At 42.5% G+C, this 72,089-nt stretch overlaps 1 protein-coding gene and 1 long non-coding RNA gene across 2 annotated transcripts; both read right to left on the reverse strand.

The window, feature by feature from the left end:
- Window positions 1-15,085: 15,085 nt before the first annotated feature.
- Window positions 15,086-48,362, reverse strand: LOC311436135 (uncharacterized protein; the record flags this gene model as incomplete). Its single annotated transcript, XM_084517977.1, has 4 exons — window positions 15,086-17,134; window positions 17,636-17,673; window positions 29,555-29,688; window positions 48,265-48,362. 4 exons carry the CDS (start codon window positions 48,360-48,362, stop codon window positions 16,970-16,972), a joined length of 435 nt encoding a protein of 144 aa, XP_084374103.1. The 3' UTR covers window positions 15,086-16,969.
- LOC311436258 lies at window positions 20,738-23,889 on the reverse strand. Its single transcript, XR_014692703.1, has 3 exons — window positions 23,844-23,889; window positions 23,585-23,767; window positions 20,738-22,956 (listed from the first exon to the last, which is right to left on the reverse strand). It is a non-coding gene; the product is annotated as an uncharacterized lncRNA (long non-coding RNA).
- Window positions 48,363-72,089: the final 23,727 nt, after the last annotated feature.

A 72,089-nucleotide genomic window follows, 5' to 3' on the forward strand; every position in this document is an offset into this window, starting at 1 on the left:
TCTTTGTGAATAATACCCTCCTACGTAATGGCAGCCCACATACATTACCTTGACACTCTGCAGTAAGTGGGTCTTTGCCCTCTCATTACAAAATAAAACATATAATATTTTAATGTAAAGGGTAATTCCAGGTTTGATAACATCAGGCAGTTAGTAGCTACATTCTAATACTACAACAGTATCATTCAGGTTTCCTCTCTTGAAAAAAAAAAAAAAAAAAAAAAAAGAAGAAATCTTTTTGTCACGCAAGGCAATATAAGATGTTTCGATGCTTTTGTGAGAAAAATGATACAGACGTTAAGTTAGAGGCATGAAAGATTACCCGTGTTCAACTATAAAACCAGGCACATCCAAAATATTCTCTTTCAATTTGCATTTCTTTTGATCCACTAGACTTTGGCTGAGACAAGAGAGGAAATTAAGTCAAAGACAGATTCCCTTCCAATTAAAATCTAGTAGGGACAGGAGGATTAATCTTCTGTCCTGCTTTGTCCAGGCTGTGTGCCCTGTGGCTGCTGGGTGCAGTGCTGTGGGGTGATGAATTGCACCCACAGACTCACATGGAAAGAGAGTGGCCCTCAAGGTCACGGAGTTGATCGTGGCTACTGTGTGCAGGTCCCCAGGGGTGAATTTCTCTCAGGCATCACCCTGCTTTTGCTCAAAAGCCCTCAGCCCCAACAAACAGGCATGGAAAAGATATGCCCAGATATTTTGGGCTTTGCACTTTGCTGAAGGGGTCATCAGGGAGGGGGGGGAAGGAGCTTCTGCAAACACGTCCCTTTGAGTGGGAACTCCTGGTGCATCTGCCAGTGCCAGCAGGCTGTGGGGTGAGGAGCTCCGAGCCTTCCCTTCATCCCCCCCAGCATCCAGGCTGAGTGCATCACTTCCTATCAGCATTATTAACTGATTTGGAATGGTAGGACTCAAAGTTAGGGATGATTTATTGATGGAGACCTCTCCACAGAGTGTGACACACTGCATCCCACCCTCCTCTTTGCAAAAACAAACCTATTGTCTTCTGCTGAAGCCAAGAAGGGGTTAAAGCTGCCTGTGCAGCTGATACATGGTAGGATTTAAAGCTGTCAGCAGTAAAGCCCACATCATTCATATGTGTATGTACATTAGGGTTTAAATATGGATGCCAAAAATGAAAATGCAGCTTACTGAAGAAAGGAAGAACATATTTCCTAATATAGATCAATTTTCCCATTTCTGGAAGAAAATGGTTGAATTAGCAGCACCTGCAAAGGCAGAAAAACAAGAAAAGTAAAAGAATCATGGATAATTAATACTCTGAAGGCAAAGACATCTTTTATGGAAAAACATAATGGGCCAGAAATTCAGCTGCTGTATATTAGCTGATTTACATCAGCTGAGGAATGTGGTTCAGTATGATTTAACAGTTTCCTTATGTTACCTGGGAGATACGTGCTTCAAAATATATAGAGAGCTTAACATGCATTGTCTGTCATGTTTTGTTGATTAATAAATTCAGATATTGTTGCTATTATTTAATATAGAGAGTCATTACACAGTAAATTAGAATACAACAAAACATTAAACGCAGCAAAGCATTACTTAAGCATAATCTCTTAAAACCAAAGCAAATGAAGCGAATCAATTTTAAAGGTCATTAAGGGTAGCTGAAGTCCTAAGATTGAAATTACCAAATTATCTCAGGTTCCAGGCTGCTCCTAGGACAGCCAGTGGACGGGGCAGAGATAGAGGCAGCGTTTCCATTTTTTCTCCCACAGGACACCCTGCACCTCTCTGTTGGGGTGAGCTGATCCTATTATGATCGTACTCTTTAGGTGGAATGGGCTGGGAAGTTTCTGGCCCTGGTTTTCAAAAGGCATGAGTTTGCATGGTTGCACTATGAATGTCTGAGGCAGAAATCTCCAAGATGACTCCCAGCAAGCTGTGAAAATTGGGGTAAGTGGAAGGTTCTTGAGGTCCCTCACGACGTGTGTCCTGCCAGGTGGCTGAGCGGGGCAGGGCAGCTCAGAGCGAGCCTCAAACCATGCTGTCTCCAAGCCTGGGCATCCATTAGCAGATGGCAGAGGGATGGACTCAGGGACAGGGAGCTGAAAATGAGGGAGAAAGGAGGCCAGGTTGATGAGGGCAAATTGGAACAAGTGGCTGGAGGAGAGAGGGAGGTAGTGAATAGAATCCCCTTCAGCACTGAGAAACATTAACAGCTGCATTTTGCCAAATAAAGAAAATAAGGGATGTGGCGGGGTAACTGAAACATTCTCCCCTATTGCATTTTCCTTGGCAGGACAGTGGCCTGCAAGAGAGACAGCTGCAAGTTGGCCAAATTTCCTTGGAGTACCCTGTTTTGCCTTCAGGGCAATGTTTCCCCAGAGCCAGGGTGGCAGCTGGGGCATTAGGGTCCAGCCTTAACGCTGCCTCTTCCAAGAGCAGGAATCAAAACACTCCTCTGCAAAACAGCAACAGACTGAAAGCTCGCACCCCACATCACAAAGATCACTGTGGGAAAGGAAAACGCTACGAAATGTAAAGTGCATCCCAGACGAATCTTACCAATGCGGGTGATATAATCCCTCTGTAAATGAGTTCTCCCGATGTGAAACATACAGCTGCCAGAACAATTCATCTCACTAAAAGGACTGTTATTTTTTTATTGACTAAATGGCTAAAATAAAGGATACATGTGCCCTCTTTTGCATCAAGCACAGATACAAAGGATCACGGGCTATTGAACAAGGGCCATGTTCTGCCCTGCAATGTGGAAGCTTGACACAGCTTTTGAAAGGAGGGGTTGCTGCAGATTTACAAGGACCATCAATTGCCAGTTTGTTTTGCAAGCAAACTTTCCCCCATTAACTGCTGCACTTACAGCTGCTCCCTTCCAAAAGCCAGCAACGACTGCTTCTGTAGGAGTCTGTGCTTTATAGCAACATCATCAGGAAAATGCACATCCTGAAATTTTCCCACTGCGCTCAGGCACAAGTCCTCTCTACCTCCCTTTCATAGAAGAAGGGCCATGCGCTAAAAGGAGGAGGAAACACACCTGAGGTACGTAGCCCGGTCTGTCAAGGGGGACACAACCAAACACAAAACTTTCATTAAACTCTGGGGAACAGAAGAGCATCTGGCTGAGCATCCGATATAAACCCTTTTGATTTCCTACATTTGCTTGATGGCTCGGAGGAAGCTATGATAAATAAAAGGTTCGGCTTTAGTTCAGTAAAATCAATGTCTAAAATCCTCATTTTATGGCTCAGACTGCCAACTAAAGATGTGGTGAATACCTGCTGGCTCCTGCCTGTGCGCACACTCTCATGAGCTCGCAGTCATTTGCTGTGTTCTGGCATCTCAGGGCCACCACTCATGCAGTGTCCTGTGGACTGGACTTCTGTCCTTGGTGAAGATGACCCAGAACAACAAATTCTTGTTTGTGAAGATTGTGGTGGTAGGCTCAGAAAACATTCTGGGTACTTCACTGCAGTGAGAATCAGTAAGACTGAAAAAGGTAGGATGGGTTGGCAAAGAAATTCCTTACAGCACAGGAGAAAATAGGCTTGTGGTTTGCACGTGCAATAGGCAATGGACCTAGCTTTACATAGCTTTCTGCAGCAGTACAGCTTTCCAGGTGGTGATTTCCATGTCTTTCAGAACCTTTAGGAACGTAATGGAAAAGGACCTTCTGCCAGGCTTCAAAGATAAGATTAAAACATCGGTGAACAGAAAACATTTGCTTATGCCCAGATCATAGACGAATTTCTGCAGTGGCACTTTCTTCTAATGCAGTAGGACTTGGATGCACTTTTTTTCTAGGATACTACAGGCACTTCCCAATGCAAACCACAGTGGGTTCCCTCTTCCCACTGGCATTTAACAAACAGTGTCTTTAACAGGTGAAAATTTCTTTGAATTGAGAACTGAATCCCAACCTTTTGTGCACACCCAAGACAGAACAGCACCTACAGGTGCTGAGCACGTCATCCAGCTAAGGTGAGGCTCTTGTACACTACAGACTGCAATACACACACACATATACCAGTACGTACACAAGCAATTTACTAAAATCATTGTATCCAAATGATCACATTTTCCTGCTTTCTGAGCTGAATTCTCAAGTATTGAATCTGGGAAAGACACAGGGAGATCAGGCCACAGGAAGAAGTGGACTTCTAATTACCTTACACAGTGGTGTCAAAGGTTCTGAGGGGAGGCTAAACACTCACCTGCCTCCCTCCCTCCCTCCTCAATAAGCCTGCCAAATCGTGATATGAACAGTGGCTGGAATATGATGCCAGTGCACATATTCACTGTGGATTACAGCAGATTTGAAAAGCCCAGGAGCTACCTTAAACCTAATTCCCCCACAAAGGGTAGTGCCTGCCTTAGCCAGCAAGAAAAGCTGGATGCAAAAATAATTAGAGATAACGTAAAATGGCTTCTCCCTGTGAACAGCAGGACAACATGCACAGCCAGTAGAGCTGCATGACTAATTGATTCGGGGGGGTTGCTGGCAATCTAAAAATCAAACACACCCAACAGGTTGTTTTTTTGGAGTCCAACAGAGTTAACGTAACCTGCTACCCCACAAGCTCCACTCTTTGGCTTCCCCAAGGTCTAATATAGCATGAACTTGGAAGTTCTCCCCTCGACAGGGTATTTCTTTTCTATCTGGACACTCATTTTCACAAAATTCACAGAAGCACCTGTAAGACTTCAAGGTTGCACCCATACAGTGAATAATGAAGTGTATAATTAAGGGGGGACAGACAGACACACACATTCACATAAATGTGGGACAAGATGGGGCACAGTAAGTGTCAGTTCACCTCTGTACACAGTGTGTATTTTTATATAGTCTTCATTGGTACCAGGAAGCAAAACTGAATCACTACATTGCCAGACACATGTTTTAAGCTTGCATGCCCCAAACATTTGAGCACCAAAACTCCTTCCTTCCTTCCTTCCATCCATTCATCCATCCATCCCGTGTAGTAAGGGTTAAATTCCCTTGAGGAAAAAATTACCCTGACACTGTCCTGTTGCATCACCTCTGTATCTCCTAAACAGAATTGCTTTCTCCTTAGAGGAATAAATGAGAGAGTTAGGGGAACAGGGGAAGAAAACTTTATCCTTTGCATCAAAGCATCGTTGGTTAAATACCAGGTCCCATCCTTTCTGAGCACAGCAACTGTAGACACTAGCGGACAATAACTGATTGTGTCACGGCATTTTGGGATAGTTTCCCAAATACTGTGCTGTTCTGGTGGTCTACTGGTCACAGGAAAAAAAAAAAAAAAAATCATAAGAGGGACAGAGATGGGAAACGTGACTTCTTTATTTTTCCCCTGAAAGCACTATGAAACAGGCTTTCTGTTTATTTATCGGTTTACAAGTGGAGCCCCTTCCTAAAACAGCTGAACTCTCCAGTTATTACGGCATTTGTCATAATAGCAAGTTTTCATGGCGAGATGATATTATTACAAGAGCTGCTTAGACAGAGTGGAGCATACAGATGCAGAAATACAAAATGTCATTACTTGCTCATTACAAGAGAAAGCTGTTGCACAGAGACTGGTGTTCAGCCACCCTCCTGCAAGGTGCAAACTTGCAAGAAAAAAAAAAAAAAAACACACACACAAAAGCCCCTTGCTTGGGACAATGACTGTTCAAAGATGATATCACCAGTTCTGTAGCTACAACACTGATATTTCCAGAGAGAATGCAGACTTCATACGAATTTTTATGGTAGCCATTCCTTTTCTCCCTGCTATACAAATTTCCAGTGTCTAATCCAACCACAGTTTAATATAAGGATGAATTACCTTCTTCCTTGGAACAAAAGAACTTGGGCCAAAAAAATCAATACCCTGAATGCCCTCTGCATCTGTGCTTTGAAGAATAGTATCACTTTTATCTCAGTAAGACACAAACACGCGCAACTATCTTCTGTTTTGTGATGAACTTTGCAGAGAGACGGAACAACATGTTCTTCCCTTCCTAGGGACATGCATGACATTTATTCCTCATTTCTGGGCCTGGCAAAGAATTCAAGTAGCTACTTCACAGAAATGAACCATTACAGCTATAACAGCTCAGTCCATGGCCATGGAATGGCACAACCTCTGACCATGTTCAAGAGCACAGCTAAAGACATGTGGATAAGGCAGGCTTTTTAACAGGAGCAGCAAAAAAATAAGTTAGCAATTAGATTTTACACATGCAAAAGGTTTTTTTCCAAATAAGTTCAGCCCAAGAAAAAAAAAAAAAAAAAAAAAAGATGTCACTACCCTTAGGAGGGCTGAAAAGAAAGGCTGAATGGGGAGGAAAAAAAGGCTGGTGACAAGGGATCTTGAGACACTGCACAGCTGCTGAGTTTTCTTTACTTGCAGTGTGAAATGTCATCATGCAAGTGGGAGCCACATTCAGCCATCAATATTTTTAAATCCCCAAAACTACCAACTTGCTTTTGAGAGCAGGTTTTTGTATACCATGCAACTCCAGCAGACTGAAAGAAAAGCTCGATACCAAACTAATGAAAAATGAGATGAAGTTAATACACTGTAAGCCCTGGTAAAATCTGTTTATCCTATTTATTCATTGCCTTGTTGATCTGGAACCTTTAAAGAAGAAATTTGGCCTATTCACAATTATTGCTTAATTAATCCTCAAAAGATCTATGAATAATGAGACAAAAATAACATCGCCCATTGTAGAAAGAAGAAATATAAATAGAGATGAAATATTTTGTCTGAAGCAGTACTTATAGAACAAATATCCCCACTTCTCCTTTAGCAAATGTAACAAATCTGTTCCTTAAGAAATGAAAAGGCTGCAAGCATAAACAAGCCGATCATATTCTATCCTGAGATAAAAAGCACTCTTGTTTATGCAAAATACCTTTGCTTGTAGCAGCTGCTTGTCATCTCCCATGGCCAGGCCATTGCCTGGGCAGTGATATACTGAGTTGAAGCTCAGTGTCTCCTTGCTCATGGAAGCTACTCAATGCAGGATCTGTCCTCTTCTTGTGCAGTACTGAATTCATCATTCTCATACATTTGCCTAGCAAGGCAACACTTTAATGCCTGTTTCAAAATGAGGGAACATAAACAAAGAGTGATTAAGTGTGCCTGCCATTACTGCAGGAAAAGTCATGCAGAAGAGATATTGAGGGAACAGATCTCATTTCACCAGCTTACTAGAAAAAAAAATGAACTCACCAGTTCTCTACGTGAAACTCTTAGGTGAAAATTTTATAGAAGAGCACTTGAACAGTAATACAAAATTTCAAAAATCAGGGCCTGAATGAATGACCATACAGCTGAAACACCATAGTGTCCAGCTAATGCTACATCCTGTCTCATCTTGGCTTCATACACTTTTATATGGTGTGAGTCTTGGTCTGGAAAAATCTCATTTACACACATCACATACTAACTCCTGAAAACGGAGCCTGGAGGACTGACGTTTCAGCCAGGAATTACTATAAAACTTACTAGAGATTCCCAAAGCAAAGCAGGCAGTCTCAGGTTGGCAAAAATGTGTTTTTGTGCTTGAAAGAATAGTCTATTGCAGAGGTCATCAGGACACTTAATTTCTCTGCTTGCAAAAATATATTGCCTCCTTTCAGGAAAGATCCCAAGCTATTCAGTGCTGATTAAAGTTTTGAAGGAACCCCCTTGTTCTCGACTAAGAATAAGCCCATGTAGTACAGGCTACCCACACATGAGAAAGAGAAGTGAAATTTGGTGTAACCTTCTGAAGAACTTGGTGATATATTTACCTAGAAATTCTCCATCAGTGCTTTTCCTCTGCCTTGTCTAACATCATCGCACATGTGAACTCCTCTTGTAAGGCTACCATGAAGTGAAGCAGAGTGAGAAAAGAATTCCCTAGTGAGAAAAGAATCTGATGTTGAAAAAAAAAAATAGGATTTCTTTATCTCTGTGAGACAACAGACAGTGAGCACTGCCCAGCTAACTGGGACACAAACTTTAGCTCTTCTCATCCTTTGGTTTTCCTAGAAAAGCAAAGAGTCCAGCACATTTCTGTGTTTTACATAGAAGAGTGCTCTTCACACAGGACATGCCAATGGAAAAGCTCCTATGTTGCTAAATTAACACATAGCACAAATACGTACACACATACATAGATATAGATACAGATATTATTTCCCCACAAGACAAGGCCATATGAACTGCAAAAAGGAACAGAGCCAGCAACGTTTCCACCCAGGGCACCATGGCAGTACCATGGAACAACACACCTCCTTGTGTGGATGCACAAGTGGCCACTCGGATGGGCTACACAACTGGCTAACGCGTTTATATCCAGAGGAAGAAACTGAACTGCTTTGCTGCTAAAGATCCCCACATTTGAAGCCCACTCCACAGACCAGTATCACCCAAGTAAACTCCCAGTACACGGTATATCAAGCACTGATAACTGGATTTGGTGATTCCAGGTGAAAGCTAAGAATTAGCTCAAAACAAAAACAAAAAACAAACAAAATTTTTGACTGTGCTTCCTGATTTACTTCTCCATCTTTCTGAAGCAAGTCTCTTTCAGAAACAACAGATGTGCTATCCACTGCTGGGGGTTCAAATCTGCATCCAAGCCAGGAGCAAAGATCTCGGGAGCAGAACATCTGCCAGGTGTGATCAGACAGGCCCCAGAGACACTGCCTCTGCTCAGAGCTGGTTCTGCAAAAGCTTACATAACTCAGGCACTGCCACTCTGTATAAACCAAATGCCCTGACCACACACATGCCCTGAGTACTCCGGAAGGCTGGCCAGCTACCAAAGAAGCTGTCAGTGTGACAACACACTGTTTAGTTATAGAATCACAGAATATCCCAACTGGGAAGGAACCCACAAGGATCATCGAGTCCAACCCCTGGCTCCACACAGGTCTACCCGAAAATTCAGAGCTATGACTAAGAGCACAGTCCCAACGCTCCTTAAACTCCCACAGGCTCGGTGCCGTGACTGCGTCCCTGGGGAGCCTGTTGCAGTGCGCGACAGCCCTCTCAGTGAAGAACCTCTTCCTGCTGTCCAGCCTGACCCTCCTCTGTCACAGCCTGACCCCATGCCCTCGGGTCCTGTCACTGGATAGCACTACAGAGAACAGATCGGCGCCTGCCCCTCCACTGCCCCTCGTGAGGAAGCTGTAGGCCGCCATGAGGCCTCCCCTCAGCCTCCTCTTTCCAGGCTGAGCAGGCCCAGTGCCCTCAGCCGCTCCTCCTACGTCTTTGCCTCTAGGCCCTTCACCATCTTTGCAGCCCTAAGCCCTTTGTAATTTTCTTCTTTGACACCAGGGTGTGGGCCCTCAGGAATACAGGTGTTCTTCAGCTGTACCTTTTGCTGTAGCTCCTATTGCCTCCTAGTTTTCAGACGGTGCATTCTCCCCCTTTATGGGCTGAATTGTCCCAGTGCCCCATCAGAGAAAAGGGCTGCCCCGCGGTTCTCTGCATCCACAGTCAAAGTGGTACAAATGCCAAAGTGGGAGAACATTCCTTATTCTGAGATAAAAATAACAGACAGTGGACAGACCGGAGACAAAATAAGACATGAACCACATCTGCCTTCTTAAGAGTGGTCATCTTGTAGTGAAAAACAAAGCCAGCAGGTTTGTTTGTTTTTTGTATTCCTACTACATTGGTGCACTTCCCTTTTTAAGTAATCCCTGCTCTCTCTCTTCATGCACTCACGTTTCCTCTCCCTCTGAACGGAAGGGCTTTCAGCATTTTAATTCAGCAAGAGAAAAAAGGTTGCAATCATTAAAAACCCACCCACAAAGAGCCAAACACCCAGGACCACCCTACTCAAACCTGGTGTGTAGAAATGAGCCTGTCTGTCATGAAGCAGCTGAAGGTTTGAGCCTTATTCCCTTCAGACTATTGACAAAAACAAACCCAGGCGGGATCAGGCTGTCAAACAAAAAGGCCACTCTTTCAACCCAGATATTTAAACCAGATAAAAAAATAAACATCGAGCCTGGCTGAATGCTTTCAGGGCTTTAAGACAAGTAATGACCATGCTGTCTGGCATTAAACTATGTGACACAATGAGGAGTCAGAGGCCTAAGCAGATTTGCAACAAGGGCAGTATGGATTAAGATGTAAAGGGAATTCAGTCCCAAAACGTCCTAGTACAACTCCAGCTCCCTTGGTTGGAGTGGAAAAGAGGGAGCGCTCTATGCCCTGCAGTTAAACTAAAGCGGCTTTTCGTGCTTCAGTCTGCAGCCAGGGATCAATGAGCTGGACGGGATCTCCTTAGGAGCTGTGCTTTAGGGATCAGGTGCCAGAGTCTGTGAACACCACACCGAGTCTGTGAAATTCTCTGCAGCTGGAATTGCTGAAACTCCTGTGATGAAGAACTAAGCAAATACCAAAGTGATTAAATGAGTTGCCCCAGGGAGAAGACTTTCAAGGAAGCATCAAATGGGAACACTAGACAGCACATGCTTCCACCAGTCTTAGCAGCACCTTTTAGGTCAGTATTTTCTTCTCTTGGTGCCTGTGACACATTCAGCCCCAGAAAGCTCCTAACATTTCATAGAGAAGTGTACAAGAGAAAATTGTTCTTGGTCTATCCCTTTTGAGGCCAGTCTGCCTTGTTCTCCCAGTTGCCCTTAGACTTCCTTCATCTCTTGTCATCCTCCAGAACTTTGTATTCCAACACAGCCCTTCCCATTACAGCCAGAACACTGCATTGGCAGATGATAAATGAAGATAACTAACTGTCCTGCTGGAATACAGGAAGCTCAGGTATGTTTTCCCCCATAAAGAGTAAACTTTTTATGAATGAGCTCAGAGTAAATCAGGTGTTTCTTACCATCTGCCTTAAACACCACCCGAGTGTAGAATTAGCGAAGAAATGTAGGTTGGACTATATGATCTTAAGAGGTCTTTTCCAGCCTGAATGATTCTATGATTAAACCCGTTTCTTTCCAGACAGCTGAGCAATTCAAGTCCAGACCTGACACTGTTGAACAGTATCCAAGCAAGCAGCAACACTCAGACTAGTCAATAAAAAGCACTGCTAACAGCCACTCTTCTCCTCCAAGCCAAGTGGTGCCACATTGCTGCCGAGCATGTATTTTGCAGCCTAGGATTATCTCAATAAAACACACACATTTCTCGGGTAAAAAACGCGGTCCCCAGCAAGGCTTAGCACAGATCTCATGGAGCTGCGTTCAACACTGGTACGAGCTCAGTGCTAGGCAGGTCTTGTATGAAGCCAATTGCTACACCCAGCTGTGTCTCAGTGCCCCCAAACCAAAACTCAAATACTCAACTAATTAGCAGTACACTAGTGCTTTTATACATCCCCTGCAACCAGCAGGATAAAAAATAAATAAGTTGTTAGCCTCTCCTAAAGGCTTCCAGACTATTTATTTATAGACTCATTTATAGGTGCCCTTCACAGAAGCATCTGACCTTTTCATAATGATTACTGAACCTCTCCCATAAAGTCTGTGCATAATGAGACAGCATTATAGTGCCCATTTTAAAGAGATGAGAACATGGACTGAAAGCAAGTAAATGAAATAATCTGGTTGCGGAAGCAATCTGTTCCACAGACACGTGCCAAACAGAGATGCTATTGCTCTATCACATCTTCTTTAAAGAAGGCCCAGACTGCTCCGCTGCTGCTGGAAGGACTTTCTTTGCAAGAGTGGAGCAGCTACAGGTTGGTATTGGACCCAGAAACATCAAGAATAAAGGTGCTCACAGTCAAAGCATCCCTCCAGACACCTGCAGCACCTTCTGATTACTCTATCTCCGCATGGACCTGTGAGAGACAAAACCACCATGTTTTGAGGGTAGCTTTCCTTCTGGTCTCCTAAGCTGCCGTTGGTGCATGTCTCAAGGTGGACAAGGATTTCCTTCTGCCTGGAAATTAACACATGTTGGAGTGTTAGAGTAAAACTTAATTTCAGCCCCTCAGGATACCCCCTCGATCAGCCCCTGCCTCTACATCGCTAGCAGGAGCCCAGAAGGATTACTCTTGCCATGTAAGCACCAAGGATTAAATCCTGGTCATACCTTACCAATACTGCACCACCTACGATATTTACCTTTCATTTGCTGCCAGTGAGATGCAGGTTGTTATACCTTTATCTGTCTAGCAGGACCGACCATCGATTCAATTCTTTTTTGTGCTACCACACTGGAAAGTTTCCAGACTGTCTTTCACCACACAAGATGCCATCTCATCACCAAAGCAAATAGAAAAATTTCTTGCTAGGGCTGCATCTGGGGGATGAACTGAAGCTCTCTGCTGCTAGACAGCTAACAATTTGAAGCCTGCATCCCAGAGGATGGAGAATCACCTGGTGACACCAAAGACACGTGGTAACTCACTGAATTTCATTACCAGAAAAGAGACACCAAAGATCAGATGCAAATCAAGCACAGCGACATCCTAGCTTTCTGCTGTTTTGTTGCAGAAGCAGCTGATGTCTCTGCTAAAAGATGTACAAGAAAATAATAATAATAAAAAAAAAAAAAACATAGGGAACGCCCACCCCACTTCTGCCTAAGACCTTCCCAGGTTGACTTTTATGCCAGGGTACTGGCAACCACAGAAAAGCACATCAGGAAGCTTGTAGGCAAACTTTTTTTTTTTTTTTAGGAAGGATTTCATGACCCCATGGGAAGCTACAGCTCTGTCCCTGTGCAGAGCATACAAGTTATCAATGACTATTTAACTTTCAAAGGAAAGAACAAGAAGAGTACATGTGCTGTGTACAAAACTAAGAAATAAATGACTTTTTAAGTATGTCTAGGTGATCACAAGCAGTTGAATTAGCAGTTTTTAAAGGACATCTTCTGAGACTGCCATGCTTTACCTAAAAAGAGCCTATCACATGTGCCCCAGATAGCAAATGAAGCAAACTCACGGTGATGCTGACTAAAACAAGGAGAGGAGGAGAAGGAAGAGAGGCATGGGTGAATTCTGGAAGTGCCCAGAAGTGAAGACAATACTTCTGATCAACACAAGTGTCATTTAAATTTCAAGATAAATGCTATGCTCAAAACTCTGAATTTCACTGATTTGGGTAAAATAAGTTCTTTCAACACAGTGGGCTTTCGTTTCTTTCAACTAGGACAACCAGAGTTTAATTACTTTTTTCCTTATTTCACCCAGGGAAAAAAAAAAAAAAAAAAAAAAAAGAGTATTCATACCATTCTGTTCTACATAAAGGTTTTGTGTTAATTGTATTAATAAACTATGTAGGAATTGGGATTTCCATCCCAAACAGTTAAAATACAACAGCATAAAACCAAACCATTAATTGAAACAGCCCCAAAGGGGATCACTGTACCTGTAACTCTAGACATCTGTACCAGATTAACTAAGCCAAATTTTCAAGTAGCAGCTCAAAAGCTACACAGAGGACACAGCCCTCACCTTACACTTCAGCAGGGCTTCAGCAAGCAAAACAGCACCATCATATTGTGTTAGATTATATGGCTACTTCTTTAAAGCACTGCAGTTCAGAGGTTACCATGCTATAAAGTATTTGTTTTTATTGCCTTCCTCTTTAGGTACTTTGAAGAAAGATAAGGGTAAGAGAGGGACACATATAAAGCAATTTTATTGTCTGTGTACCCACCAGGTTACAGAAAGATTCAGTGCTTGCTTTCAGCTTCTTTATTATTTTTTTTTTTTTAATAAGAAAAACCTTGCAGGATACACGGAAGCTGTTAAGATTATTTGTTCAATTGACACGATGGCTCTTAGGCTAGTTTCTAGTTTTAAACTACCATTTTGGCAAATAAAAATTAGACTGTTTCCAGACCAAGGTGGACATGCTAAGCCCCTTGCAATGCCTGCAGAAATTACATGAAATGAAGGAACTAATGAAGGAAAAAAATGGCTTTGAAATCTAGACCTGGTCTGGAGCGTACCCTTGCCAGGGACTCTCACAAATATTTTAGCTAAAATATTTTTAATGGGTCTTACGAGCAATCTGTTTTGCATAGAAATATTTTACTGTACTTCTAAATCTTATTTTTTTAGTTTAAAGATACGATGTTTTGCTCCAACTGAGAGAACAGCCTGGCTGTGGAAAGCAGTGGGGAAGAGGGAGAAAAGCAAAACAAACCCAGTTTTTTTCTCTTTACAGGCTTCCCAGTGAAAACCACTAAATAGCAATATCTGTAATCCCACTAAATAGCAATAGCTGCTCCCCTGAGCCAAACAGGTCCAGGTTAAATCTTTCCTGAATGGAGCTGACTTGAGCTGCTGCGTAACAGCAGCCCTGTAAGCAGCACATCTGCAGGCAGCCAGCTGCATGGTCTGCATTTGGTACGTGGTGCTAAATTCCCCCGTGGCCGTACCCTTACCTCCACGCCAGGCAGCATCACAGCAAAGCATCGAGTTGCCTTTGCTGTGCTCTTGAGAGACAGGCTCCCAATCTGGGCACAAGAGCTGGGGATGCCTGTGCTCAGCTTGGGAAACAGGGACTGGCACTGTGCAAAACCAGAGCCAACACCTGCTGACGGCCGTGGAAGACACACACCTCTCACATTAAATGCACCAGACTTAAAAAGGGGTGAACGAAGCTTGAATTGGGTCGCACAGCACAGCAGCAGACACATGGTGCCAACCCAGGCTTGGTAACCTGCAGGACTGGTGCCTGTGCTGAAAGGCCAGGTGAAAAGCCCCAGACTGAACTGAAGTGCTACTAAACCTGGTCTGAAGTTTCAGGCGGCATTTCAGTGGTGAACAAGGTTAGTTCTAGACCCCGTATTTCACCCACACCCGAGCAGCACGGTATTTCTTGCTTCTACGACTGCCTCTCTCTGATTGACTTTGGGTACCAGGGAGCTGAAGTAATGCCAGACCTGTTTCATTCTGACATTTATTTGTGCAATGAAATCCAAGGATCTTTTCTCTTCCCCCCCCCCTCCATGTGCTTCACTCAGTACTCTCCCCGTGACATTAAAATCCATCATGCTGCTGGCCCCGTAGTACCCATTAGACTGTACATGCCAACAGCACTTGAGCTCCGTAATGGGGGAAAGACCACGTAAAGAAAACAAACAAATATACGTGGCCTGAGGAAGTCAATTTTAATTTCCTCCTAAGCTTTCTTTGATTTAGGGCAAGATTCTGTTGCCCTTAATCATGTTGCAATACACTAACCTTCCCCTTGAGGAGGAGGCACAGAATAAATGCAGCGCAGGCGGAGGCACTTCTCCCATTCCTTCCGCTACTGCACAAAATGCCCGAAGCAGCTTTTGGGAGCGTTAGCCTGCCCAGTGGAGAGAAATTTCTACAGAAAGTGTCATTCCCTCGATTACAGAAAATTAAAGAGACAATTAGAGAGAAGCGATGCGTCCCCTCTCCTGATTATTGACAAACACACAAAACCTCACAGCTCCGGGGTCTGGAACAGAAGCTGCCCAGTCCTCTGCCATTTCCAGAGGAAACTCTTGTGGTTTTTATTTATTTATTTATTGCTTGTTTGTTTTGTTTTACTGTCATACCCCTTCTCCTCCCGAAACTGGTCCAAGTGGAGTCCCTGGAGCAGTCCCTATAATTTCCAAGCCCTCCTGCACTGCTGCCAAGAAGCCAGCAAAAGAAGCCTCTTCTCCAGCAATAGCAAAGGTCGCTTGAAGGACAATGCAGACGAGCCTCCCCACTGCTACCCGGTTGCCGTCGGAGCCATAACAGACATCAGTCCCCGCTGTCAAACCTTCAGAGGTCAGCCGGCGCGCTCACGAAATGCCATGCAGGAAGGCAAGGCGTTCAGCAGCAGCCAGGCACTGCCAAGGCTTTGTGCTCGCAGCTGTAACGCAGCGCAGAGGCAGGACGAGCAGTGCTGACATTTAGGGGCAGGAAGGCAATGCTGGCTCACCTGAGCTGCAGGAGGCCAGCGGCTCCTCCGCTAATTTCATCGGAGACCTTTTACTTGCGGTTCTCGGTGGCGCGTGGGCAATTCGGCTTGAGCTTGATTCATGGCCAATGGTCCAAAATAATAGCAGACCGAAATGGCTGAGAGCCAGAGCTCATTTTCGTTCTCTCTCTTGGATGCGAGCATCATTAGCGGCCCCAGGTTCACCCTGCTGCAAATCCAGTACCTGTGTGCCAAATGACCCCGGGTAACTGGTCAGAAAATTCAGGCCACGATCAGGGGAGGACACAGCATCGTTATAACAGGAATAAAGATGCTCAGGCTTGGTCTTCAGTGGGTCCACATCAAACCTAGGACAGTTTGCCTCGGTACTGAACTCGCCATGTGATGGGGATCCACACGAGTCACGGTGTTTGAATTAAGACGGTGCCAGCAGCAACAACAGCAATTAAATACGGAGGAAGAAAAGTCTCCGGAAGTCTCTCAGCTTCCCATTTTCAGCTAAATACACCACACGAACACTGAAAATTACTAATATTACCACCAAACATGATGCAACTGCAGATGAAGCAAAGCCTTTGTGGGACAGCACTGTTGCTACAGAGATTGTTCTGCAAATTCCTGGCACTCATAAAGGCCTACGCCCTCGGTCACATCCTTACATACGCTGTTTTTTCTAAGCATACAACCTTTCCTTGAGTTTCTTCCCTTTTGGCAGGTATTGTCTTTTCCCTGCAGAACCTTCCTAAAACACACAACGTTGCTGCTAGCACATGGCCAGGAACCGACTGCTTTCAAAGGTGTTGCTGGGCTTCATTTCAGATGCAGCTGCTGGAGTTGCACTCCCAAACACTTCCCAAAAAGTGGGATCCTAGAGCTCTACACAGACTGAGTGCTACTTCTCCCCAAAGCCAGGCACAGTTTCCTATAAGACACAGTCGTACTGACTTTGGAAACACAATCTGTTTACTTCAACAGCATCCTAAGAATCAGGACAAAATCAAGCACAGCTTGTAATATGCATGACCCCTTCTTTGGTGTCAAATTAGCCTGATGTGTACTTGGCCTTTGGTTCCAAAGAGACCTGAAAAACCAAGAGCTAATCCAGACTCCTCAATTTTTCAGGATGAATCTGATATTATCTTGGTTGGCATCAATGCCATGTCCTGCAATTCCAATGTGCTGGGAAAAGTCACCACTCCACAGAACTGGAAAACGCATGTCACATCTGTGCCTCTCTGATACCAGCCCCATCTCTGAAGCGACACTTCTGGCTTGCTGGACCCATGACATGGAAATAAAACACAGGTTTTAAAAAGCAAGATAATGAAGGTAGGTAGGTGTCTGTCTGTCCTTGGGGAATTCGGGCACCTTCAAACACAGTGTTTTAAAATTCACATTTCAGGGCAAAACAAACCTGATCTTTATTACTGATCTTACCCATCAAGGCACAGTTGCAAGGTATATTTGCCTTCCCAAGTAACTTTTATTCACTTTGTCTCTTTTGCAAAATGTTTCCTCTGGAAAAAAGATGGAGGTATGATGGAGAGTACCTGAAAGGCAGGTTTTGAGCCATCTTTTCCTAAGGACCTCAGCTGAATAAGGAGAAAACGCAGTATGAAGCTCTTCCTTCACTTGTGGTCTTTATAGGAACACTCATCACTGTGCAATCTTTGCTCCTCCTTTTTTTGCTGAGTTCAGACATTGTCCTTCCTTGCCGGAGACACTAACAAGACCCTCTTCTACACGTGGCTAGATAATGTGTAAGGACTAACATACCTGTCGCCTTTGTTCAGACTTGGTCAGGGGAAGAATTACTGGGGATGAAAAACAACAGAAGAGGGTTACTACAGACACACTACTTCCACTGGAAACCGAGCTAAAAGCATTACAGATAGGCTTAGAAAATCGTTACACCCATTAATCTTTGATTCCCCTTCCTGATGCTATCAAAACCGAGAGCAGCGAACCATGTGTTTTCCATTTGATTTGCCATGTTCTTGGTTCAAGAGGTTAAAATCTGGGACACGTTTTGAAAGACAACTGTTTGACTCCAGAATCCGGCTGCCTGATGCTGCTCCTTCCACACTACTACCTGTGGGCTTTCCCTTTTTTGATGGGAAGAAGCTGCAAGCTCCAGAGGGTCACAGCTCCGTGACACCTCTGACTTGCAAAACGTCAGTTGTCACTACCGCAAAGCAACTTCCCCGCTCCCAGCTCTGTAGGCACCTCATGTCATTAACAAGACTAATGAGGATTTGCCTAAGCCAGGTTCAGAAAGTCAGGGAAAAGTTTAAGGTATTTTCAAACACTAAGTGCTTCTCGCAACATGCCAGATTTCCAACTATATGATAACTGGGATCTCTGAAATAACAGGCTGGCTGAATAAATACAAGTATCCAGAGGCAGGCAGGCATGTTGGAGCTGCACAAGTCAAAAATACGGTGCCAGGAAACACTGCTGGACACTGGAGCCTAACCATCAGCTCCTACATCTGCAGAACAACTCCAGCACACTTTAGCCTATGCCAACAAGGCATTTCTCAAATTCTGCCACTACCACAGCCCAGGAACTACATCCAGCATCCAATTTCCACGTCCAAGGAGTTCAGCCATGTGGACGATGCCAAGTCCTGCCAGCTGGCCAAAGAGCCCAAATCCACTCTCTGCTACTGTTTAATTTACTCACCACAGCTGACGGGAGCTCTGACAGAACTCAGATACCAGCCACCTTTTGCTTTCTCCAACTTGAATCCTACCCAGCCATTTAGGGATTACGGTCCTCTAATATCCTACCTCTCCAACAGAAAGATAAAAGCACCCCCAAAAAGAACTCTAACTGAAAAACCCACCTCTAGATGGTAACTACCAACCTTTTTCCAGGTCTTTCCTTTCCAAAAAAGGCAGGGAACATTTTACAGAGAGGAAGCTGTTTTGTCTCCTATCATGCTCATCTAGACACTTCCATGTATTTTTTACCCTTTCAGAGGACACTAAGCAGTCAGTAATTGTACCAAATAAAACACTAAATTAAGCGGAAACATGCATGCTGAGGACGTTCCTTCAAATCTCACAAGTTCTTTATAAAACAGTATTTAATTTAAAAACAAACAAGTCTATTTCAGAAGAAATTCCGTGTTACTTCTTTAAGTGAATGCCTGGCTTCATAGTTCACTTGGTAAAAATGTTTTCAGAGTGTATAACTTCATAGGTATTGTATTGTCACTGGTGACATATACTATTATTTCGTTTAAGATTATTTTTTTCTTTAATTATTTCTTCTGAAAGTGAGTCACTCATGCAGAACTATTACTGAAAATCTGCATTCCTGCATAGTTCCATCGTTTTGGCTGACTTTGCTGATGCCTACAAACTTCTCCTGCTGTCAGGACACCTTTCTACAACACTGCTTCGCTGCAACTGGTGGCAGTGCGTGCTCTTTTGGCAAGATATACAACACTCTATCTCACCTTCCCATGTCTGACCAACCTTATCATAGAAGCTTCATTACTTCTGTGCTTTATACCCTTGTGTTATATGTGGTTACAAGTGGAAAAAGAATTCAGAATGACAGAATTTCTAGGTTGGAAGAGACCTCAAGATCATCGAGTCCAACCTCTGACCTAACGCTAACAGTCCCCACTAAACCATATCCCTAAGCTCTACATCTAAACGTCTTTTAAAGACCTCCAGGGATGGTGACTCCACCACTTCCCTGGGCAGCCTGTTCCAATGTCTAAAAGTTATCTACAAAAGGTAGAACCAAGAAAACAGGAGGACAAATGAAGAAATGGCAGCACAGTGTGCCCGAGCTCACGTCTGTAAGAAATCAGCAAAAAAAATACTGACAGCAGCAGTGCTTATTTGTCTCCTTAATTCCTAAATGGACTGTCAGAATGGTAGTGATTTATCTGGGCTCTTTGATTTTGGTAAAACTACTTAGAAAACGTTTCTCAACCTCCAGACGAACTTCCTGACGAAAAGCTCCTGAATCTCCCAGCAGCTGATAGGGTGGTGCACGAGGTCCTTACCCTGCCTGCAGGAGCCCTGTACAACTTTTGGCTTTGTCCAGGTTGTTCTGCACGTCCCAGCTACCAGATTTCTGATTTGCAGAAGCTTTTGAAGCCACCAGTCTTCAAGCTTGATTATGGCATGAACTGACCTGATTTTGAGACCACCACTTAGAGCAGCTCCCACCTTGTAGCTGGAGAATCCATATGGCCCCAGCCACCTGAGGAACAGCAGACACTGAGAGATGTAAAGGAGGACTTGGCAGCGGCCTTAGCTCCAGCTGAGACCAAAGTGACAACCAAAGTGACACAGCGCTGACATCCTGAACATTTTTAGAGATGGGAGATCACTTCGCAGCTAGCTTGTTTGTCAGATCCAGGCTTGTTTATCTTGGTGCTAACAGGAGGTGTGAAAATGAGGTGTGTACAGACCCAGTCTCAGTGAACCAGCTTGGCAGCCTCATGCTCCATGCTAACCCGGAAAACTTGGCAGGATACAAATCTACTTTCCTGCCATTTAATACCCTTGTCCGGAGTATTACAGCAGTTCAGCCATTGGAACAAAAGACCCTTTTCTGTGTCCTCAGAGACTGAAGGGCTCTTGGATTTTGTCTTCCAAAGAAGGAAAACAGACAGACAAACTGCTGTTCAGGCTGCTGTGGATACTGCATTTCAAAACATCCTGGAAAACTAAAACCTGTAGAAACTGTATGGATAAAATTACTTTTGTTGGGTCTGCAGCCTGAGCTGCAACACTATTTCAAGGCTGATAGACCACATGAGAGCGAGATGCTCCTGGACTGTTTTGGCATTAAAGATGTGGCCAAGATAAATAGCCAAGCTCTACAGAAGAGCGTTTTCACAGCTTACCCACAGTCTGGCAGCTGGTTCTCACTAAACCCCAAAGAATAAAATATTGGCTCATGCCACCTGTCCAATCCAAAAGTCAAACAGGGGAACTATCCAACGCAATTAAAGAGATGCATGCTGTCAGGCAAAGCCTGGGCACTGCGTTCATGTTGTGAAGAGAAACCCAGCATTGTGATTAGAGTATCTATAACGTGATATTAATTTTGGGGGGGAATCTGTGCAATCACCTTAGCAAAGGCAGAGAGATTCAGCACAGAGCAGCTGCCGTAGATCTGAATAACATGAGGAAGATGGGATTTCTCGTGTCATCACAAGAGTAGGGACTGCAAAGGATTCCGGGAGATGAGCAAAATTTCTCTATCTGAATATTTTTAAATAAATTCCCCCCTCATTAACACTCCCCCGGAATGCTGCTGAATTCATTCAGATTCAAGATCCTAAGAAGATCAAGAGTCAAATTCAATATTTTGCAAAAGGAAGTGCTGTTGATTTGTTCTTGTTTCCTTGTTTTTAGTTTGAAATGATTTTATTTTTGGTACAATTAACTATTCAGTGTACACTTTAAAATAAAAAACCCAAATCAAACATCTAGACTACTTTGTTTTATCCTTGGTTTGATGATTGAGTCCACAAAACAAAAGAGAGGGAGACGTGCTGCGACTAGGGTCAGACCAGCAGTCCATCTAGGTTATCTTAAGACAGCAGGCATCTTTGGCACTTTTTAATTTCAGTGTCCTCTCTTACATCATGAGAAAGGAGTTCTCACCCTCATTATTGCTGTGTATCTCTTTTTGAAAAGATTTTCTATTGCCCCCATTTGGGCAAACTGTGGTGAGCCCAACTACAGGAAAAATGAGCTGTGGCAAGCAACCACATCTCACTGCAGACAGCAGCTGACGAGGAACAGCAGCTGGACTATAACAGCAGACCCTGAGGTTGTCAGCCATGCCCCAGGTCACCCAGTAAAGGACTATCTTCAGAAAGGACAAGCTGGGTTTTCTCCTCTGTGTGGGATCGCAGGCTGCAGCAGATGAGCCCCTTGTAGCCACTGCAATGCTTGGAGCTGACAGCAAAGCAGCAGCTCATAGATCCTCACGTAATCTCTGGCTGGCTACTTACACTTAAAAACTGATTCATCTACATCTGGTGCTGGCACAGCACTCCAGAAAGCTCTGGGTAGAAAGGGAAGTGTTTACAGAAACGAGGCACCGCCAACTCAGATGCCTTTTCACGTGCACTTTGAGAAATTTTAAAGCCCACTCACTGCACCTCAGCACGTGCACCCTCCTGTGGAAAGGCTTGAGACAGAAGCCAGTACATCACCTTCTTGCTAATGAAGCAAAACCACCTTCCAAATTCTTTTAAGCCGTTCAGAATGGCCAGGTTCATCAAGGCAGCTGTGACTGTGACTAAGATCCGAGCTGAAGCAACTGTGTTCAAAGCCTTTCAGCATCTTCAGCCAACGGAGAGACAGGGATGCTAGGTTGAAGCTTAGACCTCAGGGTAAACAAATTACTCTCTGGATCTCCTCCCTCTCTGTAACATCACCTGAATCAGCCCTTGTGCTCATGTAAGGAATCACAGGATTCAGCACACCTCACAGAAAAAGTTTAGTATTTTCCATCAGTAACAAGTGGGAGGCAACGTGCTAGGAATTGCTATGTAGAGGTGAAGTTTCTCACTGGTTGGGCAGGATGTAAATGTTTTGGGCTTTCTCCTCTTGCAGGCTTCCTCCAAAACCAGAGAGCAACTCCTCATCAGTGCTGTGTAAGGTGGTGGGGATCAGCTCCCTTAGCAGCAGCTGTTCTGATTTTCTGTCTACTCCTGTATTTTTTCTAAAGGGCCAGGTAATTACTCAGGACTGAAAAATCTATGTCAAAGCAATCAGTAGTGTCACCTCGTTGACTTCAGAGAAATTGCAGTGGGAATTAATCTGACTCCACAATTCTTCCTTCCCCTGTAGCAAACAGTAATAACCTGTGTAATCCTGCCTGTAGGCAGCACCAAGCAAGAGGCCACTCCAACCACAGCTGTGAGGCTTTATCACTTAAAATGCCATTTTTATCCTTGAATCCTCCCAGACCTGGTGGCTAATGCCTGCAGTTGGACTGAAGCAGAAAGACACTGAGATACCCTTCATCTTGGGCAAGGGGAGAGCCAATTCACTGCTCATTCTCCTCCTTCCCTGTCCATAGGAGGAGACAGGCATCGAGGGCCACTGCTGGAATTAGGGTGAACAGAGAAAGTACACAAGGGAAATTTTATTTCTGAGCTCATGGAGGTGCACATAGTCTGCCTTGCTGTCTAGACTGTGTACAGAGAAGTGGGGAGGGATTTTAGCAGAACGCTTTAAAACATATGCAAATAGCATTTAGAGCAAGGTTAAAGATCTATTTCATTTTTGCACTTTCTGTTCCCCAGAGCTCCTTATCCTTAGCAAAAATCACTCCCCTGAAAGAAAGCGAAGAGAAAACGAACTGCAGTGGTGGATGTTGGTTTGCAGAACAAGCCACGAAACAACGTGCAAAGCAAAAGATTTTCTCCTGGAGCAGGGGGGCTTGTTCATCATTTGCCTCATGTGCTTACCCTTGGGCTATCATTATATTAGCAACATTTCCCAACTGAGCCGGAGCACCTGGTAACTATAGTAACCACATTTTCATATCTGCCCATAAATTCCCTCGGTTCTAATTAGGGCACTCATTTATAACAGTGATGACAACGTGGGAGAAGCAGCAGCAGACTCAGCTCAGCCAGTCACCTCTCTCTCCCTCACGTCGCAGAAATGACCCGGACCAGCGTTGTTCTTGCACCACAAGATCTTCCTCATGGCATAAAGCTCACCTTACCTGCCATGCCAACTACTTTGTGTCCAGCTTACTTTCTGGAAAGTCTGTTCATCAGCCGTCCAGTTCAAACAAAAGCCTGACTTGTCTCCTTGCCAACAACTTCTCACCAGACTGCATAAACATGTTTTTCTTGATAGAAGGAAGAATTCGCACCTAGCCTACAACAAAATCACGCACACGGCACTACCACAAATTTTACAAACAGGGGGTGGATGCTATTGCAAGCAGAGAGGCTGTGCAGTTCAACGTACAAATTTACCTATGCAATTTAGATAGCTACAAAGAGCGAATAAACCACGCCACCTAAAACAAATGACAGGAAAATGATGAAGAGGGAATGTGCAAGAAATCAAGACCAAGTAATAAACAATTGCAAAGTTCAATGGCTCAGTGTATTTCACCACAAATTATTTCCTTCTCTACGAAACAATAAAACTTGGGGAACAATTTGAAGTCTGCTGACATGATTTAAAAAGATGGATGGGCCGGTAGGTAGTTGAGAGTGTTTGCTTTATTGTTCACAGAGTCACTGTTCAGAAGTACATTTGTTTTGGAGTCTATGTGAATTATTGTCAAAAAATGACAAATCTCTTTCTCACTTTAGGCTACACTGTGCGAGGCCTTACATGAATTTCTTGCTAGAAGTAAAAAAGACATCCCATCTGTGTATTGGCATAGATAAGACAGCAAAGCCTATCTCGGCAGAGATCAGGAAAGCAGAGCTGCTTTGGCTTCAGGTTTTTGGGAATGTGTTGCCATCGGAAAATTTTCGCTTGCCAGAAGAGCAAAACTTAAACACGTCTGTCAACAAGAATATCTCATCTCAAATCTCTCTCTGCTTTCCCTCCATGTCCCCTGGAGGCTGAGGGAACCGGGCAAGCAAACATACTGGAGAGACTCTGCTACTGCTGTTGGCCATTTCCATTTCAGAGTACTACATACTGCACCAGCTACCTGGCTGCACAGCAGGAAGACCTTCCACTGGGTCACCTATGGCTGTGGATTCTGTCTGAGGATAAAAGTCCACTGAGAAAGCCTCACGGATTCAGCAGGGCCACAAGTTGCTATCTAGCCACATACATAATGGACAATCTTAACGCTTGGACAAGCATGGAAAGCGTTCACATCGATTACTGCAGAAGTAGGAATATACTTTGTAGGTAGGGTTTGCTCACTGCATGCTATTTTATTGCTGTATCAGTTCTTTACACCAAAGTTAACAGTGTTGTGATGAGAAATTGTAAACTTGAGTGAATTGCCAAAGAAGGATCCCAGTTATTTGCCAGTTTAGTCATCAAGCACCATTTAGAAGCATGGATGGAAAACATGTTGACGACCACATTCTAATACAACCACAGAAACTGACTTAAGATGCTGCCAAATGTGGAGCACAGTAACACTTGATACCACATATCAACTATTTCATAAAATTAGTGAACAGCAATTTCAAAGCCAGGCTGAATTATATTCTTGAAGCCTCCCTCTGTTCACGAGATGCTGTTTGGGACTTGGGAAAGACCGTAGCCTGTTGCAAGTTGGTTTACTCATTACTGTACCCTCATTGCTCTGTCAATCATTTATTGATTTAGGCTGTAGCCTGTTAAAACAGATGACCATGTGCAGTGCACACGATGCATGAGGAGGCTCCAGCCTCTTTGGTAGCCTGTGGATTTCCACTTTGCCTTCTGGCTCTTCCCATTTTCACTACAAGGGAACTCTCTCAAACTGTCCAAATCTTTCCCTATGACCCCACAGTACCTCCTATAGCCTACAGTATTTCTCAGCTGATTAAATATAACCAGAACGCAAAAAATATAACCTTTTACTTGATTCTCCTAGTTAAGCAAAGCAAGTCTTTGACTGAGAAATAATTACATGGAAAAACAGGAAAAATGCTAATTAAAACTAAGATTAAATAAATGCTTTCTGCTTGCTCTCTCAAGCTAGTTTCGTTGTAAAGCCATCCATTACCTGCTGTAATGTGTGGCTTGAGAGACCCCCACGTAAGGTTAAGCATTTCTTGGTAGTTGCCTGGAAACGGTGCCAGCGACGGTTTGTTCTCATTAAAGGCAAATAATGCGGAGACACTGCTACCATTGTATGCTTGAGCATTTACATCAATTCCTTTTGGAGATGTGTTCTCGCTCCCTCTAAAGATGCAAGTTCAGAAGTTTTCCCAGAAGTGCTGGCAGGAAATACATTTCAACTTGTATGCAGGAGTATACAGCCAAACTAATTCGATAGGAGCACTACTGCTAGACTTTACCTGAATCCATGTTGAAGAAAACAATCATCCCGGTTTGAGGAAGTTCTTGAAGTTTTAGTTTGTTTTTTTTTTCTTCCTGTCCTGTACCAATGTGAAATAGTGTTTTTTGAAAAGGTCCCCTAAAAATAGGAAGCAACAGCTTTCAGACCTGCTGCTTGGAAAATGAATGGGAAGAGCACCATTCCACCCAAAAAAAGTTACCAGGCTGGGAACTGACAAAGTCCTTCATGGAAAAGGAAGCCCACAAGTCTAGTACTTGTTCCACATTTAGGTGAAAGCACACTACTGCACTGGACACAAATGAGGGATGCCTGCGCTCAGCTGGGGACACGCTTTGAGACTTCACACTCAGGCAGGTTGTGACGCCCAAAGTCTTCCGAAATGTGTTTTTTCTCCCCCTAAGATTCAGCTACTGAAAACATTAGCACTCTAACCTAGTTGAGACTTCTCCGAACCAAACGAAGAGTCAGCCTGTGTGAATTTCATTAGTTTAGTCCTCTGTGGTGCCCACCATCCCTGTTTTAGCTTTGTCTAGTTAACAAAGCTGTCATCCCAACCCATCTCCCTCTGTTCTCCATCCAGCAGGACTTCCCCACCAGAGGAAGCCGTGGTCAATAACAGGAAGGTGCCTTGCCTCTGTGCTTCTTCACAGAAATCAATGACAGCATGAAAACACCACAGCTTCAATTAGAACAGTTTTCACTGTTACAAACTGCAGGTCAATGGAAAAAACACACGATACATCTCAGATTGTGAGGGCATCTGTTCTAAGTGTATTCCAGCCATTTCCTTTGGGATATGATCAGCTGGAGAGGTGGGCATATTTGTAATACTTAAATGCCACAGCTGGCAACCCTGCGTGCTTGTTTAACATTTCATCTGCAGCTTGCCTGCTATATCAGATTGCCTTAGATTTGTATAATCAATTTTGAATTGATTTGAGGGAGGGAAGGACCGCGGTGCTACATGTATCAGATGTCTTACTATGGCCAGATGCAGGAAATGCCCTGATCCCATCAAGAGACTCAGAGGCTTTCACTGGAAGGCATTGCTTTAGTTACTACCTGTGCTAAATACAGTGCTGAATTTTAGCAAAGTCCATTCCATCACATGAAACTGTCTTCCTCTTTTTACAACAGAAACACAGCAGATCAGGAGGATCAATTAGCTAAGAATAAGAGGGGGGGAAAAAAGCAGATCATTTTGCTTTCCTGTTGCTTTTTTTGTTTTCTCAAATGGAAAACCACTACTAAAGATGACTAATGGCAGGGAAATACCTTTCCAGATCCTTCTCTCCATGACCATGGCAGGAGTTGCATGAGGTTGCCATGAAGATAGACTGGTGACTTGTATTTCTACAAAAATTTAACTATTTTATTTCCTAAAGCAAGAAACACTCCACTTTACAGAGAACTTCACAAATACCTGGATCAGCCAGCCAGACAAATAGATACCACCAGCCAACAAGCAGATTTTATAACAGCTGCAGAAGTTTACCTTCTCTTGATGCTGGAAATAAGGGGTGAGTACAAATCCCATCCCACTAAGGGAAACAAAGACTTGTGCCAGATCATGAAGAAGGCACACAAGATAGCCAAAACAAAGCTATACACAGGAGGTTGTTTCTCTTCTCCACTCACTGCAAAATCAGTTTACTAGTGAACAAATGGAAGCTGCTTAGAGAGTGAATACAAGATATTAGAGCAAAACAGAGCAGTTCGAAGGGACCTACAAAGATCAGGTCTGACTGCCTGACCAGTTCAGGACTAATCAGCCCTGCTATTTTCCATGTCTTCAGAGGCTTTATGTTTTCAAAAAGCATGGGGCAGAAAGGGAAATGTACATAATGAGAACCTTATGGATATAAACCAGCACATACAGGAACCAGCTCATGCTTATGAGCTTGAGGGCAGCTGGAACAAACACAAGTTGGTATATACAAGCTCAACTTGAATTATTCATGGAAAAAAGCATGTAAAATTTTGCTGTACATTTGTCTCCTTTCTCTCACTGACCATTGGAGATCAGAATACATTTTCAAACCCAATTCCATGCATGCTTGTCAGATGGCTACAAGGACGTTTTTCCCCACGTTGTGGAGTTTCAGACATTTTCAAAGCAGTCATTTGTACTCACAAGGTGTTACATCTCACTTGCATCTGTCTTACATGTCTGTGTCTCTCCTCTCCCACTGGAAGACTGAAACTTCCCAGACAGAGAGATAGTAAGAAAATGAATAAACAACATGTTCCCGTGACATGCTATCGGGCTAGGTACTTATATTCTTCCTGTTCCACCACTGTTTTCTATTATAAATTCTAGCCTCATGTGAAGACTCAGCACAAAGTCTCACTAAGGTTTGAATCCGCATAATTTTGCGCTGGCTTGCTGCCAAAAGGGAAATTTTACCTGTGGCAAGTTAAAAGCAGACCCAGGTGCGGGCGAAATGAACTGCAATTGTAGTGCAATGTGTATATGCAAATGCTGTTTTGTGAGATTTGACCCCCTCCAGCAATAATACTCCAGTGCCTTGTGCAAGACAAACCAACAAACCTGCTCTAAGAAAAGAGACCTTTTGACAATTTAAAAGGATTTTTAGTTACAAATTAAGATGTTAAGATTGACAAAGAAAAGCTTGAAAAAGGTGTTCTAAAGTCCATGAAGTGCATTTTACAGCCTGGTTTTAACTCTGGTTCCTTCTACACAGGGACGACTGTGTCTGCAGCTTAATCTGGCTAACAATTAGTGGTTTTAGCCCTGTGCATCACCAATTGTAATCTTTTTATTTACAAACATAAAAAGCAGACTTTTAAGTAAAATAACTTACGCACAGCACCTTCCTCGGATGCAGAGTCATAAGGCAGATGGATGGACATATGCATAACCGCAGATAACTGCTAATGCAGCCATTAGCACTCAACAATGTGACACTGGTTTGGGATGTTTTCTGGAAGAATTTATTTTTACAAATAAAATGCTAGCATCCCAAGACGGCTATAATCCTGCTGCCACGCAATACGTGTAAGATGTTTAAAGAGACACTGACCTTACTTCTCCTCCTTTCACACTTCTCTTCTGAAGTTTCTATAATGCCCCTTCCTCTCATCATGAAAATTGACATGAAAATTTGCTATATGACTCAAACTCAAAACCAGCTTTCTTTTAATTTCCAATTTCAACACAGGGGGACTGACACGTGATGGAAGCATTTAGGTTTTACTCAAGAGAATTACTACATTGGCCAGAAATTAGTTAAAATAGACAAAAGTGAGTGAGAAAGGACCACAGTGCTAAAAGTACTCTTCCAAAATAGTTGTGTCCATAGCAGCTGTGGCCATCAGCATGCACCTACCCAGGTATTTATTCAAGGTCTGTCACTATGACATCAGAGTTTTCTACGTGTAAGGACTGTGAATTATAGATTAGGATAAATAAATCCTCCCGTTCCTTACAGCATGACATGTTTCAGAGCTTCAGTAAGAGCAACTGAGTAATCATGTAATGAAAGACAGTTTGGTCCTGGAATGCTACAACTCAAGTGGGCAGATCAGTGAAGCGGTGCTGCAAGACGACAAACAACTTAACCGTCAGCTGGTTTGTTTTTACATCATATTGATGAGATATTCCCCAAGGGTTTACCTATAATATAGCAGGTAGGTTAAGACCGTCAATGTGTTACTAAACTTTCAAAGAATTGCCCTTACCTTTTGCAGATAAAGCCTTCTCTTTAACGTGCCAGTTATATCGTTCCATGCTGTTCACATACTCACACACAAATACAGAAAGACAAAGGGCTCCTTTCCTGTCTACAATGTAAACACTTGCAGCCTGATAGCTCCTGAAAAGAAAAAACACAGATGTTTTTGTAAAAATTATGTTATTCATAAATATATATATTTTTTTTCCAACATTTACCTAGCCCTATAAATAAACAAGAAGGCTTTCCACCACAAAATCAATCAATTTACACAATTTATAATACAGTTTTAACTTATTTTTTCCATCCTTTGCTTTTTTAATAGATTGTTTACTTCTCCCTGGTGAAGCCAAAACATAGCTATAGGGGGAAAACGGAGCACGCAAGGAAGACTCTTTCGGTCATTAGGTCTTTTTCATTGGCAACTCTCCCTGTGTTTTTATCTGTGAACTTTCTAAGGTAATGACCAATCTCAAACCATGTGCTAAAGTAATAATTTCGTGATAAAACTAATCTTTCCAATAAATAGCTCTCTGAAACACTCTATTTTTCATTTTCAAAGAGCCAGAAGGATTATGCTAGTGATTTGGATATCTATTTCTCTAAAATTGCCCTCCAAGTCTTCTTTATTCTAATGTAATGCTCAGAATCCTTAGCAAATAGGAATTGCATCTAGAAGAAGAGAAAAAGAAACAGCAAAAACAAATGTAACCTTAGAAAATCACCAATGTAAGTAGTTTCATTCCTTGTACAAAAAACCATTTGAAAACTAATCTACTGCATATTCTTTCCTTTCAGAAAATGTAAATTGATCTTTCAGTTTGAATACCTGTCAAAGCACAACCACTATAACATTGATAAGTAATCCTGCTCATCAGTTGATAACTTCTGATACGCTGCATCCTTACACGCAGTTCTGCAGGAACCTTTGCACCAGACTGCACTCAAACCAGAGTGGAGGATGTCCTCCCTCAGAGAATTTGGCAACAGCATGAGTGATGAGTGTATTTTTCCCACCAGAACTTCCCAAAATGGTACGAAAATATATCACAGATAATGTCAATTAAGGAATTACATTGAAATGAAGATGGGTCATATTTTATTTTTCTTTTCAGCATAAGGCAATTGCCTCTGTTTAATAAGTGTGCTCACAACTGAGAATAAGAACAGAAGTGATGAATCTCTCTCCACACTCTAGAAGTACATGGCTCCACGAAGTCCAAGCAAATCAGCACATACACCTTTATGAATCACAAAAGGTTAGAAGATTTCTCTTTTCTTATGTACTTACTATATTAAATCAGGTTATGATCACTCCCAAGACAGATCCCGTTCATTAGTCTTCACAAACTGTTGCCGTTCCCTTTCAAGCAGTGAGTAGGGGGTGGTATTACCAGCTGCCAAGAACAAAAGACTGGGTAAATCTGCAAAGAAAGAGGTAGAAAAGTGGCAGCCGGTGTTACTGGGATGAGCTGGACAAGCTCACTGAGACCTAACTTTTATTACCACAATATTTAATATCTGTTCCAGAAAACTGGCTGACTCCATGCCCATGGAAGATCACACTTGGATTTCTTTAGAATATTATCTTTAATTTTATTATTACTAATTTTTGTTTTAATATTTATTTTTATTATTTATTCTTATTATTAACTATTCATTTTGATTTATTTAGAATATTATCTTTAGATAGTTCAGTGTCTCTGAAGTTAAATGTACTCCAACAGGAGCTGAAGACCACAAGCTTTGGTCACAGACCCAGTTCTCAATGTGCCATATTTGCTCAAACTGGCTTACTAATTCCTAACTATTTCTGGCTTTCCTGCTGCTTCCCTTCTATGACATAAACCACTCCATCCCCTGTGCATGTCTGACTTAATTTCCGCTTGAGGCCAGTGCATTGCCTCAGTGTCCTCCAGCTGAGCCACCTTTCAGTCCCTCTTTGTTCTGTTGGAGAAACAGCCGCTTCCTCCAGAAAACCCCCATCACAGTAACTAATTGCTTCCTTTAGCTTAAGAGAAATGCTCATCCTTGAAAGGTAGAAGCCACAGGTCAAGTAACAACACTGTAATAAATCTTCATTTCCTGCAGAATACCCTGAAGGTGATCGGTAAGTCACACTAAAGCAACTCCATGGGCAGGTCTTCACTGGAAAACTAATTTAAAATTTAACTCCAGAGTTACTGCTCACTTCATTCCCATACACAAGTGCCTGGACTGAATATATCAAGGTGCTTGCAAACCTTGTGATTGGTGCAAAACGAGCTAAGATTTATCTTCAGGGAGCAGAATTCCTCCCCAGCTAACATGTGCAGCCTTGGGTTCCCGGGATCTGGCAGCATCCCACCTCTCACCCCAATTCTTTCTCTAATCCCAGAGAAATGCACGCAGACACCAGCAGCTAACTTTCTGGTAGAGATGAAGGAAGATTTGTTTGTACCAGGTATCTGAAATGCTTAGAGGAAATGTATAAATAAAGGCAAAACTTTGCAACACAGCAAGTGGTGTAAAGAGGCAAAGAAAATTCACAGCTTCTGGAATGATCAGCAAGCAAACTTCAATAACATCAATCTAAGTGATAATCTCAGAGAATTACATGGTGTTTATTCTATAGAGAACATCTCTGAAATCAGCATTGCATTGGGGGGAGCCTGTCACCTTTGCTGTTTGGCAGAGAAAGGGGATAGCGGGTTTTCATTTGGGTAAGCAGAAGATCTTGCATCTGTTTGGCTGTGCTCAGCACAGTGCAGACACAAAGCTTAATGCAAATGCTAAAGGAAATGCCTGTGATGACTGTAATTCAGTTGCTAGATTGTATGTCAAAGGCTTTAGTTGTAGGTTTACTTAAGAAGTCCGTTTCAGGTTGTATCTAATGACCTTTTCAGTGATATTGCCCACTGTGGAGGAAAAAAAAGGAAGCTTCAGCCAATATTTCTGTCTTCCTATCTGTTGTCCTTCTTGCTTGGTTCTAGACTTCAGGTTTGGCACTCAGCCTACCCTTTACTTTTGTACCTTCACTCATAGCAAGGTGAAACAAGTCCACCCAAAGTCCATTTCCAGATTTTAGAACTCTTTTTTCCTGGTTTGCAAGTTGTTCACCACTCCTGTTTCTCACAACTGCATATATTCTTCAGAAGCACTCACCAGTCATGAAAAATGACTGTTAGCCTATGAACTGGCTCCGAACGCTTCATCTCAATTATTTGTTATTTGTGTAGTGCAATTGGTCTGCTTAATTACTCGCTTCTGTCTTCTTGTGCCCTCAACAGATGGTTGAACACACTTAAATCAAGAGAATAACTGAGTTGAAAAATAACAAATGCTGCTTTTCAGCTGAAGAATGACGGATAGCACACTTTGCAGGATTTTCACAAATAGACACTATTTAAGTATTTGAGTAGGTTATGTGCTCAGACGGCAGTTTTGCATGTACTCATTGCATTCATGAAAGTGGCTGCTGCGTATACAAATCCCTTCTGTTTAGCCAGGTTTATCCCCATTAAATTCTGAACAGGAAGAGATTCCTGGCTATGGGCAGGAAGAATGTGGAGAGTTTTGGGGCTGGCATTTCTCAGAGAGGACTAGGCAAGCATATAAAGCTACGGGCATTTTTAACCTTGGGATGATATAATGAATGAAGGTGAATGAAGTTTCATCTTTCAGCTCTCTTTAAAAAAAAAAAAAAAAAAAAAAAAGCCCTTGCAGGTGTTGCTCAGCCCTAAGCAGATGCTGCAGCTCCAGCCATAGCTCAGGCATGACCACCTCTGCAAACACAGCCTGGTGTTCCCACACACTCTACAGTGCTGATGAGCTACTTGAAAGGCAACATATTACTCATTTCTGACAAAAAAAAAGTTTTTTTTCCATCTTTTCCTATGCAACTTTCCTTGAGTGGTACTTCAATGCCTGAAAGTTATCTGAAAGCAGAATTTCCTTCCCTCTTTCTGAGAGAAGAGGGAAGAGCTTCATTGCAGAATTGGCTGTCTCCTTTTTTAGAAACCACAAAAACTTCCTAAAAAGTAACCACAAGCACCCAGGACAAGTAAACATGCAAATTTTGCTCTAGCTTAAAGCAGCACCAAAACCACAACCCCCCCACAACCGGAGCAATTGAAGCCAGCGCTATCACAGTGGACGCACTTGCACGAACAACGTCCCCCTGGTGCTGCAAAGCAGTTGTTTAGTACCTCAACCTCCAATTTTCAGCTGAGCCATGTCCTGCCTGAAGTCAGGGCTGAGTCTGCTCAGCCAGTTATGTCACGAGGGTTGCATTCAGCTGTCTGGACCTTCCTTCCACAGCTCACATGGCTCTGCGCTGGCTCCTCGCCCTCGTTTATTCACCTGAATGAGGGATGCGAAGCAGGTGTCATTTGCTGCCACGCTGATGGCTTTTGTTCAGCATCACCCAGCCAAGTGGGTTCTGCTTAACGATCTACGCTACATTCTTGGTGTATGGTACAGAAGCCTAGCCTTCAATATAGTTTTATTTAGGTTTCCCTTGGCCTCCTCAGGTGCCTGCTGCCTTCTCTAAATGCATATGATAAAGAATTCCTTTAAGGAACTTCCTTTATTTCCTCCTCTTTTGTCAGGCACAACTGAGCTAAGGTTGTCTCTAAGCATCTCTCTGCTTTCAAACAGTTTCACACTTTCTGTCTCAATTCTGTTACATGCTTGTCAATTCCATTTGCTCCTCAGCGTGGATAAGACCAGACTGGCTCTGCTTAGAAACAACAGGCTTTGCTGAGAGTTAGAGTATTTCCTGAATATTGTTCAGATTTCCTGCAGAGTGAATTGACTACAGAAGGCACATATCTATTTTTAAATCCTCTTTTTTTTTTTCCTCCTCATCTGCCCCAGATTAAAACTCAAAGGGATTTAGAATAGATGCTCCCAACTCATCACAGTCTCTCATACATTAATACCTAAAAATGATCAATATAAGAAGCTTGAAATGCTCTACATTTCATGATGCAAGTTTCACTTCATTTTTAATTCTTCTGAACTTAAAAAAAAAAAAAAGTTAATTGTTTATCCTAGTGAATCTAAAATTTCTCAGATGCAGAGCCTGAAACACTCCAACGGGAACAGAGCTCCCAGGATACGTGGTCACCTGTAAGACACCAGGTGCTTTGAGAGTAGGATCCATCAACATAGATCATTAGGAAAAGAGTCTTTGGGGTGTTTAGTTACCCTAAATTTTGAGAACATTGGTCCATTGCAAGACTGACTGATATGATTATCATCTCTTTTAGTGAAGAAAATGCACTATTTCTTCAGTACCTTTGCAGGCTCTGAGTCACACCCAGGAACAAATCCCCAGAAAATGCCAAAGCATAGAAAAAAAAAAAAAACTATCCAACACAAAAATTATACCAACTGTGCACAAGACAGTATGCGTGTGCACAAGCATGTGCACACACATGGGAGTGGGTGTGTGACATGACTGTGCACCACAACTTGGCAACTGCCAAGAAAAATGCAGTGCTTGAAGGTTGTTTTTTTTTTTTTTTTTTTCTTTATTCCTCCCCTGGAGTTTTAGTCTGCCTGTCAGCTCCAGGGGAGAAGGGAATGGGCAGACTGCATGGAGAGCAGGAAGAGTATGGCAGAAACAATGAGCTTGGATTTTCTCCAGGTGTGGCCAGGGATAATGCTGAAAGAATTTCTCCAAGCAGCATGATGCAATAAATAAATAAATAAATCTAGTTTTATGCAACAAATTGCTTGGGTTAAACAGGGCAGATAGTTAAGGCCAAAAGACAGTATTAGAAGGAAGAGGAAAATAAAATTATGAGTTCTAAGATTCTAACATTCTCCTAAAAGAAATCAAAGCCAAGTTGTCTGGGACATCCATTTTGACAGCTGAACCGAAATTCCATTTTCTCAACAGGTCTTCCCTGACTCTGACAGCCCATTACCACCTCCCAAGGCCCGGTATTTAAGAGCTATCATTACCTGGCTAGCGTTGGGTGAGAGGCAGAGTGATGGTCTTAGACAACACCAACTCTCATTCATCTTTACAATAAGGATAGTTAAATAGAGTCTGGCCATACAAACAGCAAGGGTTTCTTCAATTTCTCTACTTACCTCACTTTTTTATGCTGCCAGGTAGCATAAATGAGCAAAGTCATGTCTTTCTCTTCCCAGACCAGAGCCGTTTTTGATTCTGGGTTGAGTGTTTTCAGGGAGAACTCCAGAAAGGAGAAATGCCATGAAATAATGCCCGGGGAAGTCCATATATAATCCATATATATGGATTATATATATATATAGTCCATGGATAATCCATATTTTATCCAAGCATGAAGGAAAGAGCTGTTTGTCAGATACTCTGCTCATTGCAAACCACTTTGTGCTCAGGCATCGCAGGAGGCCTTGTGACAGGCCTCAAACTCAATGCCCAGACAATTTTTAGCAGAAGATAACAGAGCTCCTCTGACTCTCCTCATGTGGATGTCCCTACAGCAGAAGGACATTTCTAGCAGTTTAGTGCCTGAAAAGCACTGCCTACTTACCTTAAATCTTCATTACATTGAATATTTAGCTACAAACTGTGATAGTGCAGTCTACCCAGTGTGTGAACTCTGCCTTCCCAGCTCTGGGCTAGGTGACCTCAGGCAAATCACTCAACCTCTCCCCCATAGTTTATTTTCCTACACATGAATCAAAAAGAAATTTTACTTTGGTCCCCCTCCACTTTGTCTCATTGTTAGCAGATGTTTGAAGGCAGGGACTGCCTTTTACATATTTACGCCTCACCTCATGTAGGCCTAAGTCATAAACACAAACACCTGGATCTAACTTTTTTAAAGGGTACATTTCTCCTGAATTCTGTCACACTTCAGGCTTTCTTGAAGGTCAAGATTTTGTTTGTTGTCTTTGTCATGAGCAAAGAAAGGTAAATGGGAAAAAGCAAATGTGCCTCAAATGAGAAACTGCTGAGCCTTCTGTATAAATGTTTCCATTTACTCTGATTTGGCTATGGATTTCCTTTATTTAATCTTTTATAGCTATATAAACAAAAAGATGAATCCAACTGCTTCACATTTCTAAACGAAAAAGAGAAAGACAAAATGTGGTAGTCACAGTGTCCTGTCCTGTCAATGTCAGTTTTAAGGGAATGAATCTTACACAAAACCTGTTAATTATGAAACAAGGAAATCACGTGATAATAGTTGTGGGTTTTTTTCCCCTTAGAGCTATGGTCTTAAGACCTTAAGCTCCTTTCTGCTAAGTGCTGCATCAACACCGAGTGGAAAACAAACAGTCCAATTGGACTAGGAAGGTCTGACAGATAGTGATGGAAATGAAAAATTATTACTGTTTTACACAATAGTTTCAGAGCCTTGGTCCCTATCTAATGTACCCAAGGCTAGCAAAGTAGCTTGTGCCAGAGCTAGGACTTGACATCAGCCCTTCAATATCATCATGTAGGTATTTGGTTCTTCCTGAAGTGTGTATATATACACACACGCACATATATACAAATATACTAAATACTAGGCTAAGAAGCACAAGTGTCCAGTGATTTTTTTGAACACAGACTATTCTTTCTGATACCAGAATAAAAAAAACTAATGGGCATGGGAAAAGGTAAAGGGGTTCTGAACAAGGTATAATCACAATACCTCATGTAGAACTTGATGAGAAAAGGAATTTGTTTCTTCTTTGATGAAAACCAATATAAGTTGCCAGTGTAGCCCTTTTCCTGTACTTCTTTTTCCCCTCCCACTAACAGGAACACTGGGGTCACCCTGCAATCAATAAGTCCTGTCCCTGAATGCAATAGTCCCCCTCTTGCCCCTGTCCTAGAGCTTTCCAGCAGTGGCTGGTGGCCCTACAGCAATTCCCTGGTGTTACTTGCTCTCCCTGAGGACCCGCAGTTTACTTGAAAGCATCTCACTACGTTGCAAATTAAAAGCAACCTGAATGGTGGCATAGCAGGTCACCATTAGTTGTAATAGCAGGGAGATGGCATTTGCAGCCCTTTTTCCTGTTATGAGATATATAAAGAAGACACTCAGAAGAACGGAGGCTGATGTAATGCAGCACAGCTCCACTAAAAATCACTGAAATGAAGCCAAATGGGATTGACTGAGAATCCAACCCACTTCCAGTGATTTTTATTTTTTTTTTTTTGATAATTTGCTTGTAAAACAACTGCAACAAAAAGTAAAATATAACCTGAATACAGGTCAGCCACCAGGCTAATACAGACTTCCCATAAATGACTGGAAGGCTTTACAGACATAATCCACGTACAGCAGAACTCAGCATTGCCATGGAAACAATTACATTCAAAGAACAAAACACAATTGATATCAAGCCATTCAGAAGGCATTTAAAACTTGTTATGCACTTAAAGTACAAGGAAATTAGTTTGCTAATTAACACACTGTTCCCAACCATTGTGATTTCTTTCTTTAATGGTGAGAGTGGTATTTTCTGCCTTGCTTTCTTTCCTAATGCTCCCTCCAACAAACACACTTGGTTTAAATACAATATTTCAGCATTTGTTTCAAGCCACGTAATAAAAGCTCAAACTGCAACCAGTCTTTATCCTTTCTTTTTCAGCCAATGCCTCCAATAGATCCTTTTTAATCTCCTCTAATGTCTCTAATGTAATGAATCCCATATATAATGACATTATAATGGTTAGAAAGTGCTTAGGCAAGCCTTCCAAAAAGAAATAGACTTCAAACTCTTTAAACAAAAAGCCAAAACAACAACAAAAACCCCTCCAATAAAAACACCTTTTAATTAACTGCAGTGCTCAGAGCGCTGTTTAATTATGAGTTATGAGTTCTAATATCCCAGCCCCAGTTTTTCAGGAGGTCAGTCACCATTTTCCCCAAGTTTGCAGCAGAAAAGCTACGTAATGACCCAAAATGACACCTAGCACTTGGAAATGTAATGCTGGGTGCATGTCAATAGAAAAAAAAAAAATATCTTCTTTACGACAATTTTAGCATAAGACTCCAGAAGTGACAGGACACTGCAAGAGATTAACCATGTCTAGGCCCCAGGGGCCTCAGAGAGAGGGGACTTCTGGATATTATACTTGGAAAATTCCTTTATAGCCAGTAAAAATGTTTCGGGCATTTTAAATCTGGTAACATCTGTAGCCCTCAAGTTCTTGATTCATTCCACTTTCCTGCAGGCATTTAATCAAGATGCCTGAAAAGGACGTGCAGTTCCAGCCACTGGACAGAGACAAAACCCCAGGGAGCAATTCAGATCTCAGTTGGGCTCATTTCCTCTCTCTCTTTTATTTCTATTATATTCTGTGTTATTGGAGTTAAATTCAACCCCGAACACCACATTATAATATTGTTTTCCCTTTATTTTGTAAGAAACTGAGGCACTGAAAGATGCTGTGATCTGACTTTTATTATTCAGCAAATCAAAAGAAGCACACATTTCAAAATCTCTCATCCTAATGCCTTTTGCAGGAATATAAGATCTGCTATTGCTCATTCACTGATTTTGGCACCAGCCAAAACGAATCTACTTTTATTCCTGTTTTTTCAGGCTGCCACGTCCCATCCTGGGTAGAACAGTCTGCAGCAGCTTTTTCATCTCTGTGCAAAGCAACCACATGTTTTTTTCTTTTTTTCTTTCTACTCTCAGTGCTTCTGTCTAGGCGTAAAACATTTTCAAGCTCCTCTCATTCATTCACCAGTGAGCTTGAGACAGCTGCATTAGCAGCACTGCCAATAAACAGCATGGTTAGGGAGAGCAGCACACTTCAATCCTAAATATTGTAGGCAGCCTGCAAGAATAACACATCTCCTAGCTAAAATCATGTTCCAATCCTCATCTTCAGGGAAAGAAAATGTAGGCCAACATTGCCATGCATGGCCAAATACACCCATGGCTTACTCAGTAGGTATACTACTGGCCCCAAAGCGTGGCTGAATTTGAACAAAAGCCTCAGATTCACAGAAGTCCTTTTTGCATGAAGGCAATTAGAGCACATGTTCCGAGTTAAACCTACTCCTAAGAGGCCTCCTGGACTGAGATGTTGGTGCTTAAGCAGTCTTCTAGCAATTCCCAAACCAATTTGGGCTTGTAGCCTCTAGAAAATGAGTCAAACAACCACCATAAACCACCAACCCCCAAAACAACAACAAAAATCAACTAAGGGCACTGAGGAGCACTGCTATGTCACAAGGCCACAATCATCAAGCAAGTTTTGAGGCTTACACTGGAAGAACAGAAAAGCAAACCAAGTGCCTGATTTTCACAAAATCCTCCTTTGAAAAACACCTCTTGGCAGAAACAAGACTCAAGGCAGAAGAAATTCAGCTGCTCGGTCTTAAAATAGTGAACCTGAAGACGAAATGGAGGTACAAGAAAGCTATGGCTAATCACAAAATCTAAGGTTGGGACCTCAGCACCGTGTGTATGATTCTGCCTTGATGAGCCAGAAAAGGTGCATTGGGAAAAGTTAAACGGTGCTTCTTTTAGGCTGCTCAGACTGCAGGAAAAGACCAGGATGATCTCTGCATGTAATTTTCACAGAATGTGGGAAAACAAACACTAATGAAGCCCTCGCCGCCTGATTAATTTTGAACCAACCCATATTACAGGAAATGAAGCTGACCTCGAAGAGGGACTTGCTGGCTACACACAGACCAGTCTGGCAAGCAGACCAGCCTTGGCAATAGTGGGTGGTGACAAAATTACTCCTGGCCCCAAGGTCCTGAGATATCATCATTTCCCACCTTGGCCAAAACTGTAATTTTCCATCTATCATATCCCTCCCAAGAACAAAACCTCCAACCCTCTCCCAAGCTAGCCCCATAATTGTATTTCCTGCCACATTGCTTCTGCTCCTGCTGAGCTCCTGTTCGCTGAAAGACAATCTTTGAGCTAATTACATGGCATTAGCTATGATTCTTCAACTCTTCCCCCACGTCAAAAAAAAAAAAAACACAACACTTGAGGTAGACTAAATCATATTCAGAATATACCGTTTCTCTCTTTGGGAGCCTAATTCCTCTCAGAGGTAACTTAATCACCAATTACCCACAAACTCAGTATCAAGTGTCACCACCGAATTTAATTTGCTTCCTGACAAAGAATGCCTTCGCAAGGATATCAATACCTGACGTAGGAAACAGTTTGTGAAGCTAGAGGAAAAAATAGACAGAATGAGAGTACTTTAAGGTGCTTAATCTGCTTTTGAAGTATACAGGCTGTAACTGCACTACCATGGCACAAACCCTAAATGAATAAGCAGACCGAGTGAGAAGCTAACTAGTTCAGGAGGAGGGATGCACTTACTGCCTCAACAGCTTGACCTCTGCAGTAGAGAGAGCCCTGAAGAACAAAACGTAGCCTGAAGGAAAGGATTAGCACCAGCTCGCAGCACAACCCAATACTCTGACCACAAGACTGGTGACTCAGATGCTGGAAGGCAGACGAGGGCGTTACAGGTTATCTAAAAAAGTCAGCAAAAAAGTTTGCATACGACCTTGCCCCAGGGCTTACTTGCAGCTATGGTGCCTGCATATTTGTGTGCGTGTTTCTGTAGCCTGCGGGGTGGCAAAAATCCCTTCCATCAGTTCTATAATTGGCTGTAGCATTTCCTAGAAAGACCAGGCTGTGGCCTGCTCACTCTGCACGTCACTCCAAATGATGGCTGCACGGACAGCCCCAGACACTTTCACAAAGAGAATGATGAATTTCTTCAGGAAGACAATGTCGCAGGGCTGTCCTGAATTACACTCGACATACAACAACAAGCAAGTTCCTGTCTTAATGGGTGACTCTTCCTTCCTCAAAATACATTGCTAGGGACAAAAAAATAAATAAATAAAAAAGTTTCCTTCTCTTCACCTAGATTACCTATCACAATCATCCCTGAGAATATCTTTTCACAGTACTACATATGTGCTTCTCTCATAATCCCAGCATTCATACAATCACAAAGCTTTGCACAAAGATGTGGACAGTTGATCCATCAGGTGAAAACTTTGCTTGCCACCTATTACTAGTTTTGTTTTCATCAAAGAAGGTATCTTTACAGCAAAAGCATCTGGAATAAGTGAGTCCCACACTCGTATTTTCTAATCATAATGTCAAGATGTAATAGAAGTAAGACTTCTTTAGCATTAAAGCTGTAAAATACTTCATCCAAGAGCAAGCTCAACAGCAGGAAACCAGGGATGAGACACAAAGTCCCAGTCCATTTAAAGTTGGCATACATCTTACTATCATAAATACCAGGCCGGAGAAGACAGAATGGGAATGGACAACCCAGCTTAACGGGACACCATCAGTTACCACACACATCCTGTGAGCAGAAAGGAAACCTGACCTGCCAGGATGTTGCTGAACTAATGCACATCTGGCTCTTGAATGGGCAGAGATAGCGTTTGAAAATAGCCATTTGGGATATTATTGGCCATCAATCGCGGCTTTCCAGAGAGCAGTTTTATATCTGAAGGCACACATCTGCTAAATAAGTATTTTAACTTCTGTAAATGCAGCTACAGATGCTGGTAGAAGTGTGCTTTTCTGGCCACGTAGACTATGATCAAGGTTTCAACAGTGTGTGTGCTCAGCCACAACATCCTCCTCCTCACTATTTCTCTGAACTGAACTAGTACCTTCCCAGTGAACAAGAACCATCATTTCATTGCAAGACTTGCAATATTATTTCTATAAGCCTTAAACTCTCATAATTATCAGATAATTTCAGTTTTTGTTTTTGTTTTTTTTTTTTTGTATCCATCTAACTCAGAGAGAGCTGCAATTAAAACCGAAACACACAAAGCACACTATTGCTAAAGAATTAGAAGCTATCAAATATACAAAAACAAAGAAGGAAGCTTAGGATTTAGGTCTCACTCCTACTGCTTGAGAGATGGGGTTTGGCAATATGGATTGCCTTCTCCTTCCTGCAGTAAATCTTGTTCTTCTATCAGAAACAGAAGAAAATAAAACATCATGACAATCCCTCTACATTGCTAGGACCATTATTTTGAGATCTGGCCTTGGTTTGGACTATTCTTGATTATAGTGTTTCACCGAGTTTTTGTTTATTTGAACGTTCCCAAACCTCCTCTTCTGATTTCTGTCTTTTCTTCCTGTGATGCTTTTTGACCATGAACACAGACTGTTAATATTTAGAGCTCTACCTCTCCTCATCGTTATTTGTTCTGTGGAATAACGTATTGCTTGCTCTGTGAAGTATTGAATCCTCCCCACTCCTGTAACAATAAGATGTGATCTTCAGTCCTACTTCTGACTATTCCCTGAATTTCGTGGTGCCGGAATCCATCTTTTATTCCTCGTCACGTTAATCTTCCAGCCGGTGACTGATCATACAACATACAGCAATGAACAGCCATGTGTCATCATCACCTCTCTGCAAGCTGATCAGCCCTCAGTTTTAGCTCACGAGTCATTTCTGACGAGAGAAAATGAGAATCTACTGCACAGTCAGCCACAGATGTGGTACAAACAAACAGCTCTCCAGCACCCTTAGCTTCATCACAGCAAACTTCAGCTATCAAAGCAGTGCTGGGATACCTTCGTCCAACACTCATTACTCCCAACTATTCAAGCCATTAAAAGACCGTCACCATTTATATAGATGTCTCTCCCAAAGTCTCTGCCTCTTGTTCAATAATCCCTGTAAAAACTAGTCTGCATCTGCATCTGTCTTGTGTCTTGGGGTGGGATCAGTTTGGGGTGGGCATGGTAAGTACCGTTGGCCCATGTTGCACAGAAGTCCCATCCTAGAACAGCCTTTGCCAGGGCTGTAGGATAAGAAGCCCAGTGTCTGCTGTACAAGAAAATGTGAACAGTTTAGCAGTGCCTTTATTTCATCGCCTCAGAATAGCATAAACAGTCAATAGGTACGTATTTCAGGGTGAAGTTAGTAAAACCTTCAGGCAAGCTATAGCCAACAAGGGAACAGCACAGCTCAGTGTATTGAATTGAGGGAATAAATGGAGGTGTTTAAGGCCAGGTGGATGAGGCCTTGGGCAACCTGATCTAGTGGGTGGCATCCCTGTCCATGTCAGGGGGACTGGAACTAGACGATCTTTAAGGTCCCTTCCAACCCAAGCCATTCTATGATTCCATGAATATAATCAAATATAACCTATTTCTCCTCCACCATTTGGGGATAAAGAGGACAGGAACCGTGTAGAAGAGAAGACACCATCCCTATAACTGCTCACCTCAAAGATACCTGTAAGCTGCACGTGAGTCTGCAGAGGACAGACTAGATGCACAATCTCTTCCGAGCAGTAACAAGTCCCTTGGGAGCTATTCCCTTCACACTGCAAAGGGGGAACCATTCTTTCATGCCTAAATGTTTTTATAGTATTGTTTTTCAATAGTATCACCAGGGCTGTATTATTATTGTTCCTGCATTCTTCCTTTCCTCTCCTGGAATATTCCTCTGGGCAAACTGTGGCTCACTATGGACTTTTACAGAAGACAGTCAGAGGCAAAGCTAACCAGATTTTCATCTGCTCAACAGGCAGTAATATGTAGTTGTGAAAAACAAGCCTTAATGAAGGCAATAGTTAAGCCTGCACTCTACAGGCCTGAGCAGGGAGAGCCATGGTTCCACTCATTCCTAACCAAACTGCACCTGGGATGCAGCTGGATCCAGCTCCACTGCTCCAGCTGAGGAACAGAGACCAGAAACTGGAGCTTGCTGCCCATCCATTGTGAGCCTGTGCCACGGATAATCAGAGTTGCATCCAAAATTTGCTTCAACCTACCCACTTGAATAGAAAGAAGGCAGGTAAAAGCAGTTTGCAAAGCCTCAAGCTTTCTTTGTACATGGTTTCTTGGTGTAAATGGGTATGATGTACACACACTGAGCCTCTCTGAAAGGACACTATGGACAGGGAGACCAGCAGCATGGACTTCTGCTTCAGTAGATGAAGCCCATCCTGCTAGTTTTAAGAAAATTTTGACATAAATATACACTGCAATCCAACACTTGTACTGTAATGCAAATATAAGAGCAGAAGACTCCCATTTAGCTACTGGTCTGGCACTGACAAGTTAAGGCACCTTGAAAAAAGCTATGGTGCCTTCCTATCCCTTTGTTCAAACTGTACAGCAAGGAGGCTGTCTGCTATAGTGGGTCCTAGATCTTGATTGGGATTTCTGATACCTCAGTAATCCTAATAATAAACATTTCAGAGACAGAATTACCTAGAGTTATCCTCAGGCACTTCTTGCACTGAATATGTATATATTCTAATTTAGGCACCTGCACATTAACTGTAGGCGAAGGCATCACCTTGTTGTGCTTTTATCATCCCCAAATCCAATGAAACCACACATCCTAAAAGCTACCTCACGGAATGAAAGCAGCTGAACTGGTGGAATGCCTTTAGCTATAAATCTGCATGGTAGAAACTGGCCTCTCCTCCAGTCCATTCAAAAACGTTTTTATCTACATATTAGAGGCCATATTCCATACACAGTTTGAGGCAAAACATCCATAGTAGGCATTTGGAACCTCCAGGGGCATTGATAAGTGAAATAATTGGCATGTTACCACCAGAGACCCAGAAAAGTCACCTTCCAACTACAATGGGCTGCTTCTGACAAAAGCCAACTGAGGCGCATAATGTCGTTGTTCATTAAGTTCCCATTAATGATAAAAATTCTGATTTCAATATTTAATACACCTCAGAGATCACAGCGCATAATTTAATGCACAAGCAGATAATTTGCTGATCAAGGTACATCTCTCCCATTAAGGCAAATGGTTGCACACTTTGCTGATTAACTGTATCCTACACACACAAATACACACATACTCCGCTCTTCTACTGACGAGGCATTGAACCCTCTGGAGCTAATTCCCATGGCACACAGCTAAAACCCGTACATACCAGCTCTTCTACACTTTATATAAATGCAGTATTATCCCTACGTACACTGCTTTCTATCCTTGGTGTCTTCCGAGTACGCAGGATTTGGACACCCTTGGCAATAACGAAGTAGGCCCCATTTTGAGGCCTCTGTGCCACACGACTTCCAGCATCACCTCTCTTTTGTCTGTGTATGTCTGCAGGTCCATTCCTTGTCTAGCATCTCAGGTACAGAGAACAGCTCTCTGAGCCTCAACTGTGTTTTGGGGCCAACCACAACCTAGCATAAAGGGCACCAGGATGAAGGACAGGTACAAATGGCTTTGGGGCTGGTGTACTTGGAGGCTTTGTGGAAACGCACGGGTACAGCACTGGGAAGTTTGACTAGGACAGAATTAAAGGCTAAACCCACATACAAAGAGGGGGAAAACTTATTTTCCTTCAGCAATTCGACTGTCTCACTTTGCTCCAGAGAGCAGCAAGACTTGGATGCCAAACCTCACAACGATTCAGAAAACAGAAGGGTCATCTTTCACCTTCCTCCGCTGGTAATTCACGGGCCTCTTTCCAAGTGGGTTTAAATCCTCTCAGGCAACGCTGAGAGCTCTGTCAGTGGGCTACTGCTCCCTGTCACAGAACAAAACCAAGGGGGGGAGGAAGCAGGCTGGGGCAGCTGCTCCATGGGTGATAACCCAGCCACATTTCAGTAGGTGTCACTATGACAATTTGGGCTATAGCCCTTACAGCAGCTGCTGATCAGGGCTATAAGCATGCAAACCCATTTTATATACAACATACAAATTGAACGGGATATCAGCAAACTTTCTGGAAACCCAAATAAAAGACTAGCGTATTCCTGAAGATAGTATCACTCCCTCAAAACAAATCAAACACAAAAAGAGTGCCAGACACCACAGTGTCTACTTTAAATTATTCTGTAACATTTTACCTGAACACCTCCATTAATGTGCAGCAAAACCCCTGTGAAGTGCTTTGAAAACGTACCCCGAAGTCTGAACTTGTCAACATTTCTCAAGACCTCTATAAGCCAGAGATCCCAGAAGGTACCAGCAACCTGAAGACATCTTCATATGCCCTCTCTGTCTCCAAGCCCAGACAAATTAATAGAAAAACACCGCATCAACCCATCGGATGGGAGGAAATAGAGCTGGCTATTAATGATCTCGAACAGCAAATAGCCCCCAGGCCAGAGAAGCTCTCAGGGGAATGCCACTTCAAGTTTAAACAAAAGTCAACATCTTAATGATTTTACTATCATTTTTTGCCTATCCTGCTGATTCCCCCAGCCTCACTCTGCAGCAGCAATACTCCTGAACAGCCACTGCCTACAAAGCAGCTCTCATCTCCTGGGACTGCCATAAGTAGTACCCCTTGCTCTGACCGATGGATGCCAAAGCCAGCTCCTAACTGGAGGCAGTCAGCTTGCTTGGATCCACACCAGCTGAGAGCTTGGCCCTTTGCTGAAGGCTAAAGGTTTGTACCCAACATGCCCTAAGCTGGAATGCCCAAATTCCTATAACCAACCAAGCACAGTTTAGCTGCTCCAAGTAGCAGTGCACGAGAGAGACAAATTGTCCCATCTCCTACTCCCTGTTAATATATTTGGGAAACTCTTCTCTCCTGAGGATGTCTGTAACCGAGTGTCCTTCACACATGATTTCATGTCACTATTAATAATGACATGCCTTGTCCTTTCATTAACATACTAGTTAAATTTAGTCCCTCTTTGAAACCAAAAAAGGTAATCTGTGGTCAGGGCAGAGAGTCCCTGGCCACTTGGTAAAAAGAAAAATAAAAGAAGAGGAAAACGAAAATCCAATTCCAAAACCAAAGGCCAGGTTTTCAAAACCCATCCTAGGTGCATCCTTTGGTTGCCAGCCTATTTAGCTGTCAGACTGGGGGGTGAGATCTACTGTACTTTCTTTGTCTCCTATGAATTAAATTACTGACAGCACTAGGGAACAGGGTCTGCTGCTCATGCTTTGCTACACCCCGTCTTTAATTTATTTGTATTTATTTTTCTGAAGATTACAGTCAGTACTCTTAAACCAGGGGATCTCCCCACACACCTCAAAGATAGTTTTTATCTATAGGTCAAGCTTCCCAGATGCAGTTGCAGCACAAGGAGACATGCCTAGGCCAGCACATACCTTGCTACCTAGGGCAGAACAGACACAGCAGCATGAAGCTACACACAAAGGCAATGCTTGATGAGGGTTGCTGGAGGATTACAAAACACACACATTTCTATCCTGCAAGAACAGGAAGACTAGAAAGTCCATGGCATCCTACCTCTTAGCTGAAGCGGCTGAATTAACTGTAACTCGAACCCAACAATCCCTACCTGCTTGGGAATAGTGAAGGGCTTAAAAAGCCCAGCTAAGCTTGATAGCAGCACATCTCCTGCCAGAGCCCTTCCTGGTTGTCTATAAGATACCACAAGGAAGATTTTCCCCATTACACCTCGTGAATGGATGGAAGCACCTGCATTAAAGCTTCCGCTCACTCTGCCATCTGCAGATTCAGGGTTACCCCAGCCAGATAAATCCCAAGGCCAAATACCAGATACCAAATTCCTTCCATGGCAAGATACATTTTTTTTTAGGGCAACTCACACCTCTGTTAAGCACTGAAGTCAAGCACGTTGAATTGGAAACTAAGAAAGTTCAAATTTTACACAATTCTATCATCAGATGCAACTAAAAACCATCTCTCATTCATTGCTCGTGACTCTATGTCCCTTCTACCACAGTTACAGAAGGGGAAGGCAACTGCCCCTCTATAGGCATCAAGATCTTAAAACCAATGACTAGACACAACCAAACATCTAGGTACTCACCTCCCAGTCAGCCAGGAACTAACTCTAATTCCTGCATGAGAACTAAGGCACTGAAACCCAGCCACGCAGCAATATAGCCACCCATCATTACACACCATCCCTCCCTCCAGCTGCGCCAGCGTTAAGTTCAATGTTTTGCAGGTGTCTACACGACAGCAGGCTTCAAACTAAGCTACTCTCCAAACCTCTTCAGGTCAGAGATTTTAGGCTTTAAAACCTTAAGCACAAAAAGTGCACTTTGCAACAGCTCCTGTGGGTGTTATAAGGAGCAACAAAAGCTTTTAAGCACTCTTAAGAGAGAAGAAGATGACAATGAAATTGAGGGGAAATAGAAAAAAAGATAATCATGCTGCAAGTTGCCGCTCTCATCTCCCAACTACTTCCAAGGCTGCAAGAGCCCAGGCAGCCAGGAACAGCTGCCACCCTATTAAACTCAACAATTTACAGGTGCTTGGAGGGAGCACTTGCACGCAATTAGCTGAGCAAATTCACTTAAAGATGCAGGGCCCAGCTCTCACTGCTGTAGCTTGCCCGTGCTCTGTTGGTATAGTACCTGTAGTACCTCTGCTATAGGTGCTATAGTACATCTGCTGTCTTGGAGGTAGAGTGAGTGCAAAAAAAACACATCATCACCGACTTAGGGTTGTGTTAGAAACATTCTAAAGATGCATCATGACATGGACCTGTCAGATCCAGCAGCAGCAAGTGCTTTGCAGGTCCATGCCAGATAATAAGCATAAACGCAGGGAGCCCTTGCTAGAAATGCTGCAGCCTGGACGAAAAATGGCAGGGTGGTCAACACAGTGAGCGTGGGCAGGCAAGCAGCCTGCTCCTACCTTCACCATCATCCCCATGAGTCCCCCTGGCTAGCCATCCTTGCTCCATGGGTGCTGGTGCCTCCCCTTGCTTCTATTATCTGCCAAAAATTATACTCAGCAGCAATATACATTGTCTAGCAAATCTATGTATACAATGAAAAGTCATATTATAATATTTTTTTTTCCCATTGGCATGAGACAGGTAATTTGGTGACAGTGGCCTTTTGCAGTCAGTGGACATACTTGTGTGTGCTCACGGTGAAACGCTGTCCTGGTGATTTAGAAATCTGACAAGGGAAAGCCAGGATTGCTGAATTCAGAAGGGAACAAATAACTACAAGCACACTGTGATACGGTGTCTCTTACTGTGCTGTTTTTTTCTCTTCCAGTTAATCTCATTATTGCAAATTAGGGAGTTTCTCCTGCAGTTTAAAGGTATACTCTCACACATACAAAGGAAATAAACAAAGTATTTTGCTTCAGATCTCAGCTGCAGTCAATTTATTCTTTGAGCCTCTTGACTTAATCTGTAAGACTTTGGTCTCTTTCCTTGTATCAAAGTCCCACACAAATTGAAATAGCCCCTGCTCACATCCACTCAAATTCAGTAGCACTGCTGCTCTGATTTAGCAATGGCCTGAAAATACTTCTGTATTCTCTTTGTTTTTACCTATTCCTTTATTCCTATTCTCCTGTTAAACAGCAGAAAAATTCAAAGTACCTTTTAATTGAGGGTAATCCAAAATGAAAGCTGGTTAGAAATCTGTAATCAAAGAGCTGAATAGGATATCTTTACTTACACCAAACAGCCCCATGATAGCATCTAGGAGAGGATGATAGCTTCCCTCCATAAAAGCCTGGGTCATATACACAGTGTTAGTATGCAAAACCACTGAGTGCAATGCAAAAAAAATAGAAGGTAACGTAGCATAATCTTCAGCTACTACAAATTGGTTTCCTACTGTTTGGAGCACACTCTGTAGTGAGGTTCCCAGTGCTCAGACGTGTCCTTTTCCTCTGACAGTAACATGTACTGAGCAAGAACGCTGCCTGAGAATAGCACAGGAAGAATAATCTTGGTAAGTCCAAGATTTAGGTTTCGATTTGTCCAACCAAAGTTTTATTTATTGATAATTAGACTAAATATCTCAGAGACTTTTGGTGATGCTACAACTTTAAGACAGCCTGAAAGCACTTAAAATTGACTTTAAATTGCATGTTTGAAGCTTTTTCAGCACTCAGGGGACTGGCTGTGATGCTGTTTTGAAGCTTTTGTTAGCACCTTGGAGAAGCCTGGTTATTGGACTGTAGCTATGATAGCCTCAAGGTGCAGTACATAGCAAGGGCAAATCAGCCTCTGAAAGTTATCACAGACAAGGGTTGGTAAGGACAGCAGAGCTCCCCACCTACCCATCAGGGGCTGAAGTTAGGAGCGTGATCTCGCCAGGCTCCTGCTGAACTCAGAGAAGGCAGATGGCTCCAAAGCATGAACCTGGCTACGTGGAGTATCTGCATATCCCTCTAGGAATGCCTACCTCCTTGTACAAATGACAAAGATGACGATGAGTCAAGATCTAACGTAGGTGCCCTCGTGAGATACCTGGAGATACTGGGTGGATCCAGACTAGATTCCTAGGAGTAGTTAAATTTAGCAATAATATTGCTCAGCTGCAGGGCAGAATGTAGATGGAGAATACCAGGCAAGCAATAAAAAGCGTGGATTTTTTGCCCTTCCTATGAAGACTTCTGTAAGCAATTTTGGACTGCATTAGTCACGGCAAGCAGACAGTCACACAACTGCAAGAAAACTTTCATGTGTCCCAACTCTATTTATTATGAGATCCACAAATCAGATGGCTCTTTCTCACATTGGAGCTCTTAACTGAGTGGTAATCCCCCAATTTCACCTATTTTCATTGTAGCTGCTGCTTGTTGCCATAATCCCTGCAAATAAACTTGCTTTATGACATACTGATTCATCCCTAGACTCAGCCTTAGGCCTCCTGAGGTATTAACAGAAAGATAAGATCCTCTGACAGATGTGAATGTAGGCTCAGTCACCCAATAAACAACCTTTTACCAGCTGGGCATAATCCCTTTATCAGATTATGCCTGGTGCATTGTGTTCTCAGGTCTGCAGGTGCTTTTCTTGGAGCAATTAGAAGCAGCATTAGAGGAAAAAAAAAAAAAAACTTACTGAGGAATTTCACCACTAGAAGAAGGATTTCTCGGCTGCAAACCAGCTAGGCTGTTACAAAACTTGGTCAGCCTAAAGCGGAACAGCAGCTCACACCATCTAAAATCACGTCCTTCTGAATTCAAATGGGCACTGCAGTTCATCCCAGAGCACTCCTAATTGATAAGATGACTTATCTGCAAAGAAAAGAGAGCCAGGAGAGGGTGCTCAACAATAACTAGAATAAGTCCCGTGTTCGCTGAACCCACGAATATACCATGCCCTGGTAACGGTGATGTTCACACACAGCCATTTACTGGGACTGCCAAAACCAGCGTGAGGGTTTCTGAATTTGCATTTCAAAAATTGTACAAGGATTTTAATCCAGCTCAAAACCTCTTTGAATATAGGGAAGGCCACAAGATGAAATTAAAAAAAAAAAAAAAAAAAAGCGCAAGCCTGCCTGCCAGAGTTTAGGCATAAACAACTAAAATTCCACCCAAATCCCCATGCCCTCACATCCTACCAGCAAAGAGTGGGAAGGTCTCCAGCCAGCCCATGGAAAGCATGGGGATCTTGGAGAAGATGAATTAGTTGCATTTATGCTTAACTCTTTCAGATAAAAATATTATGCCCTAACACCCAGCAGTACTGAACTGCTGAAGGATTTTGGTCAAACAAAGCTTTTCATCACATTTTTTCTGATTCTGAATAAATTGTTTTACTTGAATGTTAACTTTAACAAATCTATGGGCATTAAAATTTGATGAATAGGGCCATGTTTCTTAGGCACAGGAACGTTGTATTCTTGTCCAGAATTTTTAATACAGAGAAAAAAATAATATTTCATTTCAGATTGAAAAATCTGACGATTAATAATTACCACTGTTACAGTTACTGTCTTTAGAAATTATTCTTTTGCAGGGAAGACAAAGCCTCAGTTGTCCACACAGCTCTTGTAGGAGACTCCAAAGACAGGCTATGTTCTCATAGTGTTGATGTAATGTCGAGATCCAGCAGGATGGGAGTCAGGGGCTACAAGTTTATCAACGACTCATCCTTTATCCTGCTAACTGCAAAGGTTATTATGCAGTCTGTACTGTTTGTCACGCAAATAACTACATGAGATTACATTTTCCATAGTGGAATGAGGAGAAAAAAAGGATGTGCGAAATTATCAATTAAATTTGAAGCGGGATTTCATGGATTTCTGCTGTCACAGCTGCCTAAATTGGAAAACAGCGAAAATACAGGCTCTCTGGACTGAGTAAATGACTATAATTTGTATTTAAATGGCATAGGAATCAAAAGTTGACTCTATTTGCTTATTCTATAGCCCTGTTTTTCCTCATTGTTTCTTTCTGAGCCTCCTACTGTTTAAAAAATTGAAAAATCAAGCTGAGCTGAATGACCAATGCCTTCACCATGATTGAATCTTTCTTTCCCTCGGTCTGTGCACGTGACTGGAAGCACGAGAAAAGAGTGTTTTCCTCAGCTATCAAATGCCTACTTTCGCTTCATTTTATCTGCCCTTGCTTGGGATCATTCAGCACATGAAAAGGATGCTCCTGGGAATGACCTCATGTTGATAACCTCCTAATAACTATGATATTAAAAGCAATTCTGCTAGGCAGGTGCTGGAGGAGTTTCAGAAGCGATACTTGCAAAATACCCTTCCGTCTGCCACAAAACCAGCAAGGCACCTCTTGAACCTAGACAGCAAAGACCCTGTTAAGGTTAAAGATCCTCATTCACTTTTTTTGTCTGTGCAGGGGAAAGCATTGATCCACACAAACATCATTTCCAAGGCCAGTTTTGTGTTGCTGTAATTTCATTGCCTTCTGTGGTGTTCCCCATGTCTTATTCCCATGTGTGGAACAGGGGTCTGCCTGCTGTGTGTTTGGACCTGGCAAGGCGTGCTACTTAATGGCATGGTTTGCTAATTTCTCATGGAAATAACTGACCACTGGATAGATCTGTTTTCTCTCTGATTGCAATTGCTGTTACCTTTAGGATAACCTAAAATCTTAGCAAATAGAGTTGGAAGTGACCTCAGGAGAACATCTGGTCAGTTAACCTACCCACAGCAGCAGGGAGGACACTCCATAGGGCAGGGAAGATGCTTAATCCAGATCATTCTTAACAAGAGCTCCCAGCAGACAGTGTGTAAGGCCTCCAAGCCCACTCCTCAGTTCTGTGAACTACCTTACACCACCTTCTTGGAACAAAATTGAGATGTAAACATTATGCTATATATGATATTGCCTTCTCAGCATATTCCAAATAGATATTATGAAGTTGTAGTTATATTGGTGCATTGTACGAGCAGCGTGCGCCTACACAGAACCTCGTCTAAAGACTTCTGAAGACAGATATTGCAAAAGCTGGAGTCTTTAATCAGGCTACTTTACATAGCCTAAATACAGGCCTCAGAAGTGAGATAAGCTCCTGCTACAAGTATTAACCAATATGAAATAACCAGTACATCCCAATTAAACAATACAAAGTACAAACCCCAAATTCTGCAGTTTCTCCATCTCTTTATCACTTAAGGACTCTCAGATGATGTTATTGCTCAGTGCTTTAGGAAATCCGGCTGTTTAAGCCTCTATATACCAACCTCCCCATGCTGAAATATGTCCCTATAAAGATGCTGGTGGTGGAGGGAAAGGCAGAGGAGACTCAGGGGTGAACACTCATTTCTTTCTCTTATGAGCATTCAGAAACCCTTTGACTCAATGTGCCATCAACGCTTGAGGAAAGTTGGAAGAGGTAGAGGAAATATTAATGGTGGTGATTTTTTTACAGCAAATGCACTTGGTTGACCAAGTTTTACTAGGAAAGCTGTTGTTATGGTGTGAGAAGGTCCATGAGCTGTACAAGGTCAGGAAAGTGAAAACAGGGTATGTTTTTTGAAGTCAGCAGCCCAGAGTCTGAAGATTAAAAATACTGACATGGAAGGGTATGGAAAAAAGAAACACAAAAAGCATAGTGGGAAAGAGACAACAATATGCTAGATATTAAGAAACTAATAAACAGCACATGCTGTGTTTGTTTTTTTTTTTTTGTTTGTTTGTTTTGTTTTTTACTATCATATTTAACCAGATAACACTTAGCTTCGTATTTTCTACCTGGCCTAATATTGCTTTAATCATAGATGAATATTGTCCATCTGTTCTCAAAATCTTTGATGAACATCTTAAATACCCAGGCCAACAGGAAACCAACCTACCTGTTTGCTCATGTTAACAGCCATGTTTCTCGGAAAAAGAGCATTTAATTAGGTGCTCCTGCAGTCCCTGATTCATCACCCTAGCACAGCCCTACTGAAAAATCTTCAACATTTTCAGTCCTTCAGAAGTGGCCTCATTGGGAAGAGGACTCCTAACATCCCAGGAGCTATTAAACACATCAACAAGCTTGGCATTGAATCATTTTTATGTGACTCCTAGAACTAGTATGAATTAGGTCTGCATTTACATAAATCTTCTTCTAATAGTCTTCTCCACCTTTTTCTGTTAAAAGAGAGGGAGAGAGGAAGGAGAAGTTGAAAAAGAGTAGGAGTGGAAGTGACACTCAGTGGAATAATTTTGTCTTCCTGCAAACTAGTGTATAACCCCTCATGACAAGCTATGGGTATATACAAACAGATGGAAAAAAAAAAAAGCCCTACTCCAAACACAGAAAAGAAGCCAACGTTCTGGTTGTAACAGTAGCATTCGATCACAAAATATTTCAGCTGTAATTTGTAATGCTGCACTTATTACTCAAAAGTGTTATTTTCTTCCTATCTTTTCATAATCATGCTGCTCGTGTTATTTTCTGCTTTGGTTATGCCAAGGCCAGGCCCTCCAAAGATGTCTCAAAGATCAGATTGAAAGTGGCATTTCTCCTTCCTTTACATATGCTAAAATACTTCCCAATTTTGTGTTTGCTCTTGCTTTTTTTTTTTTTTCCAAGGCTGGATTTGCAGAAAGCCTTGGTCTCCAGTGGTTCCACTTGGGAACAATCAAATCCCAGCCATCAACCTTCGTGTGCAGGTAGCTGAAAGCAGATGTGCTGGGCACTGAGCCATTTCCATGTCTGGCCCAACACCAACCGCGGGGCTACTCACGGCGATACGATTCATAACTATGAACGTTTCTGAAGTGCTTCTCATTAAATTAGCAGCATGAGCTGATGGTAATTCCTCCGTGATGTGGAACAAGCTTTCATAATGCTGGGAGCCTGCTTGCTAAAACAGAGGAACGCACAGACTCGGACAGACAAATTGCCATGGCAAACTCCTGCAGAAAGGCAAATGGGAAAGCCAGAGGTAGCTCAGGAGAAGCACAGGACGGGAGGCTGAGCTCTCTGAATTTGTGCCTAAAATTCTGTCCCTCTTCTGCAGGCTTTTCAAGTTATGTAGGAAGACAAAAGAGCTCCTGCAATTCTTATGGTATTCCAAATCCCCCTCAAAGTTACTGGGTTTGGCAGTCCCACTGAAATGAGACGAGGGAGATGCAATTTGCCGCAGACCCGTGGAAGTACCAAGGGGAATACCTGTACCCTGACACACGCTCTTGCCTTATGCACTAAATAAAGCCATGTTTCTTGTCAGAGACATAAATGCTCAATCTCCAACACACAGCATCTTGAAAGGGATGTGTAATGATATATATAGACGTGAAAAAACACTGACTTCCTTGACTGCAAGGAGCTTTACAGGTAGCAAGCAGAGTGCTATTATACACTGCTTGTCGTGCCAGGATATCAGAGCTGGAAGTATCGCTACCTGCCTCCTCCAGCCTAACTCGTTTGCCCTTAATCTGGTTCCCCTATGAGGAGCCCTACTATCCTGTCCACATGTAATCAGACCTGTGCAGCTGCCTACATGTTCTTTTTAATTGGATTGAAGTTAATCACAGTAGGATTAATTTGAAGAGATCAAGGAGACAGAGTGACTTTTGGTGGAAAGCAGATGGTTTCTTCTGGGTGGAATAAAGTGCTGAAAGCAATATGAGGTGTTTAACTTTTCAGGTTTACTGAGATTAAAAGCTCAGGGATTCTGTAACTTAGCTATAGCATATTTAATCATATTTATGCCATGTCAACGAAAGAACCCTTTGGAAATTATCTGTGTGGTTTCCAAATAAGAAGTGGCTTACTGACTGATGCCAGCATCTGACTATCATCAAGCACTGTGAAGAGAGGTACGAAAACATACGTCCAATTATTCCCAAGCAAACAAAAATTAAGCACTGCTGTTTTCATAAAAAACAAGAGCCTCCTGCATCTCCAAATGGCATAATACGTGGCATCGTTAAAAATTAACCATAATAAATGGACCGATGGTTCAGTACTAATTTGGGATATTTCAGCTGTTTCTATTTTTGCCCTCCAAATGAAGCTATCAGAAAAGAGTTTGATCTCACAGTACAGAGTAAGTATATAGCCACTTTAAATTAGGCTGCTAACATTCAACCACCTAAAATCTCAGGCACGTTTCAAAATCTTGACTTAAAAGGTTACAATGAACTTGAAGAACTATTTCATTAATCAGCTGCTGTTCTTTTTCCATCTTAAACATGCAGGTAAAATATGCTTACCTATTCCCATCAGCTCAAATGCACAAAGCCATCCTGACTTCTCTATAAAGTCAAACCTTCCCGGAGAGCCATAATTTTTGTGTGATGCACACATGTTAGCAGGGAAGGAAAGAAGCATGTTGCTATGATAAGGATGCTAAGTGGGGAAAGTTGAGCCAGGAACAGAAACAGCAGGTTTGCGGAGCAAGGGGAATGGGAGGCTGGGGAAAAAACATGCAGAGTAGCATTGGTGTGTGACCCTCAAACTCCAGGAAGAATGTTTTCCAAAATGACAAAAAGGAGTAAGAACCACAGGTCATCAAGCATGAGTAAAAGCACCAAGAGCTCGCTCACACCATATAGGCACTGACTATCCTGCCCCTATTGTGAAAAAAAAGCCATTTCCATCTGAGACAGGGTCAAAAAAAGAAGGAAAATCTCCATCAACCATTCTAAAAACAAAACACAAGAAGGTGTCTTATCTAGGCTGGCACAGTTCCCCTTCACAACACGTCATCAGGGTTACAAGTGGGAGATAGACATGTACAGAGCTGGGACCAGCTAAGGCAGCACTAATGAAAAGGTCTACACACAGCTGATGGGTTTTAATTTCTAATTTGTTCTTAGCACAACTTCTCCCAAATCTGATCGACAGATTTAGTTCTGCCTGGAGTTTTCTTCTGCTGAGTTCAGGGCCCAAAATGTCCAGCATAAATTTTATAGCACTGCATTTCTATTTAGTTTCTAAGAACACTGAACAGCAATGATTACTCAGCTATATTCTCCCTTGGAGAAGAGGATCTTGACTTACTTGAGAAGTCTGCTCACTTTAATTACGTCTAATTATCTTGTGTAGGGATATTAGATAACTTACACCAGTAATATTAGCAGGGTCAGAATACCATTACAGTGAAATGCATTCCTTCATCCAGAAATGCACTCCTCATCTGAGCTCCCCTATGATTTGAGACACTTTCCTACAAAAGCATTTGCTCATCTGCCACTTACTCTACGTATGACAACCTTCATTACCATAATATATAAAAGCCTCACAGACAGCCACAACTTTATCTTCACACACACAAAAAAAATTGGCGTCGTGTCAATATTCCCTTTTTAGATGTAGGGAAATAAGGCATGGAGAGAGGAAAAGCCAAAGTAGGCACTTACCTCTTTCTGTGCCTGCAAAAATTGAGCAGGTGGAAGAAAAATAAACTCTGGAAAATTAAAAAAAAAAAAAAAAAAAAAAAAAAAAAAAAAAAGGTGAAAAGAAGGTCACCAGTAGAGAAGTGACAACATTAAGAGTACAAGGTTATTTCTGTATGCCCACAGGCTTGCAGTGCAAAGCCTACTTACAATACAACTTTATGCAGAGAAGGCTGTAAGAAGAATGAAATCCATTAAGATGTATTTCAATCTGCTTTAAACACAACATAACTATTCATTTGCTATAAGCATGTCTCATTTAAACCTCAGGGTCTCGTTCTCCTCCCATTATATGCATTTATTTAACATTTCATAACCTGCTGGTGCTGGGAGGCAATTTGGGTCAGGACCTCATAGTGATTATCACTTAGTGCAAAAGAGCTTATTACCTTACACCCACACTCCAGAGCAGTCACTAGAGACATGCCAGAGTTTGAATCAGCCAAAAGTAAAGATTAGCTATGGGTGTTAATAGATACGTGATCACACTTTTCAGTAAGACTTCGGTAACTACAGACTTGTTCGATTGTGAAGTTTTCCTTTTCATCATGTAATTAAAGGTGATCAAAATGAAGTTGAAGGTAATGGCGATATTATATATATTACGCATTTGACAAACTAAGATATATACTGCTAATAGCCAAGTATATTTACTCTACAATTGTTATAAATCTTGTAGAGAAAAATGTTTGATTATATTATTAACAGTAAACTACGAATATGGAAAAGTAGGTCATTATCTTGTAACTAAAATGCAATTACACTGCAAGTACGGTATTCACATTAGTTTGAATTATGAGTGCAGACATGTATGTTCGCTTTCAACATGACAGCTTTCAACCAAACAATACGTGGCATGTATATATACATCCCAAATACATGGCATGTATATATACAACCCTTCTGGCATTTCTTTGGCGTAGAGAACACTGCAGCTGTGGAAAGAACAAGTTTTGTTTTGTTTTGTTTTACTAAAATTAAGTGCGCTGCAATGATTACATCTTTGTTGCAAACACGAAGTGTCTTTTCATCATTATAAAGAATCCACAACCTTTTCAACTGTCTTCTGAGTGTCTTGATTGCCACCACCTTGGGGTCCTTTACACCAATGCAACACGGGCAGGAACACCAGCATTTCTACTTGTAACACACAACTTGTTTGACTTTGGGGTTTTAGGATCAACATCTAAAAAAGGTCTGCTTCCAGCTGACCCTGTACACAAACTGGTAATTCAACAATGAGCAAAAACTCTATCTCCTTCATCTCCTCTTCTCTTGGAAGACTACAAGCTTTTTGGGACAAAGACTTTAAGTATATATTTATACAACTTCCCTTGCATAGCTCAAAAGCTAGGGTCTGCATAAACACTGGTAATTTTCTGGCACAGTACTTTTCTGTATTTAGGTTTTCTGTACAAAAAAAAAAAAAAAAAAAGTAAAAGCAAAATTATATTTTACCAAATCCACCACTCCTTGTAAGTTTTAATTGAACCAAACAGCCCCGTTTATCATGTTCTTAACACAGACTTGTGTTATTTTTAATGACAGAAGCAGACAGACATTCTTAGCAGATCTGCTTCTAGTTGAGCTACAAAAGCTCTCAGAGGATGAAAGAGTTAATTAGAAAAGAAGGATCAGAGTAAAACAATAAGTAGAGGATGAATGACTGATTAAGGGAGAAAAACAAGAGATCGTTTTTTATAAAGGGAATTGTATTCAAATGCCAACTTCACCCAGGAGTCTGCATAATTCATTTAATAGTTCTAGCCCATACAAGCCAGCTGATAGCTGTACCTGGTTAAGGACATTAATCACACACTAGAAAAGTCAGTTATCGTGCTGAAAAAGTGGCTGCTTAGATAATGAAAGTAAGAGGTACTGAAAAGGAAGAACCCTAACTATGGCACCAGGCATATGATGGATGGAGAATCTGACTTTCATCCTATAACAGAAAAAAAGCAGTATCATTTTAGAGATCATTACTTTACTATGAAAAATTGAAATGAGTATAATATAGCCTGCGGGCAAACATTTTATCTAATTTCGCTTTTGGAAAATAAAGATTAAACTAATTAGAAAGGAACAACTTTTCCAAGTTGATTTTACGGAGAAAAATTCAAAGGGGTTTCAAAACTGAAGTGCCTGCACAACATGAAAATTAGGCATTAGTTGCTGTTGGAAAAAAAAATAAAAAATAAAAAATGAAACTTCCCGTTTTGATTGCTCAAAAGCCAGAAGAAAACTTCACATTGAGCAAGGAAAAAATCCCACTTAGTTCAGTGTGCACTAAATCACACCTTTTGAAGCACTCCTTCTAGATTAAGGCTAACAGATAAGAAAAGATCCTTACATTGTATCTGTCGTATGGCCAACTTCTCAAAATTCATAGCGTGTTCATTTTATTTGTCAAATATGTAAGGTAGAAAGGCCCAAAATTGGCTCCGATATGTCTTACTTGCATTACACATGGCTCCAGCATGGATGGTCTGAGTCAGCAGCGTCAGAATCAGCATTGCCGTGGTGATAAGGACTCAGAGCTCTCACGACTGCTTTTCCCACAAAAGCAAAAAATCTTTTGAAGTTGGCCTCCGTAGCAAGGCCAAGCACAGCCAACCTTTGTATTCCCTTCCAGCCCATTTTCCACCTGTCTCCAGTGCTCTCCTGATGGAGATTTTCCAGTGGGCCATGCCCTGTTCTCCCCGTTGCATTCAGCCTGGTGATACTCAGAAGCAGGTGTGCCTCAGAGAGCTTCCTACCTCTTTGCTCACCCACCTGTACCACTCGTCCTGGCTCCCGTCCCTCATATGACAAAGAGCAGGGTCTGTGTACACGAGTAAATACACCAGGACACGGTGTGAGAGCATTCAGTAATCAGTTATGCACGCTGCCACCAGCCGCTCTCCCTTGATTGCTCCTTTTGTGTTAAGAGATTGTCCTTCACACACCTTCTTCAGCGGAGAAATTCTGCAGCTAATCAGTGTGCTAATGAAACAGTTGTTCCGCTAATACCATTTTCTAGAAACTGGCAAAGAAAAGCAGCCGGTTGTGCAAAGAAGCCCTCCTCTTCAGCTAGGGCTCCCATTCAGCTCGAGTGCCACAAAGCAGCACTTTAGCAGTGCTTAAGCTTTACTACTTCAGCTGTTGATTTCCTTCTCTTCAGGATTATGGACCTGTTAGAGGTGCTAGAGGAATTTACCAAGAACAACTTCAGGCAGACCTGTGGCTGTGACTGTAATAAAGTCATGTTTGAAGAGCTGGAGCCCCAGCTGAGGACTGAGCCTGCTGTGCCATGGGCTGAGCAAGGGTCCCCACTTCTGGCAGAAACTTTGTGGGGACGCAACTGGGCAAAGCAGTGGGGAGCACAGAGCGGCTCTGTTTTGGTTGAGAAGGATGAGGTTCTGACATGCATGGTGTGTCAGCCTCACACGGCACGCTCCTGGGACTGAGGGGATCGTGCTTCCCTGCCTGGCTCCTCTCAAAGGGTCTTGAGAAGCATTTGGTAACTGAGGGACTCCATGTCCTACCCAAGTCCTTTGGCAAAGTAAATCAGAATTGGTGGTACTCAGTGTTATTTCAGAGGTGAAATTTTAAGCTGCTTTTGAGCAGTATTAAGTAAATAGTTAAGGACAAAGCGTTTTTTAATAAAAAGAGGTAGCGAGATACGGATTAGTCTTGCACTGCAGCAAGCCTCAAAGAATTGTCTATAATATCTCCCAATACTCAGGATGTAGCTTTTTATTTGCAATGATCCTGTCACCTCCTGTCAGCATCCCCTCTGCCTTTCTTCATCCTCTTAATTAGTGACTGCGTGCTCTGCCTTTGTTCTCTCCTTTCTGCTTCAAGCTAGAGAAATTAAATTGGAGGGATCCTGGAGAAGGCTTTGTACCTGCACATGAAGGTGTCATAAATAGCTTGTTAATGAGTTGAAAAGTGACTAGTCAGTAGCTACAACAGGTAACCTTTCAGCACTCTGCATCGTTTGTTAAAAGCTTTATCAGTTTAATGGGGGCTAGTTTAGTACCAGTATGGAAACAGCCCCCTTGAAACTAAAACCAGCACTGCTGCTCCTCTGCACCTCTGCAACCGAGGGACTTCTCCCCAGATGTCAGCACCGGGGGCAGAGCCAAGGATTCAGGGGGAATTGACTGAACTGCCAAAGCCTGAGGCAGACGTGAGGCTTAAATCCATTAAGCATGCTTAGCAGAAAACACTGTAATTAAACCATTCCAGTCCATACATCTCAGGTATAGAGAACTGTCATCTTTGGAGAATACCTCCGTATCTGCTAAATCCAATAAAAATTAATTCCTCGGGTTTGTGCAGCTATGCTGTCATTATAATCTCATTTGTAATCCCTGTTTTCCTGAAGCAGGTTCAACGTAACAGCAGTGCTCTGGAAAGTTATCAAATATTTTACTGTTGCCCTGTTCCTGCCAAGAAACCAAAAAACTTTGAAACCTGAGCAATGGCAAGAGACTTTGATGTGCTGCTCACACCCACTGCTGCATCAGCCAGCGTTGATTTTCAAAACTGGAGATTAAGGCGAGCAAAACTTAACACAATTAAGCAAAATGACTTTTCGAAGATACCTTCCCACGCCGCAGTCCCTGGGACCTGTTAGTACCTCATATCTAAGAGGAACATATGTATCAACAGCAGCCTTAGTTTTTATAGATATTGCACAGTAATGGGGACTGAAAGACGTGCTACTATTAAGATCCGCATCCCAGCCTGGGATGCAGCAAGACTGCAGCTGAACCAGTGTCATAATTCTGAGCCCTTCTGGTGGAAAATTAAACAAGGCTAATTATTAAATATTAATTAAAAAATCTAGCATTGACCTATGAGTTTGGTAAGATAGTAGGATACTCATGTCTAAATCTAACTTTATGTAGAAGCAAAAGAAATACTCAGAAATATGCCTGCTGAGAGCTCTGTGTATCATTAGCAGACATGACGCTGTGAACAAAATAAGATGTTGCTATCATTAGTGACAAGAAATCAGGGTGCTTCTCTTCTCAGCTGGGACAAGTGAAGGTTTTTGTTTTTGTTTTTAAAAAAAAGAAGACTGCAGATTTCCCAGTACCAGCAAGCATGTCACAAATCTTTACTCTGAACCAGACCAGTTGCTCTGAATCTGTCTAAGTTGCTGTGACAAAACATTTTAATTTTTCCTTTTGAAACAGGTACTTGCTTGGAAATATCCTTGAAATTTTCTTCTTTTTAAATATTTCAGAAGTCTTATTCAAAACACAATACTTCAGTATGTGCTTTGGCAAAATATGGTTTTCAATGAGATATGAGATAGAAAACATCTAAATATTTATTTCCTTGTTTTTGTTTTGTTTTGTTTTGTTCTGTTTTTGTTTTTGTTTTTTTTTCCCTTTCCCTTCTCTTTCCCTTTGCCTTTCCTTGCCCTTTCCTGACTGTCTCCTTTTCTAGAACTGGCGGGTCACCCTCCAAATCCCCAATTTGTTTTTTGTCTTAGGCATAGATCTCAACTGGATAATTTACCAACATAATTGTGCAGCCATAGATCAGGGATCCCACTCTCACAGCTAATAGCAGAGTGGAGTTTCTGAATGTGTAATGTTTGAGCTCCAGCAGGGAAAACAATTTGAAAGTCTTCATCTGTAAGCCTGATCCAAAATCTCTAATGATGAATGGCAGGAGATTTCAGTGCTGAAAAGGGCACTAGAACAGGTCCTACGCAGGCAGTAGCCCCAAGAGGAAAAAAAAAAAAAAAAAAAAAAGAGGAAAAAAATTAAAAAAAAAAGAAAAAAAGAAAAAGAATACTGTTTTGGGAGAAGGAAGTTTTAATTGTTTTGGTTTGGTTTTGGAGCAGGGGCAGCTGTCTCTTTGTTTTTGGTGTTTGGTGGGGATTGTTTTTTGAAAATATTTCAGTTTCAGGCTTTAAAGACTGTATGAAAATAAAAACCAGCGAGGACAAAAATAGTTAGAGCATGAAAATATCGTGATGGTTTCCTTTCAAATTGATTTAACTTTATGAGCTTGGATTCCCATGTAGTGGTCCCTGAGACTTGCACACACAAGACAAGGTGTTTATGAGGCATGATCTGGCATTCTCTTTTTCCACTCCGAGAGGTGCTCAGCCCCATGTTCCTGCCTGAGCTGCTTCTCACCAGCCTCAACCTTCAGTTCTGTAACTTACATGCATCACATTTATGCTCCGGTGTATTTCAGAAACCTTGATGCCCACCTATAAATTTGAAAACATGACTCAACTGTAATTTCTTTCTTTTGTAAGAAGATAAATATGTATGGCATTAATGCTTCTCAGCTCTGTGGCAGCAGAGCTGTCACCTTTTGATCTGAGGCAGGCTTTAATGATGAAAATCGGCAGTGCTTTCTGACTTAGTACTCACACAGAGGCATTATTGAGACATGGCTCCGAGTAGTTTTTGATTAGTGCATCTCTCCACGCAAGGCTCTGATTGAGTAGCAATTTCCAGGCTGCAGCCCTTTGGGCCACGGGGGCATCCTTCACCTGTCAGAGCGATCTCAGTGACAGCTAATTCCTTGACTTCAGTGGTCTGAGACCTTTCCAAACTCTCTTTCACAAAAGGGATACCTGCAGTCACGTATTTAGAAGTAAAACAAACCAAAACCAACGGAGACCCTAACTTTGACAAGGAAAGCACACGTACAAGTGTACATACTGGTTCCCGTATTTTGAGTGAAAATAGCAGCAGGGAACATATTTGTAGCTTAATACTTACAAATACTGCAAACCTGTGTTTCTCCCACTGAACAAAGTACCAAGTTTAGGTACAGAAATGCCATTTTTAAAGCATGCAACACAGGGACAAATCTATTGCTTGGGGTCAATCTTACCGATTTTAAGAACTACAGTGCAGTTCAGTCCAGCCTCTATTTCTCTCATTTCACTGTCTCACAATACACAAGCTTACACCAACTCTAGTAGAACAAATTATTGGCTTATCTGTCTTACAAAGGCAAAGTCCCCATGGATTTCACTGGAAAGATGACATCTATTTTAAAGGATGGTACTGCTGGTCCTTTGTACCGAGGAAGTCATTAGAAGTTGGAATCTGGGATAAACACACATGGGCTGATGCTTTCCTGATAAAGGGCTGTGGTAACATAGCAGACAAGATCGAGTTCTTTTATTCTTCCTGGATTTTCTTATTGCATTTTTAATGCATTTACTAAGGTCAAATGTATACTACACAAAACCCTTTACAAGCTCCTTAGCAGCTATTCAGTAGTCTGTAAGCTCGTATTCTTCTCTTGTTTTGGTATATCAGTGCTTTACTGTGTTTACTGAACACATTTCAGAGCACAAAAATCTATGATTCCACAACAATCATTTGTTTTGTTTTTCTGTAAATATCAGCAGCTTTCCCACTACTGAATCTCAAAAAACAAAGCAACAAAAACCCTAGCCCAAACTGAGTATTTATTTCTTTTGCTTGAAAAAAGAGACCATGGTTGGTGTTTGTTTATTTTTTACATTAAAATAGATAGCTTGAAAATAAATGCTTTTTGGCTTTGGCTTTTTAAAATTCTGACTTGAAAATGTGGCCACAAACCCTTCCTGCACAAAGCAATTCAGCCTCACTTAAAATTTCATCTTTAAAAGCAGTTGTCAGTACATTTAGAGAGATTGCATAAGTTAAAACCTGCTGAAAACAATATTAGGAGAATAAAGGCAAATTTCTCACTTTTGTGTCCTCCCAGCTTGAATGTATTAGAGCTCGGAGGTACACTAGCTGTCACATGAGCCTGTGTGTGCTGTGATGTGCTGTGCAGATTCCTCCACTAATGAGGAGCAAGGCACACACTCCCATGTCCTGCTGCATTTTACTCAGCCTGTCTGCTTGCAAGGATCTCTTCTCATCACTTCTCAGTGGGAATTTCTTTCTCTTGCAGAAGAAGATGGAGACAGCTTGGTGAGTGTTTGTCTGTACATGGCTTCAGAAGAATACGTTTCAAAGCTGGATGTTGTACAGAATAAAAGTAATCTGCTTAGCCTCTCTGTCTCAGTTACCCTCTAAATAATAGGTGCTATAACACAGGGAGGCACAAGGATAATCGTGTGGAAAAAAATTTAAGGATGCTCCAGTGTTTGCAGCCTGGAAAAAGACGTTAAGTACCGCAGATAAAATAATCAACCCCTACGCACATCATACTTGAAGAAAAATCATGCATGCCCATCGGCATGGACAAATTACACAAAAAATTCTCCCAGGACTGAGTAGTAACTGGACCTGGATATCTTCAGGAAAAGACTTAGAATCTAAATCCCAGTCTTGTGCTCTCAGCATTGCATTTCAAGTTTTCTTTAATATCTCCTTTCAGTAGATGACCGTAAATGAGGCAGTTTTGTTGGTTTTTGTTTGTTTGTTCGCTTGTTTGTTTAATGAGAAAGAAGCCAGGAGCTACAGAACGAATCCTCTCACAGGCATTTACATTGAGCCTAGGCTGCAGGCATGTAACAAATTATCTCTCCTCAAAAGATTATAAACACAGGCCTTTGAGATCTGGCAGAGAAAAGCCTGTTATTGCGGGTGAGTCCTGTCATCAGTCCTTGTCAAGGGAGCAGCAAAGTTCAGCCTTGCATTCCCAACCTAGAAGCCACGTGCTGGCACTGCCCTACCTGCCCATCACTGTCCCCAGATGTTTGTCACTTCAGAAGAGGGAGGAACAGGCCTGAAGATCAGCCTTCTCCACTGCTCTGACCTAGAGGAGGAAGAAGCAGCCTGTGTGTCCAGGCTCGTGAAGCAGCCTGCATCAAGCTCTATGCTGCTTCCGTGCTGCTTCTCCAAGTAAAAAGCACTCCCAATTCATTTTGGTGCAAAGCAACACAGATTCCTTTCAATCCTTCCCAGCACTGACATGGATCAGATATCTTGCACAGGCTGAGGAGACACTACAGCCATCAAGACAGACATCCTTCCCGGGAGGGTGAAAAAAGAAAAACAAACAGGCAGTGGTACAATACCTCCAGCAACTCCTGGCAGGCCCACAGAAGCAGTTTGGCGGTGGCCTAAATCAAGGGGGGCACACAGCTGTGCAGCAGGCTAGCTCAGCGATTATCTAAGTTCTTCTTCACTCCCATTGATCTCACACCATGTAAAAAATAAAACAAAACACCTGTGCTTTCTGTTCAACATCTGGAGAAACTGAGACATAGTCACGAGGAGCAGACTGACCTCCAGGCTCTCGGCAGCAGAGCCCAGCATATAAATCAGGTCACAACTCCTAGTCCATGTTTTTATTAACCAGACCAGCCTATAAAGAAGCCAGAAATCCAATTACATCGCATGGGAAAGAGGGAATAAATCCATAATCCACTTGGTGGTGACCAGACACTGCTGCCAATGAGTAACACGCAACTCCCTTAGTCTGAAAGGACCTCCACTTGGTGCAGCGTTGCATGAGGTGATGAGAATTTGATAGCTTTGCAAGGCATCTTAGGGCATTTGTTGCTTCCAACTTGACCGTTCACCTTTTCAGGTTTTAATAAGATCAATAAACAAGTGATTAATTCTGGCCTCCCTGCTAGACGGGAGGCATTTTTCCTTCCTCCTCTCCTCACCCCCCTTTTGAGCCATCTGTATTTTACTTCCTTTCCCTGCCTTTCTGTTTCTGCTGCATCCCACTGTGAGTAATAAGTGTTTTGTGATCTCTTGTATTTTTCTTCTCAACTTTCCCTTCAAAGACCCAAGAACCATAGGAAGAAAACACTCCTTCAGAAAAAGAGCAATTTCATGTTATGAACTGTAGCACAAGGTTTCGAGAAAGTCCTTTGTGAAGTGGAGAAATCAGTGCCCACCCTGCAAACATTAGGTCACGGGCATCTCTGCGAGGCAGTCCTCCAACGGGCCTGCCCAGAGGCAGGAGTCCAGGTTAGCCACTTCTCCGTAGTGCTGGCAGGGAGAAGAAAAAGCTCCCCTGCAGAACTTCGCAAGGATAAAAGAAAGGGTCGAAATGAAATGAAATTAAAAGCTACAGATTCTAATAACGCTCCCTTGCTGCACAGGTACTTGAAGCTCAGGAGACCTCAGATACAGAAGTGTCATCATTCTTCCAGTAGTTTGCTTTTGCTTCTGTGTGGGTTTTTCTTTTTTGTTTATTTGTTTATTTGGTTTTTTTTGAATGCTTGTAAACTTGCAGTGGTTGCAACGTACTGCCTCAAGACTTTCCATGGCTGAGCTACATGAAAGGCAAAGAAACCTCCTAGAATTGTTTCAAGCCCCTGTGTGACAGCTTTTTTCACTGAATTCTAGTACTTGACGTCCTGGAAGAAACCCTGAGCTACCATTTCTCTGACATGAACTCATTTCACAGTCCTCCAGCCATTGCTCTTCCAGCTTGAAAAGTCCTAAGCTGCTTGATCGCTCCCTGGGCTGAAGCTGTTCCGTATTTTGATTGCCCTTGATGCGTCCTTTGGATCTTTTCCAGCTTTACGGCACCGTTTTTAAAATGTAAGGCTGCCAGAAATACACAGTGCTCAAGATGTGAGAGTCATGAATTTATACAGCGCCATAATAATGACTTCTACCCTGTTGCCTGTTCTTTCATAGTAATTCCTAACATTACACCTGCTACTGATCATTAAACCAATGTTGTGGCAGAACTGTCTATTTTAACCCCAACATCTTCCCCTTGAAAGGCTAACAGGTAGCTGGTGACCCATTGCTGAGTGTGCAGCTAAGATTGATTTTTCCCCAATGTGCAGCACTTGAATTTTTTTTTTTTCTACACTGAATTTCATTTGATATTTTATCATCTAACCACCCAGAATACGAAGGTTAATGACATCGGCTCCCTGTTCACAGATGAGAAACAGAAGAATGGAGGCTGGCTCAGGGTTTTTAAGAGCAGAGACAGGTCTGTTGCATCCTTGCTTTTCCCCCATGTGAAAAAAAAACATGTTCCTTCCAAAGCTGTTTGGATATTTGCCTATGTCTGGAGTGTGAGGGGATGCACACATAAGAAAGTATTTCCTTTGGCTTTCGAAAGTGGAAGCATGTAGACAGAAGGGAAGAAAAACACAACAAAAATGAACAAGGAGATAGAATATTAGATCCTAGCCCTAAGAGATTTTAAGAAAGCAGGAACAACCAAACAGGTCCCTAAAGTGCCAGAAGCTGTCTGCGAGGAGGTGGTGGTGGGGAGTGGGTTATGTGCTTTATGCCAAGACATTCAAAAGCATCTGTCAAAGTTAAATTTAGCCAAGCTAAATCTAAACCTCCAACTAAAATCTCCATCTTGACATCTGGAGACCAGCTGATGTGTAAAGGCCACACAAGGCATGGGAAAGAGGTTTACCTGGGATGGGGAGACCGGGGCAGGTCCCTGAAGATTTGGGCCTGATGTTCTGCCCCTACGAGAGCGGGTGCGTGGCAAGGACATCAGCTTTTAATACTGAAATTAATCTTGCTTCCCGGCCAGCTTCACGTCCAAAATTCCTCTTAGCTACAGAACCACCCAAGATGTGACAGCATTCGGGGATGTAATCGGCAGCACTGCAGCCAGGGCTCAGGTTTGGGAAGCATATGGGCAATATCCTGCAAATCATTTCCATGTATCGCTGTTATTTCTGAGCAGATCTTGTACATGTAACTGCAGCTTCTGTCGTCTCCTTTTCTCTCCTACCTTCTCAAAACTCCCCATCTGTTTGTCTCTCAAATTAAGTGGGCATTTTAGCACAATGGGCAAGCTCTTCCAATCCATTATCTTTAAGGGATTTTTAATAACTCGGACTTGCTGGCCTGCATATTAACTCTCAGTTTCCTGTGGCTTGCTGCAGGCCTCTACAGCTGCTACGTGCCACACACAGAGACCACCAGGAGCTTTCAGGACGTACACGTCCCTACCTGATCCTCGGGTCAAGGAGCAGCACCGTGTTGGGGCAGCACAGTCTTGTTTGCCCTAAATCAGACTTTCTTGCCAGTTAGCCCCACCTCACTGTATTCAAAGGCTTCTTGGATCTCATCAACTCAGCTCTTTGAGACATTGGACGGCCTTTCCTTGGCTCTGCTCCATTAAATGGGGCAGCAGCAACACCATTCTGTGACAGGCGACAGTCTCGTGAATAGCATGTGAAGTTTTTAAGAACATTTAAGAAGATAAAATTTGCAAAGCAATGACCTCTTGGCATGAGTGGGTAAGGGGCTTGCTGGCACCATACTGTCCATGCCCAGTAGAGCAGCCTGCAATAAGGTGAAATCTAACATTTTGCTCTGCATCTTTGTATTGTAACATACTTCATCCAGGCAGCAAATTCCTAAAAGGACACCCACCTACGACCTACGGGCCCTGACACTGTAGAGCAACCACAGAGCAAAGAAAAACTGACAGTATCCTACTGCTGGCTTCATGATCACAGCTGGTTTTCAGAGCTGAGCTAAAGGCTCTCTCCTTCAGAGAATTTCCTTCTGGCTTAAAACACATTTATTGTAATGTCTGTTTGACAAAACTGTGGATGTTGGATGTAATTCTGACCAATATAAACAAAAAACCACAAGCAGCAAAGGGTCTACATTACCCATATTGGAAATTTCTAGCAAGGACACAACCTAGCCCAGCACAGAAAGATTACTAACACACATTCATGCCTGGATGCATACAAACACTCGGTTGGAGAAGAGCCCAAGGGCTTGACCAAACTGACTGACAGACATTGCAAGGGTCTTGGCAGCCCCTATGAACTTCCTCCTATGATTTTTCTACGTGGTGCAAAACCTCGGCTGCTCTCAGACTCAGCCTCTCAAGAAAGAAAGGACTTCCACAGCCAGAAGTGCCTTCTGCTACACCTGCCGGCGCTGGGAGTATGCAGCTGTGCAATATATTGCAGTCATTTTATCCTTGTGCTTGGGTTCCCCAACTAGAGAACGTCTCTTCCTTATACACACAGAGTGTGACAGAGGAAAACCTTGAGATGCTTCCAGCCCAAGCCCAAGGATTGCCTGAAAGAGAGCCTACAGCACAGCTCCCGCAGTCCTGCGCACTGGCTGAATTGCTTTTTCCTATGGAACATAGCCCAGAGGAGCCACCTATGGCCTGGAGCACCAGACAATAATTAAGTTGTTGGTGGGTTGCCCCAGCATTACAGTAATTGATGATTAAACCAGGCACAGGACACCACTGAGGCCTGGCACACAATAAGGCTGCTCAGTAGCTCTCCTCTAAATTCACACCATCAAGCAATTTTGTTACACGCATCATGTTCCAGGATGCTAACAGCTTTGCTGTTTCCTAATCAGCTGGGGCAATTTACACAGTCTCTGGCTGTGTTTTACATCAAACCTCATTTGATTCTCTGGTATGTTGCAATACTACTAAAGACAACCATCCTTCAAATATGCTTTCTGCACACATCATTCCCCTTCTTCGCCATTTCTAGCTGAAAAGGGCAACACACAGCTGTGGGCGCTAATTAAGAGAGTCCCTTATACATTGCACTCAGCATACTTCTCTGCTTTGTTTCCAAAACAGTCCTCCTATCTAATGCCACTGTTAATGTAGTGAAAGATTGGCAATGATAATGACATCACTGAGCTCGGGTTTGTGACGGAAGCAAGGACATTTTGTCTTGTCTTACACAAACAGCCCTGCATCCAGCCAGCAGAGACACAGGGACCTGAACACTGACTTAACGCAGCATTTGGTTACCGTTTCCAAATGGAGAACAGAGATAAGAAACTCGTGACACTGCTGGGCACCCGTTTGTGTTGCTGCTTTGCAGATCCCTAGCTCAGAAGAGATCTTAGACAACAAAGGCCGCAGGTGAGAGGGAGAGATCTCCTTTAGTCTGAAATACTGCCTAATTGGAAGCCAAGTGCCCTGCTGCATGTTCCAAGCAAATACATTTGTAGCATCAAATGCTTACCCATAGGCAGATGGCTGGAATTGCACAGTGGGGTTCCTTCTTGCAATCTGCTGCCACTAAGAGTTGTTTGAGCCACATCCAAGCCCTCTTCGAGTCAATGGGAGGTTTTTTTCAATTAACTTAAAGAGTAGTTGGGTAGGATCCAGAGAATTAACTGACCCTGCGGATTTCTTTTG

This window comes from Aythya ferina (assembly GCF_964211825.1).
Source record: "Aythya ferina genome assembly, chromosome: 4".
Lineage (NCBI taxonomy): Eukaryota > Metazoa > Chordata > Aves > Anseriformes > Anatidae > Aythya > Aythya ferina.